The following is a 72,089-nucleotide window of genomic DNA, read 5'->3' on the forward strand; positions in this document are numbered from 1 at the left end:
ACACAAGGGCCTCATATATATCGCCATGGGCCTCACTCATGGGCCTAATACACATCATGATGGGCCTCACTCATGGGCCACATATGCATCACATTGGGCCTCATCATATGGGCCTCATATACATCAAATGGGCCGCAATACATGGGCCTCATATACATCAAATGAGCCACAATACATGGGCCCCGAATACATCACAATGAGCCTCTCATACGGGTCCAATATGCATCACATCAAGGTGGGCCTTAATGGATGGGCCACAAATACGTCAGGGTGGGCCTCATGGATGGGCCACAAATACATCAAGGTGAGCCCTATGGATGGGCCATAAATACATCAAGGTGGGCCTTATAGATGGGCCACAAATACATCAAGGTGGGTAGCATCACATGGGTTATACCATCTATACCATTCATCTATTTAACAGATAATTTAAGAAGATGTGATACGATCACCTCATAGCAGGTGTCATGGTCTTCACTCGGCCACGTGGGAACAATTTCTACAATGGCCAACTCGTAATTCAAGTCACGATAAAACTTGCCCTTAGGCACGTTCATCTGTTATTGCTCCTCCTGAAGAATTAATTCGTATCTCATAACCCTAATTGTTAACTCAAACAGGTCTCCAAAGTATACGCCTTTGAATGTCTTAAGAAACTCAAAACCCATTCCCTTCAAGGCTAACTTGACAAACTTAGCCTTTCAGAGAATAACTAGGCAGCGATTTCTGGTGCTCTTAAATCGAGCGATAAATTACTCGGCCGACTCCTTAGGCAATTGTTGCAGACTGGACAAGTTGGTCATAGATACTTCCAAATCAATATGATAGAACTGCATGTGAAACTTTTATTCCATCTCGTTGTAGGTTTGGACCAAGTTGGCTGGGAGGTTTATGTACCATGTGAATGTAATCCCGTTAAGGAGTTTTCAAATAACCTGAGCCTTAGGAAATCGTTATGAGATGCCTCTCCATATTTCATGGTAAAGTGACCAACATGTTCGATGGTAGAGGTTTCACCGTCTCCTAAGAAAAGAGTGGACTCAGGAAACCTAAAGCTTATGGAAAACTTGTAATGACAGTTGCCCACTCAGGATATGGTTTTCTATAGATTTGCCGAGCAATTTTTAAGCCATTCGGGTGGAGCTCGTACTCATAGATGAGTCCTATGATGTCGAGATACCTTTGCGTTTGAGATAGCTTTGCGGTTGTTTAGGGATGGCCCTTGACCACATGACAACAGTTGCTGGAGGAGGTGCAGCCGAAGGTTGCCCCCCGAGCACCTTTGTTCTATAGTAGCCATTGCGGACTGGAGGCACGGTCGAAGGTTGCCCCCAGAGCGCCTTTGTCATGTAGTAACCCTTGTAGACTGGAGATGCATTAAAGGTTGCCCCTCGTGTGCCTCTGTTGTGTAGTGTTCTTGATAATTGGGCGAGCTTACTAGAAGTTGCCCTCCTTGGTACTCAGCGGTTTGGAAACCACCATGAATGGCTAGACCGACTGGAGGTTGCCCCCTAAGATGTTTGGTCGCGGGCTAGCCCCTCCTCCCTCCCTCCCTGGGTAACTTGCATCGACTGGGTATGGCCTCTCAAATACGTAATAATTCTGTCAATTAGGATATTCTGGTTGGTTGTATGATCGTTTGTCTCGATCATTCCTCGTTGCTAGCGACGGTGGTGAAGGTCAACCTTGAGGTTCAATTTGGCTAGCTCTTGTTGAGAGCTCAATCGGCCGTTCTGCCTCCCATTTAACAAGGTGAGCATGGGTAGAGTGGATATAAATGATCTCGATTCTTAAAAGAAAAATCTCAACCACTCTCTTGAATATCTCTACTTGTGACTTGGATCCTCCGACGATTTGTTGTATGTATCCGTTTATTCAAAGGAAGAACATAGCAAGGTCACCGGGGATATGCTGAGAAGATGATCCTGCATTTACGTTGACAACGAGCTCATGTGCTTGGACCAAGTCTTGTAGTTCTTCCATCCTCTAGCTCTTCTCAAAGTAGGAGGCATCTTAATCTATTGAGAAATAGTAAAAGTAGCTTATTGAGTCCCACCGGGTGTGCCAAAAAATGTGTTCACACAATTCAATCAAACACAAGGCCACATGTGTGATTGAGGGCCTGTATTCGGTTTTCGTGTGTGATTAAGAAGTGAGGGTATGCTAGAGCCATACTCGACTCAATATTTGATTGAACTCTGGTGAACCTCACGTTGAAACGACTAAGATCGGATTCAGAAATCCAGTGTTGAGCCAGTCTCTGGTTGTGATCAATGATTTAAACGATTTGCAAATGGGTAGTGGTGAGTCTTTTCTAATGGATTATTTTGTCTTGTGCATAAGAATTTGTTCCTTACCAGTTATTGCAGCCAATATATTTCTCAAAGGAATAAAGATGAACAAAGAAATAAAAGAACACTGAAATAATATCAACAATGTCGATTTTATTAATATGTGAGTGAAGCTTATTACAATCGACATAGCATCAAAATAAACTAAAGAGAAACAAAATGAGAGATAAATACCTAATCTGTTTATGAGAACAGATGATCAATGATCAAGCCAGATGGTCAGCAGAATGTGACCAGAAAGATTATCACCCAAGTAAGGACTTGATTGATTATGATCGAATAACTTAGGGTTGTGGATGTTTAATATAATCTTACGATACTGTAGTGATTGTGCTAGACAATAGCGATCTATGTTAAGACTATGCTATGCTAAGATAAATGTAAAAGAGATAAATTGTGTTTGGTGTAGGCCTCAAACTCTTCATCGCGTGTTCCTTTTATAGGTTATCGAGGTGGTGAAACCTTCCCTTGGTTTCCTTGTTGATCCATGATACTTCGCATCTACAACATGCATTTTGAATAGGGGGATCTCCTTAAATTTGAATATGACGATTTTCTGATCTCCACTTTTGCGTAGATATTCTCATATTGGAGACCTTCAGGACCCTGTTGAATATAGATTTGGGATTGATTAGATCCATCTTTACGGTTCATCCTGAACTCAAATCAATCAGGTCATCATTGCATCTGAATGACCCAGTCAACATAGTCCACCTTTCCACAATCTCGCTCCCGTTCGATCATAGAACTATGGGATTGGATCCACCGGATTGAGCTCTCCTATTCTTTTAGTTTTGATCGATGTACGAACAGAGACCCAACTTGCTGGTGTCCACCCTCTCCTGATTTGAATTCGTGTTGCAACTAATCTGCTCAGATACCGATTTGATTTTCGTGATCACTGCAAGACCTCTGAACGCCTCCAGAAAGATCTCATGTTTTAGAAGGACAGCAAGATATGGCTTTACCGGGTGTCTTGTAGATAAATTCATGATAAGGTTCTCTTCTCTCATATGTTTTTTAAATAGATATACTAGTACACTGCCTTATTAAAATGGTACACTAATCAGAACCACGTCGCATGGGATGTTTCACTCTTCTAAAGACACGCGTATACTTCTATGCCTGCATTAATAATAAAATTTGTATAGCTAAACTAAAATTAACATAATGTATATTCAAGTTTGAGTACTATTCTACCAATACCAAACTCACGGTGATATGGTAAGTGGTTACTTCTGGTTAGTTCACGTTGGTACACCAAAATGAGTGTAACAAGGATCCAACCACCTCTTATCGGTCACAACATGGATGAATGTAAAACACAAATTTCACCTTATCCAAAACTTCCGTGGCCCCAAGAAATTTTCAACGGTAGGCATTCAATTCACACCGTTTTCTGTGGTACGGTCCACTTGAGCTTTGGATACGCTTCAATTTTAGGATCACGCCTAAAACGATCGGGCAAAAAGGATGGACGGCGTGGATAAGACACATACATGACGGCGGGCCTCACAGAGTTTACTCAATACACAATCCGCAACTTCCACCCTCTTTCTTCGGGAAACGGATTCGCTACTCCCCCCTACACCAGCCAATGGCTGATGGTCGGTGCTATGTGGGCCCCACCATGATGTATATGTTTCATCCATTTCGTCCATATATTTTTAAAGATCATTTTACAGTATAAGACCAAAAATGAGGTATATCCAAATCTCAAGTGGACCACATTACAGGAAACAGTGTTGAATGAGTGTCGACCATTAAAAGCATTTTGGAGGCCATAAAATTTTTGGATCAAGCTGATTTTTGTTTTTTACCTTCATCTGGGCCTGTATGACCTAATCAACAGATTGGATGTCAAATAAACAGTACAGTAGGCCTTCCGAGTATTTTAATGGTGGATATCCAATCACTATTGTTTTCATGTGATGTGGTCCACTTGAGATTTATATCCCTCTAATTTTTTAGCTTGAATATAAAATGATCTCTAAAAAATGGATTAACGGAATGGATGAAATACTTAAATCATGGTGGTTCCCACAGAGCACTGACCATCAGCCACGGGGCTGGTGTCAGGGGGAGTAGCCAATCCGTTTCCCTTTCTTCAAACCCTCTCACCGCCCATTTTCCATTCCCAAATAACCACCTCTGCCCAGAAATCCCCCTGCCAACGATTCCACCCGCAGATGGCTTTCACAGCACTGGAATTGAGGGCATTGTGCCGGGATCTAGGGCATACAGAGTTCCCTGGCTCCGGTAGTAATGACGGTGAACGAATTACAGCTGCTGTCGTCGGTGGTACTCGACATTGCTGTTGCCCCAAACAATTCGCAAGAGGGATGCCTGCAATAGAAATCGCCATTAAAGTCATCTTCTTCCTCGTTGATTCTCACGCATCTGGCTCTGATTCATTTAATTCCCATCCGTTGAATCAATGCATACCTGTTGAATCCGCCATTAACGATGGGTTTCGAAGCTTGCTGAGAAGATGGTCCGCCGCCAACTCGGATCTTCCAGTGTCTTTCTCGAAGATTGATGCTTTTTCCTTCAGTAGGGATGCTTATCCTCTTGAGTTGCGCAGGGGATTTTACAACTTTAACTTGAAACTTTAGTGGAAAGAGTGAAAGAAGATAACTTCGATGAGATTGTGTTGTTCTTTGTCTTGAATCTGTCTCAGAGTCTGTTTGGATGCACCCAGAATGATAATGGATTGTAATATTGCCCGACCCATGTGCATTTTGGGAAAGAGGGTCATTTGGAACAAAATGCAAACTGCAAAAGCTACGAAAATGAGATGCAGTAAAAACATGCTTGACACATTATCTTCCCATTCCCAAATTGGGATGGTGGACATTTCAAACCTCCTCAATCGATACTGTATTTGGGTAGAAATGAATGACCATCTTAAGGCCTGTTTGGATGTACAAGACCACACTACCATCCAAGAAATCCAGCTCGAATGAGTTGAAAACAAGGTTGTTATAATCACATTCTCAATGGGGACAGTGGCTACATGCTTCCATCTGTATTTGGGGACGTTCCGAACAGGTCCTTATCTATATGATATCTAGTAACTTGGTTGATGAGCTCTTTTAAGGCTTGATTATCTTTATGGGTGCTTTGGGTTGCACGAAATTAGGGCTTATTTGGCAGTAGTGAATGGGAAGGATTTGTGGGGTTTTGTTCTCTCTTTTTTTGGTTGTTTGGGACAATGGAATTAGAGGGATTTGGATTTTGGAGGAATCAAAATCCCCCAAAGAGTCCTTTTTTGCATTCCCACCCCCAAGCTGATTTGCAAAGTCAACTTGATTCTACAGGATTTAAAATCCATGTTGCCAAACGAGCCTTTAGGCTGATTATTCATGAAGTATCATGTAATTTCTTGATATTTGGTGCAACCAAACACAACCCTATACCATTGTATGAGTTTGAGTTTTGTGTGTAGTAAAGATTGTTCTAAATCTTGCAAATACTTGAAGTGGTAGCTTACATTGTAGCAGAGATTGACTCGCTAACATGTGTCTTGCTGCCGTAGATTTTTTGTTGCGAGTGACGCTGGGGTCAGAGCTGTGGCCTCGTGATTGCAGCACGAAGAACCATCCAATTGAGCTATACCATCTCAACCCCAACTGTATTAGATCAACTCAGACAACATGGGAGGTGGGACAATTCAGGTTTTGGGTTTCCCTTCGAATGTGTGTGCAGAAAATGTGAAGGAGTTTTTTGATAGATACACAGGTGAGGGGACTGTTTATGCAGTTAAGGTTAGACCGCCCAAGACTATCAAGCCAAGATCAAAAGCATTCGTGATCGTTCAATTCACGATGAGTAGTTGCGCCAAAGATATAACCTCTATGGCTAGTCAGCAGCAGCTTTCATACGAGGGTTCTTACCTTGAAACCCGAGACGCAGAGCATGATATTGAGCCGAAGCCAAGGACCAAAGTGTTTGACTTGGAACACGTGACTCTGCATTTCGGCTGTCAGATTACAGACAGAAGTTTTTCTGCTCTTTGGAGTGTCAGCGACGTTACAGTTAACTTTGGTTTCCGTCAGCAAAAATTGAAGTTCTTACTCTCTTGCCACAGCATCCACTATAAGCTCGAACTCTTTTATGGGAGCATTAGGCAAATCCAGCTGCGCCACTCACATGAACAAGCTGCTAAGTTTCTCTTGATACAGGTATGAAATGCCAAACCGTGTTCTATTTTATTTTTTCTGGATTCTGAGATCAATAATTTCTCTTTTAGGAATGACTATATATATTGTATGTACTGAATAAGTAATTGCTCTTAGTTAGTGGGGCTGTCAACGGCTTTGGTCCAGGTTGGGTATCCAATAGTGCCTGTACCTTGTCTAACCAGAGTTGGGGTACTGGTCGGGTATTCATTTGGTCTTTAGATCCAGGCTTTGAGTTGGGTTCGGGACAAATAAGAGAATTTACATGGTCAGGCCCACTCAATGGATTGGCTAGATTGCACGGCAAGTACTACTTTGACACATGCATGGAGTGTAAACAGGCTTGTTGCATACATGTGGCTTAAAAAACCTCGCTTCTCTGCTAGAACCTTTGTTAGCCAAAATCAGGTTAAACTCCATATTTTTGGAAAAAGAAAAATCATATAATTGATTAACCATCACCATCATCATCTAAGCCTTATCCAAACTAACTGGGGTCGGCTGCATGAATCCTTTTCCTCCATCCCACTCTATCAAGGCCCGTAACTTCAGTTAGACCATGGGTCATCAAGTCTTTTCTTACTACCTCTACCCATGCCATTTTGGGCCTTCTCCTTGCTGTTTTAGAGCATTCAAAATTTACCAACTCACTCTTTCTTACCGGCACAATTCTTGGTCTCCATTTCACATGACCAAAGCATCAAGTCTACTTTCGCGCAATCTTATTGCCTCTTGGTGCTAGTCCTATATTTCCTTGAATGCATCCATTTCTTGCCACCCATCCATCTCAACATCCTCATTTCAGCTACACTCATCCTCTTGCAACATGTTGTTCCTTAACTGCTGATGTAGGCCCACGGCCCACCTAGATTTTGAACTACTAATTTATAGATTTGGGGGAGATATGGTAGGATGTGATGGAGGATATGAGGTTGATTTGAAGATGTGATTGAAGATTTTGAGGATTATTTCCTTGATTTGCTTTTACTATTATTACGCTTTTACCATCTTAGGTAGATGAGATTGATTTGAAGTTAACTGTGATTGATTTGAAATCAATTACTCAGTTGGGAGAATTCTCATTAGGGATTTATTTAGGGTCTTTAAAAGTGGGGATAGCATAGGTAGGCATTCCAAATTTTCTTAGTGAGTTTTTCTTTAGTATTGTAAGAAGAAGTTGATATCAATAAAGTTATTTCTCTCTACTCAAATATTCTTGTGGGTGAACTCTTGTCCATTTCTTTATGATTTGGGTGTCAAGATCTCAATTGACTCGATAACTGGGTTGCACCAATTGCCAACATTGTGTTCCATAAAGCATGGCTGGTCATATAGCCATCTCATGAAATTATCTTTTGAGTTCATTCATTTAATATCCCTTTGGTGTCATTGACATAAGAGATGTCTTTCAATCGAAGATGTTATCATTGACAAAAGAGATGTCATTTCTAGTCTATCTGTTTCTATATGTGGAAAAGCGATACATGACGATCACATACAACTCTAGAGGCACATCTCCATTTCTTCCACCCAAGCTTGAATTCCATTGGCAACATCCTTCTCAATCTCTCCACTCATGAATTATCAACCCAAGATATTGAAAGTGGTCATTTTGGTTAACTTCTTGGTTAACAATCTTTACCTTGTTTATGCTCCCGTTGTTACTACAATTGCATTCCATATACTCTGTTTTAGTTTGACTAATTTTAACTCTCTGTATTGATTAAATGTTTAAAACTCTGTATTTTTCAAAAGATAAGAAAAAAAACTTGTTTTTTGGGCAAACCGAATTAAACGTCTTTTTTTCGATAGAACACGTTATATTAAAAAAAAAAAAAAAAAACAAAAACAAAAAACTTTTGGGGCAATTAGAAGACAGGGATTGGTGATCACCACCCATTAATAAATTTAGTGAGGTGAAAACTTTTAGTAGAGTCGGACTGATTTATACGTGTATTACTTGAAAAGGGAGAATTTGAAAGAGGCAAAGAACACCCTTTGACTATCTGTGATACATCATTGTTCATATGTATAGAAATTCTAATTATTTTAATTAAAATTCTTTTTTAAAGCTTATTTATACATAGTACATAGACAAAAATATACATGTTTAGCCAATTTTCAACTCCATTTTTTAGTCCAATCCGTACTAAACCAGAATTTTCCATTCCCGAATTTTTGGCATTTTCAGTTTTTTGATCGAAATTTTAGCGATCAATACCAAATTGAACACGAATATTTCCCATACTGTTATTATTATTATTATTTTGCCTAATGATGTTTTGCTAACTATGGCTAGAACAATCCATGTATATTTAATGCATATTTTAGTATCATGAAAACTAACTGGACCCGACTCAGACCCTACTTGACCTGATTTTAATGGGGTCCAGGTTGATGGATCATGGACCCGACCCGGACCTAGCTTGAGCTGGTTTTTAACCAGGTTCAAGAAGTTGAGACTTGAACCCAACATGAATTATTAATGGGTCCAAAAAAGGGACCCAGACCCATTAAAATTGGGTGAAGTCCGTTGGGTACCTCGGGTCCGGGTCTCCATTGACAGGCTTATTAGTTAGGGTCATCACCTCATTTTGCCTTGTGAAAGCCTTTTCTATCTTTGCTTTTTCCTCTCTTAGCAAACTAGAAGGCATAAAACATGGTTCAGAAATCCGAAAAGTTGACCTGATTTAACTCACCATTCCATTGGGGCGAGTTGACTTGACGACTCGCCCAAAAATTCAGAAGAAAATATTTGATAATTGATAGTTATTTTAAATATAAACATTCACTATAAAATTTATAAGCAATGTTCTGAAAGTTGTATCAGATCTTAAAATTGTTAAGAGGGCTGAGATTGTAAATCGTAAGATCGTAAAATTATTATTATTTTGTTTCATAAATATATAAAATATAAATTAATTTTTTTGAAAGGAAAAAATATAAGACGATATTAAAATATAAAAAATGGAATATGACCAGATCTTCTAAATTCTATCATACCACATCTGGATACGTGCAAAAACATCAACATAATGTGACAACAAATTATCGATTGTTGTTTAGGGTGTGCTTGGTTGCCCTAAATATCATGAATCATGATATTTCATGATTAATGAGTCTAATTTGTTGCAAAACATTATGAAATTTCATGATATTTGGTGCAACCAAAAGCACCCCTAAAAACAAATGGTAATCATGTTTAGGACTTCCAACTTCTAAGTTCTAAGTTCCAAAACTGAAAGTGCCAAATAAATTATAGGTAAAACACACTCAAATCTCAATCTATCAGTTTCATTTGCATTGATATAACTGTCATTGATGGAGTCATCCATGCGTGATGTATTTTGAAATGATAAACTCAAAAATGGCTCTGACAAGTGCTTAATGCATGCGCGAGAGATGTTATTTAGTCTTAAAAGGTCCCAAATAACTTTCGAAACAAAAATTAAGGAAAGCAAATGGAAATTTGATAGACCACGATTTAGCCCATAACCATGATCCTTTAAAAAAAATAATTGAATCATAAGATTTAAGTCAAACTGCAAGATTCAATTCATGAATCGTAAGATTTACCAATAAATCATAGCATTTTTTTGAAAGATCGCGCTGATTTTATTAATAGGCTACAAGACGATAGAGTGCTCCAAGATCAAAGCCCAAGCTATGACATCCATCATGCCCTCCTAAACACTTCATCCAAAAGCCTATGCCTATTTCAGAAATATCTCTCTTTTTGCTAAGACCAAATCAACAATAAACCTACAAGGATTGATAGCTACCCAAGGGTCCTCTCTTTCTAACCAAGTCTAACTTTGTGCCCCTGCCATGCTATAAGAGAAACTCCCCAATTTACCTCGGCATCATCCAATCACATTGGGAAAAGATGAAAGAACCAGCCCCACACCACTCTGGCATAATTGCAATGTAAGAATAAATGGTCCACATATTCCACTATGTTGAGGCACATAATGCAAAAGTTGAGAATGATCATGTGTAACTGAAGTTATGGCCCTTGATAGTTTGGAATGGCAGAAAAGGATTCATGTAGCGGATTCCAATTATTTTGTATAAGGCTTAAGATGATGATGACGGGAATGATCATGTCTTTTTTGCAAATTGTCCATGGTTAGGAACCTTACTCGTACCAACCAAGCAAAGGCGATAACCTTATTCACCAACTTTTTATATTTATCTTGAATATCTTCTTCTTCTTCTTCTTCTTCTTCTTTCTTGTTTGCAATCATTATTATATCCATTCTTGTATTACTATACGATGTGGTATTTTAAGAAAATTGGGACGTATGGGCAAATCGCCCACTATGTCTAGCATGTCTTTTCCCATTCTGAGTTACCTTGCAATTGTAGGGCTCATGCAGATGGCGTGGCACGTTATATTATTTCTTATTATTATTGTTATGATTATTATGGACTGAGTGACGCGATTACATGATTGAGTTGAGGAGCCAAAACATGGAATTTAGTGGCCCGCTTAAATCAACCACATGTGGGAAGATAGGCCAATTCACCTCCCTGATTCGATAGTGAAAGTGGTATGTCGACTACAGTCCCGGTCAAATGTGGGTGGACGGGTCCCATGTTGCAGGTCTCATCTCTTTCTTCTCTCACCTCTTCGTAAAATAGAGATGATGAATACATAGTCCATCAGGGGGACTGCATAGTCCACTAGATGGAGGTGTAAGTATGCAGTCTGCTAGTTGGAGGTGTGAGGCCCAAGGTGGAGCATGCATTGCACGGTTCGAGGGGAGGGGCACGAGGAACAAGGCAGAGGTGCGTATTGTGCAGTCCAGAAGGAGGGGTGTGCAACCCATGACGGAGGCACGTCTGTGCAATCTAAAGGGAGGGGTGTGGGCCCCAAGGTAGAGGTGCACGCAGAGAGAGGAGAGCAAGAGAGTGAGCAATGAGAGAGTGAGTGAGGCAGGAAGGGCCTTTTATAGAGAGAGCCAACCACTTCTCTCCTTTTACCCCCCTTTCTCTCCTTTAGTCAAGTGCAAGGGCAGGTGGGGCCCACTAGGGGCTGCCACCTGTCTAGTACTAACATCTCCCATTCAACCCCATAGTGGGGGATAGTATTTTCAGTCTACTTGATGCAGGACATGAAATTAAATGTGGAATGCAAGAAATCAAGCTCATAATTATACCAATTTAAACAATCACAGAATTCCACATCCTACATACTATCAAACATTCAAAAAGGAGAATCTATGGGGGTCCAAGCTTACACAAGTTTAGGGCTGGATCAAATAAAATTATAAACCAAACAAGTCCAAAGGAATGTAAGATTCATCCATTATTGTAAAGGATTGTTCCCCAATTCAAGAGATTCACCATGTTTCAATTCGAGGGAAAATCTAGGGCTCAAATTTGGGGAAAATTGGGATTTGGGATTCTTTAGGGTTAAGAATTTGGATTTAAGTCTAAAGAGAAGGCAAATAGAGGAAAAATAGAACCTGAGATGAGCCATGTGCGTGGACGGCAGCTGGCCCTGGGCGCATGTGCGTGACCACTCGTCCGCACGTGGTGGGGCCCACAAAGTCGAAAGCCGATTCCTAGGCTAGGATCAGCCAGGGTAGGTTTGCCTCCATGCCAAATTTCGCATCGATCCGTCGCAAGGCGTGTGCGTAGTGCTCCGCCAAAGTTTCAGCCCTTCAGATGGGCTAAAATCTGAAAATCTGTTTGTGCACTGTTATAGGATAGGACTTGGATATGAAAGAGGGTGAATCTGAAGGTGGAAGGGATGTAGAGGATGATGGCTGTGGGGTGTAATGAAGTGGGGATGATTTGGGATGGTTGTGACTTCGCGCCACGGTAGTTAGCCCTTCTAGGAAGGGAGGATTTCGCACCCAATTTGATTCTTCAACCCAGAGAGATAGAAAAGAAGAAAACGCAGAATTTTTTATTCATAAACTTCATTAAGAATACCTACATGGAGTTGCTTATTTATAAGAAAACCCTAAACCCCAAAAGACAATTTTACCCTTGCGCCATGTGCGCGCACTAATACTTAAAGCTGAAGTAAATAAAATAATAACTAATCTAAGCAATCAAAGCCGTTCATGATGTTTCTAATAACGAGAATAGTCAAAACTCAAAATCCTAGATCATCTAAGGTAGTGGGCCACGATCATGAGATCCAAAGGTAGAATCTATATGATGATCGGGTCCACTCCAATGCTCCATAGCGCAGCCCCTAACTGTAAGGCCCTCCAAAGACGTCGTCGTCGATTCAAATTGAAATTAGGGCCCGCCTCCTCGAATACGTTCGTAGGGTGGGGGACGTGTGCATGATGTCCCCATCACTACCTCTGCAATGTTGCCCGATATCGTATAATTGGAGCAAGAATCGGGGATGTGGAACCAGCCAGGATTCTAGTGTCTTTATATACATGTGATTGTATGCTAACTGACCACCACAATGGTGTATAGCCTTGTAAGCTCTCCAAGGTTTGCCCTAGACCTGCAAGACCACACTGGATGTAGACAACCCTCAATGTAGGATCCCTCTACTATCATACTCACTTATCCTCTGATCGAGTTCAAATCATAAATCTTTTGGAAATGTTCTTTGAAGTTTTTCAAAAATTAGTTATTTAAGTACATAATTTTAAGAAATAGTTTGCATTTCATCTTACAAACTTGATATGCCACTGCAAATAAGTCTCAAAGTGTGCAATCATGGTCCTAGGAACTTGGGTCGCTGCTAAGGGGTCTTTTTCACGCAACCATACATTTAGAATTGACTAAGCTAATTTCCTAATAGTACATCCTCGACTAAATTAATCATGACCTTTGTACTGTATGCTAAAGTAGCGACACTCAATCTCATCCACCTGTGCGCAAATGTGGAGTTGAGGGCACAAGAGTCACCTACGAGACCCGCCTGCTCGCTCAATACACTTATTAGACAGAATAAGGCATTTGTAGGTAAATCGATCCTTGAGTACTAACTTAGCAACTCCTAACCTTATTAAACAAAGGTCCTGCCTAAAACGCATGAGTACTTGCTTAGCAACTCCTAACTTGGCTCTATACAAGCCATGACATCATTAGGAAATAGATGTTTTACTTAAAGTGGGTGAATATTGGCTCAACAACTCGTAACCTCATTAAATAGAGGTCCTGCCTAAAGCGTGTGACTACGAACTTAGCACAATAACTCTTAACTCCACTACCACTATGAATGTCATTCGACTCCCAAAGTCTCATTCCTAGTCACTTAAAGCTATTCACTATGTGATGACACAAGCTAATACATGCTAACACGTACGAAAATTAATATAAACATATAAAACACATCAGGGATCAAATAATACATATACATAGCTGTGATTGGAGGCGATCGCTCCTTAACATGCACTACCTCATCTTTTGTATTACTAGGGAAGGCGGTTGCAACTTAGGGCCTGTTTGTTAACTCTTAAAATTAACACTTAACACGGAATTGAGAAAATGTCTCGTCTTAAGAGTTTGTTAACACTAAAATCGGAAAGCACTAAGTGATTTTCTGCGATATTTCGCTAAATTCTTTCAGTGATGGGAGTCTGGCTTAACGGTGAACGCTGAATGCGCTCCATAAAATTTTCTATTAAAAGAAATTTTTGATTCCAAAATTACCCTTACTACTACGGATATTTTTTTCTCTTAGAAAACTACCTTTCAACATGTGAAATTTATTTATGCCCTACCGTAATTTATGTGTTTGATCCACACCGTCCATCAACTTTTTCAGATCATTCTTGAGCATGCGCCCAAAAATAAGGTATATGTAAAACTCAAGTGGGCCACACCATAAAAACCAATGGAAATTGAATAAAACTCAAGTCCACCATTAAAAACCTTTCGGGGCCATAAAAGTTTTGGATCAAGATGATCTTTGTTTTTTTACCTTCATCTGGCCTATATGACCTAATCAACAGATTGGATGTCAAATAAACAGTACTGTCGGCCTTAGGAGAATTTTAATGGTGGATATCCAATCATCATTGTTTTCCTGTGGTGTGGTCCACCTGAGATTTATATCCCTCTCATTTTTTATTTTTTTTGTGAAGCCCTAAAATGATCAGTAAAAATGGATGAACAGGATGGATGAAAAACATACATCATAATGGGGCCCATAGAGCACCGACCACAAGCCACGGGGTTGATGGCAGGGGAGTAGATACGTGTCGTGGGAAGATGAGTGCCTACGCTCCTCGAGCTCCGAGTTGTGCGAATGGTTCAAAGGAGATCAAAGTTACATGGGCCCACAATGATGTATTTATTATATCCACACCGTTCATCCATTTTTTGAGATCATTTTACAGCAGTAGCCAAAAAATGAATCATATCGAAAGCTCAAATGGACTGCACCAAAAATAACAACGGGATAATGATTTTCACCATTAAAAAAATCATAGGGCCCACCATAATGTTTATTTTTCATCCAATCTGTTCATAAGGTCACAAATACCTGGATGAAGAGGAAAAACAAATTTCATATTGATACGAAACTTTTGTGACCCCAAAAAGGATTTCAATGGTAGGCATTCAATCCCCCACTACTTTTTGCAGCGTGGTACACTTGATCTTTAGATCTGTCCTATTTTTCTGCACAAGCCTTAAGACGAGCACGAAAAATGGATGGAAGGTTTGGATATAACACATACTTCATTACGTGACCCACATAGGTGTGTGGCACACCAGCCAATCCACTTCCGTCCAGATCGGACGCGGATTTCCGGAAACGGATTGGCTACTCCCCTTGACACCAGCTCGGGCTGGTGGTCGGTGCTTTGTGGGCCCCACCATGATGTATGTGTTTCATCCATTCCGTTCATCCATTTTTAAATATCATTTTAGGGCTTGATCTCAAAAATGAGAGGTATATAAATCTCAGGTGGACCACACCACATGAAAACAATAGCGATTGGATATCCACCATTAAAATCCTCCTAAGGCCCACTGTACTATTTATTTGACATCCAATCTGTTGATTAGGTCATATAGGCCCATATGAAGGGAAAAAACAAAAAATCAGCTTGATCCAAAACTTTTATGGCCCCTAAAATGTTTTTAATGGTCGACGCTCATTCAACACTGTTTCCTGTAATATGGTCCAATTGAGATTGGGATATACCTCATTTTTGGTCTCATATAGTAAAATGATCTGTAAAAATAGATGGACGGAATGGATGAAACACATACATCATTGTGGGCCCCACAAAGCACCGACCACAAGCCATTGGCAGGTGTCGGGGGAGTAGCCAATCCGTTTACCGGATTTCCTACAAAGGACGCAGATTAGCTACTGACAGGTTGATTAGCGAGAATGGCTACTGAAGTGACGTCACCAAGTTATGTTACATGGGGCCAACCATGATGTATGTGTTGTATCCACACCGTCCATCCATTTGGTGATATAAATTTAGGGTATGAGCCAAATAACGAGTCAGATCCAAAGCTCGAGTGGACCCCACAACAAAAAACAGTGGAGAGAGTGCCATCCACCCTTAAAAATTTCTAAGGGCCACAAAAGTTTTAGATCAAGCTGAAATTTATTTTTTACCTTCTTTCATGTCTGTCTTAACTTATGAACACGTTAGATCTCAAATAAACATCATAGTAGACCTTAGGAAGGTTTCAACGGTGGGCGTCACTCTTCCCACTATTTTATGTGGTGGGGTCCACTCCAGATTTGAATCTGACTAATTCTTTGTCTCATGCCTTAAAATGATATCTCCAAATGAATGGATGGTGTGGATACAACACATACATCATGGTGGGTCCCACAGAACTTAGTGATGTCACTTCAGTAGCCAGTCTCCTACTCAACCTGTAAGTATCTAATCCGCCTCCTCCTGTGAAAGACTCCCGCAGGAACTTCCTGCGAAAGATTCTGTGTGGGGCCTACTGCGATGTTTGTGAGAAAATCAGTCCATCCATCCATTTTTGGAGCTTATTTTAGGGCATGCAACAAAAAAAAGATGTATCCAAAACTTAAATGGGCCACACAATAGGAAATAATGGAGATTTTGTGACCACCGTTGAAACATTTATATGGCCACAAAAGTTTTGTATCAGTTTAAGTTCATGATGTTTTCACTTCATCTCGTTTAGGAAGGTTCTACCGGTAGGCATTCCTTTCTCATTGTTTTATCTTGTATGGCCTACTTGAGTTTTGGATACTCCTCATTACGGTCGAATGTCCTAGAATGAGTTTTGGATACCCCTCATAAGGAATTTATCTGTTTGTTTTATGAATAATGATATTTCAATTTCCTATTAATGACTATAGTTTATTTAAATTAAATAGAATAATTTTATTTTTATTTAATAAAAAATAATTTCTTTATAACATAAAACATTTCCAAACAGGAGATAGGGACAAATGCGTCAAATTAATGTATTTCAGACATTTCAGATGTTTGTTAACAAGCATATTGCCTCAAATTCGGTACTTAATTTTCAGACTTCCGCCATAATTACCAAACAAGTTTTTTGACTTCAGATTTCAGATCCGGCCTTCAGATTTCATATTCAGGCTTCAGATTTCAAATTCAGGCTTTAGACTTCAGATTTAACAAACGGGGCCTTAGTGTGCTTCCTCATCTTAAACATGCCTTCATGTGCATGCCAAGGATGGACAATTCTTGTGCGAGTGGGGAAGACTGACCTGCCCACCAAAAACCACCATTTATGATCTAAGGCATAGAAAAATCAGCCATGCATAAATATTTAATTAATGTATGGCCATTTAAAAATTCATTTCATAAAATAGATCATGTTTACAACCAACACATGTGTGCTAGTAGCAAACACTACACAGTGAGATCTCTACCATCACAGTGGGAAGTATAACCGAAATTATTATAAAATTGCACACTCCCACTTTTACAAAAGATTGATGAGGATATCACGTCATGTACACCCTTACGTACAAATCAGAGGAGGAGGCGGGCCGCGCCGATTTCCCTGTGGCTAGGCAAGTACCCATGATTGTGTTGAAGACCCCATGATCGTGCTGAAGACCTCATGTGCATGTGCGAGTATCTGGAAGACCCCACACTGGGAAGATGCATGTGGGCTACTTTATGGAGTGATCCAGACCGTTGGATCGAAGGGACGCGACGATCGGGCCATTGGATCGCATGGAGCATATGATTGGGCCATTGATCGTTGATCGTCCACATCAGTTTTAGACTTTATCATATTTTAGGATTTAGTTTTTAGTTATTTTATATTTGGACACATTATGAGTGTTTTAGTTAATTTTATTTAAACTAGGGCTATTTTTGTTAAAATTCATAAGATAGGGGAATTTTTGTAATTTTTGAAACTTCTTGGATCTATAAAAAGAGGGGGGTGTGTGACCTCTCTCCCATTGAATTTTGTGATAAAAAAAGAAAAGCTCTTGCTTTCTTCTCCCATCTTTATGTGATTTGAAGATATTTCCATACGATTTGGAAGGAAGATTGGTGCGGGGCTAATCTTCATCAACGGAGGTGCGAGGTCTCCATCTATCCCCACACCATCTTCTCTTTTCTTCTCCATCCTGGTATTTTCTTCAGATTCTTAATTCTCACATCCCAAATCTTCGTCTTCTACCAAACCCAACTTTCCCATACCCATCCACAATCTAAACCCATCCTCCCATGCCACACGTGTGACCGTACGGCTACATGTGTGAATCCCACCTGCCCTTTTTGGTTTCCCACCATCATTACATCAAAACCTCCTTTTTCCATCCCCGAAACCCCAACTCTAAACCTAAAATTCCTAATTTTCCTATTTTCCCAAAATTACGCAAACCCTAATTTTCACCCTAGGTTGTATTAGGTTTCCTATTTTGAAATAAACTATACCCTATGCTAATTGGATGTCCGTACATCCATTAAATCCTAGTTTCTTTTTTTACGTAATGATCTTGTGTTACAATGTTGGTAGCTTAGGTCAAGATTATGCATAATTTTCTTTTGATTTTCATGATATTTGTGATGAATATTGCGACGTTTGTGTCTTTTTTTTGTTAAATATCTTAATTCGATTATTTGATCTCACATGTTACTTAGTTCATGCATTGGTCCTACATCAAAGATGTTAAGCTCTCTTGAGTCCTATCTGCCTAACATGTACATCAAATATCTCTTTAACAGTTGTTTTTGTCATGGGATCCGTTAGCATTTCTCTAATGGGAATATATTCAAGTACAACATGCCTATCTCTCCCTAGATGTCGCACTTAGTGATATTTAATTTTATTATGATTCGACTTCCTGTGGTAGGGAGACATTATCTGACACCGAGACCGAGTCAGAGAGTGATGCAGGGGGTGGGTCCGGTGATAGTGATGACAGCAATAAGGGTAATGATGACTCTGATGACAGTAGCGATAATGGTGATGATAGCGACGGGGATGGTGGTGGCGATGGTGAGAGTCAGGATTATATGCCTCTTAGCCCTTTCACTGGGGAGGAGGATTTCGATCACGGACGAGTGAGGGGAGCTCGAGTTACAGTCCACAACATGGATATGGATCACAAACACAGGAGAGTAGCTCGAGTTATGTGCCACAATATGGATATGCATATGGACCTAGTGGATATGCGGCAAGTGACTCCAGCAGTTACGGCACATCGTTTTTCAACTATGATCATGAGCAACGTTGTCATGTGCGATCGCACATTCGCATATGTGCACATGTGCATAGATCGCATATGCGATCACTGCACATATGCGATCGCATATGCCACATGTGCGATGATATGCGATTGCATGGTTGCCAACAGTCAGAAATATGATCGTTGGAATTATTTTTTTTTCAAATCTTGATTTTTTTCTCTATAAAAAGGGATTCTAAGCACTCTTACATGCACTCAAAGCTCAAACTCTCTCTATTTCTATTTTGCTCTCTAACACTCTCTTACACAATTCCAAGCCCCAAGCTCCACTCCTCCATCCATATTTCTTTCAAGATTGAAGTTTCAATCAAGGGACAAGTACATACATCTACAAGGATTCAAGAATCAAGATTCAAGAGACGAGACAACCAAGCTCTCCATCCATTGAAATGAACTCTCTTTCTAGTTTCTAATTTTTTGAAGTTATAATCATATTCATAATCATATTCACACAACACACCCACCACTCTCTTTTTATCTCTCTTTCTAGTTTCTATCTCTCTTTCTATCTCATTCTCTCTTAAAGTTTCATAATCATATCCAAGTTCTAAGTTTTCTAACAACTTCTAACATTTTTATTTTTTTTTAGCTCGTTACCTTGTTACAAGTTTCAAGTTACAAGTTAGTATTGTGTTAGTGACTTAGTGTTACAACTTACAACAACATAACTTTACAAGTCTACATTTTACATAATTCTAGAATCAAGATCAAGACTCAAGGGTCAATTAACTTAAGGCAAAAGTGAAGACAACTTAGACAAGAAGTGAAGATTGAAGAATTTGGAAGTTGGAACCTCCTTTTAAATTTGTAATTGTAATTTTGTTTGTGTGTAAATTTCTCTCTCGCCTCTCTTTTACTACAAGTGTAACTCAACTCTATCTCTCTCTTTCTCCTTTTTCTTTTCCCTCTTCTTCTCCCTTTCGACAAGTGTAACTCTCTCTCTCTCTCTCTCTCTCTCTCTCTCTCTCTCTATCTCCTCTTCTTTTCCATCTCCCTTTCTAGTTTCTATTTCTAGTCTACTACTAGTGTAAGTGTGTGTGTGTGACTCTCTCTCTCTCTCTCCCTCTTGCAAGTCCCATCTCTTTAGTCTCTTTATTCTTAGTCTCTTACTTTACTCTAGTTTTTACTTTTTAGTATTAGGCTACTAGCAATCAATACACACACACCACCAACATAATGTCTTCTTCCCAATCTTCCTCTTTGAAACCCAAGTCGAATGACCCGGGTTGGAAGTATGGGTATTACCGTAGTGTTTCGGATAAGACTCACATAGTATGTGAGTTATGTGGGTATGTGGGTTCCGGTGGCATTGCAAGGCACAAGCAACACCTTACACATTTACCGGGGTCAAATAAAAAAGCATGCGATAAAATTATTCCAGAAATCCGAAGGGAGATCATGGAGTATATGGAAAAATAGTAAAGAAAGAGATGCGATAGTGCCCTACGTTAGGAAGAATATTTGGAATAAGATGCATATGAAGATATAAACATATTTAATGTAGATGAAGCTAGTCCCACTCCCCCTACTTCGACAGGCCGATCTAGACCACAAGTACAACCAACGGTCTCGAAAAGATCTTGAGGGTATGGGCCCATATATAGATGGTGTAGACCACACCTTGAGGATGTGATCGACCAAAGGGGTCGAGGCAAAGGGCCAGCTCAAACAACTTTAGAGATTCGGTATAAACAAAAAGATAGGAAAACCATTATTCAATACATTACTAAGTGGTTTTACCAAACCGGCATTGCTTTCAACGTCGTTAAATCGAGAAGCTTCAAAGTAATGGTTGAGGCTATATGTCAATTTAGACTTGGGCTTAAACCTCCTTCATATCATGAAATGAGGGAGATGTGCCTGAAAACTGAAGTTGAATATACATGATCTTTCATAACTGAATATAAGAAATCGTGGAAAACATATGGGTGTTCACTAATGGCCGATGGATGGACCGATAGATCCTGTCGGTCTCTCATTAACTTTTTCGTAAATTGTCCAGTTAGGACAATGTTTTTGAAGTCCGTGGATGCATCAGGCCATTCACACACAGGAGAATACTTGTTTAGTTTACTAGAGAATGTATTTGAGGAAATAGGTGAGGAATATGTTATACAAGTAATTACAGACAACACAACCTCGTATGTGATGGCCGGACGTCTTCTTATGGAGAAGAGGTGTCGTTTATTTTGGACCCCTTGTGTTGATCTTATGTTAGAAGATATAGGTAAGTTGTTTATAAATGTGATTGGATGAGCTAGAAGAATCACGGTCTTTATGTACAAATACGTCATTTTTCTTAGTCCAATGAGAAAACACATTGGGGGTAACTTGCTATGTCCAGCAGTCACCCGTTTTGCTATAGCCTTTTTAACACTACAAAGATTACATGCAAAAAAAAATCAGAACTTGGAAGCTTTGTAGTGTCAGCCGATTTTACAAGTGGGCCTTGGTCAAAGAAGGCTGAAGGGAAACAAGTTCAACAAACAATCATTTTGCAAAGTTTTTGGACACAAGTGGTAAAGGCGCTAAAAGCATCCGAGCCCTTAGTCACTGTGTTGTGATTGGTGGACGGGGATGAGAAGCCTGCAATGGGCTACATATATGATGCGATGGAGAGGGCGAAAAATAAGATAATGGACCATTTTAACTATAGAGACCATGATTATAAGCCAATTATAGATATGATAGATAGAAGATGGGGCAGCCAAATGCCATCTCCATTGTATTCAGGTGCTTATATCCTTAATCTAGCCTATTTATTCGCTTCTGCTGAACGAGTAGAAGCACTTACTATGCATATGGTTGGATTTATTGATGTTTTAGAAAGAATGATTCCAGATAGAGAAGAATAGGACAAAATCTCAACTTTGCTAGACTTTTATACAAAGAGTGAGGGGATATTCTCAAGGGATATCGTAATAAGGCATCGGACAATGAAATTACCCAGTAAGTATTACTATGAATGTCAGTCTTAGTGTCTTACAAATAGTTTTTCTACAAAGTATCTCTAACCTACTTAAACTGTTTTTCTCAGCTGACTAGTGGACTGCTTGTGAAGTGGACCCAAACAGGAAGGATCCAGCTTTAAAGAAGCTAGCTATGAGGATTCTTGGACTTACGTGTTCTGCCAGTGGTTGCGAGCACAATCGGAGTACGTTCGAGGCGGTAAGTTTAGTAATTGTAAACTTCAATTTTTTAGTGTAAGGCTTAAGGTAAATTAATTACCTAAATAACTAATGTCAAATGCGCTTTCTTTCATGCAGATTCATACCAAGAAAATGAATTGCCTTGAGCGAAAAAAGCTCAACGACTTAGTTTTCGTTCAATACAATAAAAAATTACGAGAACAATTCCAAACTAGGAAAGAAAAGCTTGGTTTTTCGACCCTTTCTGCTTCGATGAGTCGGATGTAGCTAATGAGTTGCTCATAGAGACAGAGGACTTGGTATTTGCTAGAAAGAACTTGACATGGGCGCAAGTTGAAGATGCCGTATACAGATTGACACCTGATGAAGGTACCACTCGAAGGCGAAGGATGGGGGGAGCCAGGGGGCGAGTAGTAGCCGTCAACCCGTTGAATAGATTGAGGAGATGAAAGAAGGAGATGGTGATAATGATCAAGCTGAAGATCTACCATTGGACGTTGATGAAGTATTAGTACATACAGATGATGAAGAAATGGAAGAAGAAGAAGTGTATGTGGAAGAAGGAGATGACTCGGATGATGATGGTTGTCGTGATCCGACACAATGGCAAATAGATCAATGTATATAGTATATGATTAGATGAATAATAAATAAATAACTTCTTCATTTTGTTTACTAAGTGTGTTAATGTTGATTGTTGATGTAGTGTTGAATGTTGAATGTTGATATTTCATATTTGTTAAATGTTAAGTACTTAAGTTAACTACATTGTAAAATGTAGAATTGTTGATGAATGATGACTTAATATTTAATTCATTATGTAATTGGTTTTATTTTACTTAAATGTATTGCAAGGGCTAATGGCATATAATAATTTATTCATTTTTTTCTTAATTTATCCCTAAATTTATGATTTTTTTGAAAAAAATAAAAATGTGCGACCGCATATGCGGATCGCACACTATCGCATATGCTATTTAACAACATTGGTCATGAGTCCACTTCTGCATATGGGCAGGGATATGAGAAGCAATATGGATATGGCTAGCAATATGGATACCAAGGAACTTCATATGTGCCCTTCCCAGAGATGCGGGGGGGGGGGGGGGAGATAGCGATGACAACAATGAGGGTGATGATTAGCGATAATGGTAATGATGGCAATGAGGGTGAGAGTCAGGATTAGATGCCTCTTAGTTCTTTCACTGGGGAGGAGGATTTCGATCATGCCACGCAAGACCCTGACAATGTGTATCCTTCGAGAGAACCATGACCCCATCTTATCTACAATAAGACATACAATCGCCAAATGCTACAGAAGAAAAAACAGACTCAAAAGCTTTCAGATTTTGAGGAGGAGCTACTGGTAAAATGCATGACGGACACATGCGTTTGTGACAAGCGATGTGGTTCTAGATTTGGATCACGGATGAGGGAGGGGAGCTCAAGTTACAGGCCACAACATGGATATGGATCACAAGCATAGGAGAGTAGCTCGAGTTATGTCCCATAGTATGGATATGCATATGGACCTAGTGGATATGCGGCGAATGACTCCAGCAGTTACAACACATCGTTTTTCATATGGGCAGGGATATGAGTAGCAATATGGATATGGCTAGCAATATGGATACCAATGAACTTCATACGCGCCCTACCCAGATCCCCATCAGCCACAGACTGTGACGATTATACAGTACCCACGGATGAGCGTATTGGTTCAGTTTGGAGAGGATGCGTACCAGCGTTATGTCAGGGAGTATCTTAACTAGTACTACTCTACAATGACCTGGGCACAGTATTGTCGATTTGTAGAGGAGCAATACTATTTCCAGCCTCCTCGAGATGGAGATGATGATTACGAGCCACTGCGCAACTCTATGTGGGTCTAGGCCACAACTAGTCTACATCATTGATATATATATTTCTCAATTTTTACTTTTCTTTTCAATGATTTGGTTGCGTTTTCATACATGTCTTTGATACATTTATAAATGTCATGCATTCAATTTAAATATAGTTACATTGGTTCAGTTAAACATCGCATAGCTTGGGACCCTAACCCTATACGAAGGAAACTTATCATGTGCACCGGTTTTTTTTTTTTTTTGAGATGTTATGATTTAAAAGTGTGTATTAGGGTCTTTTTTAACAATCCTTGAAGTTTCATTGAAAACTTCAACAAATTTCCCAATGTTTCCCAATGTTTCCCAAAAAGTGCAATAAATTATGCGATACAAACGATATATCTCGTGCGATAACCGATACATTTCTGTATCCCAAGGGTGCGATACATAGCGCGATACCGATATTTCGAACACTGGTCTGATCTACCCTGATATGCAATCTGAACCCTTAAATAGGCCTAACACACATTGGCCATATCTAGGCCTCTCTGGGAGATTGAGTGGCCTGGTTGCATTAATTTGTATTATGACACAAAAGTACTTAGTTTTTTGCTAGCAAAGATTTGCTATTTTCTAATACTCCTATTGAGTTTCTGACTAGACAAAGCATACCCCTACAAGGGTGGAAAATGCTTTCATAACAGTATAAAATGTGGTTTTAAAACTTGAAAACACGACTCGATTTAGAAGTCCATTGTGTTGGATGGTACTGAACACTCAATGGACAACTCAAAAATAGTTGGAATTAAATAATTGGTTACATACACTAGGGGGTGGCACATGTGATGCACGTCGAGAGAGGGAGAGAGATTAGAGGGGAAGGGAATGGCTAGGTGTGCCATCACTATCCCAACATTTCTAGTGAGTTGGCCTAGTTGAGTTTGAAATATGCCTTTAGTTTTGGGCTTACATCATAAGATGAACTACCATAGCTGATGGATGAGTGGATGTCACAAAGACATAGTGGGCGGCCCCATATAGCTTTTTGTTGCACGGTCTCACAGAGCTTTTTGTTGCACAGTCTCCTAAGTATTTGTGAGTGTGCGGGCTACATACAAAGAGGAGAGAAAAAGGTTAGGTTGCGGCCTACTCTCATGAAGCGAGGGAAATACCCTTGTTTAAAGGGCCTTGCAAATCAATGTTCTTTTGTCTTAAAATCCTTCCAATGATTGATTGCTGAGATAAAATTGGCCGAATGCTACCCGCATTATTTATAGTAGAGATATATTTTAAATGTATAATTTATTATAATCTAGGAAAAACATAGACAATCTTACGAAAAATCTAGAAAGTCTAGGAAATCATAGAAAATCTAGGAAAGAGAGTGAAAAAGAACTTGAAGGAGACTTGGTTAGAACTCATCAAATGAATCGAGTTTCGGTCGAGAGTCTCAAATTCTAGTAGAGTCAACTCAGTTGAGTTTTGAGTTGACATGTTGAGTTTTTAAACTAAGGTATAAACAATTAAAATAGCTTTGTACCCATCCTTAATTCATGAATATCGATCTACTTCTCAATTACGATAATCGACATTTCAACGGTCTTTCTTTAATGGGCTTATATGCTAGCAAGGAAAGTGAGTTTTTTCTGGTTCTCTTCTTGTTTGGAAATGAGCCCTCTTTTAATCCCTGTACCATTTAGCCATACTAGAACAAATACGTATTCCATTTCCTTTCTGAAGGTCTTGTTCCTTCCTCATTCTGACCATGTTTGTTTTAGCAGCGGTTTTTTCCTATTTCCAAGATTGGCTTTTTGCTAATGTTGGGAAATCAAATCTGAGATCTGATCAGTTCATTGGGTGGATTGCAGAGTGGATGGACCACACTCCCAAATTGCATTGACTGGATGGTCCCATCCTTCTGATGACTGGGACCTTTTCCTGTTCATTTTTTACCACTGCCAGAATTCTTTTCTAGTGTCCATTTGTCAGTCACTGATCGCATCGTTAAGATCATCTGATCAGTGAGGTTTTTCTACAATGCTGATGCATGGTGGGACCTACCCAATGGCTGGTCTGGGTAATCAACTGTTGTACCATGTGTCCAAATTTTTGCAGAAGCTCACATTAAGACTTGCGGATGTACAATGCACCAAACAGTAACCTCTTCAATGTTTTCTGTTGTTTCTTGGCAGAAATTTAAATGGTAATGGTTGATATGTTTTCCTAATTTCTAGTTGCAAGCTGCTCCTCGGATTTACAAGAAGCCTCCGGTCACTCCACAATTTATATATGAAGATCCAAAGTTAAACTACTTCAAGGACAAGGACATATCAGGCAATCAATGGGTCAGAGCAACTGATTTCACCCCGTCTTCTTCAATCGGCCAATCTTCGGCGTTGTGTTTGGAAGTTCCTTATAGCTGCAAGCTTCCTGATATCCATGCGAACTTTGTAAATTATGAAGAAATTGAAGGCCAATTTGTCTTGGAGAGCGGTTTTTCCTTCTCTCATGGTTTGGATCTTGTCCCCATTGTTGGGCCTTGCCAGAGGATTCAATTACCATATACGATTCTGTTTAAGATAAACAGTTTGGTTCAGAATGGGATCATCATGGGGCTCACACTCGATGATGATTTCTTTAGGTTGGTCGATCCTCGTCTGGTACCTATTCACTACGTGGAACATGCACTGGAGAGTCTATCACATCTAAAAGATTCCTGCTTCCAACCCGCAAAATGGCTTCACGAGCAGTATGGAAAATACCGTGCATCTCAGCATCCTCCAAAATCCACCACTATTTCATTGGATCCTGGTTTGGTCTATGTCTACAGGGTTCAAATCACCCCCACTAAAGTGTACTTTTGTGGGCCGGAGGTCAACGTCTCAAATTGTGTATTACGCCAGTATGCTGAAGATATAGATAACTTCCTTCGTGTTACTTTCGTCGATGAGGATTTGGACAAAATACAGTCGACAGATTTGATACCGCGGCCAGTTCTGGAAAATGGTGAACAGCACACTGGTGTGTATAAAAGGATACTCTCCACTTTGAGAAATGGCATAGTTATTGGCGATAAGAAGTTTGAATTTCTCGCATTCTCTTCAAGTCAGTTAAAGGAGAATTCCGCATGGATGTTTGCAGCGAGGAGTGGACTCGATGCAGCTGGTATAAGGAAGTGGCTGGGAGACTTTAGTAAGATAAGGAATGTGGCAAAATATGCTGCCCGATTAGGTCAATCATTTGGTTCATCCAAAGAAAGTTTGAGCGTTGATAGGCATGAAATTGAACATATTCCTGATATAGAGATAAAAAACAAGAAATATAATTTCTCGGATGGAATTGGAAAAATTTCAGCTGATTTTGCTAAAAGAGTGGCTATAAAGTGTGACATCAGAGGTTTGACGCCATCTGCCTTCCAAATTAGATATTGTGGGTACAAAGGTGTTGTAGCTGTGGATCCTGTGTCTCCATATAAGTTGTCCTTCAGAAAAAGCATGCTCAAGTATGAATCGGACAACGCAAAACTGGATGTTTTGGGATGGAGCAAATATCAGCCTTTTTTCCTCAATCGACAGTTGATCACTCTTCTGTCGACTCTTGGAGCTAGAGATCAAGTGTTTGAAATGAAGCAAAAAGAAGCTGTAGAACAACTGGACATGATTTTAACGGATCCGATACGAACACAGGAGGTGCTCGAGGTCATGTCTCCGGGAGAAGACAATCAGGTCCTTGGAGAAATGCTGATCTGTGGTTATAAGCCTGATGCCGAGCCATTCCTTTCAATGATGCTGCAAACTTTTCAGGCATCAAAGCTTTTGGAACTGAGGACTAAGACACGGATTTTTGTTCCGAAAGGAAGATCAATGATGGGATGCCTTGATGAAACTAGGACTCTTAAATATGGGCAGGTGTTTGTTCAAATATCTTGTGTTGGGCATAAACAGTTTGATGATAATGATCCATTTACATTTGGAAGAAATGAGTCCAATCAGCGGTCTATTGTGATCAAGGGTAGAGTACTTGTTGCTAAATGCCCATGTCTCCACCCAGGTGATGTGCGTGTCTTGAGGGCCGTCAATGTCCCAGCTTTATGCCATATGGTTGACTGCGTTGTTTTTCCACAGAAAGGGAATAGGTCAGACATTCTTGCAAGTTGCATTTAGAATTTACATTCTTGCTACTTACATTTAGAATTTAATTTCAAAATATCAAATGCTTCTATGTTTTTGTGTTAACGCTTCTATTACGGGCATTAGTCAGTTCCCCATAACCTTGCTATGGATGATTATAACAATATATTAGATGCTTGTGCGGAATCTTAGTGCTTGTGAATGTTAGTTACATGTTCTTTTGTCCTAATAACCTGTTTAATGTTTTGAGTATATGAATGTGATTGAATTTCTTGCTTTTGAGCTTCAGTGGAACTCATGCAATTGCTTGACCGTGAACCTCTGTTAAGGGCTATCCTTTATGGGCATTTAGCAACAAGTACTCTACCCTTGATCACAATAGACCACTGATTGGACTTATTTCTTCCAAATGTTAATGCATCATTATCATCAAACTGTTTACGTGCAACGCAAGATATTTGAACAAACACGGTCGAGCAATGAGTCCTTAACAGAGGCTCACGGTCGAGCAATTGCTTGTCGCATTTAGAATTTACATTCTTGCAACTTACATTTAGAATTTAATTTCAAAATATTAAATGCTTCTATGTTTTTGTGTTAACGCTTCTCTTACGGACATTAGTCAGTTCCCCATAACCTTGCTATGGATGATTAACAATATATTAGATGCTTGTGTGGAATCTTAGTGCTTGTGAGTGTTAATTACATGTTCTTTTGTCCTAATAACCTGTTTAATGTTTTGAGTATGTGAATGTGATTGACTTTCTTGCTTTTGAGCTTCAGTGGAACTCATGCAATTGCTCGACTGTGAACCTCTGTTAAGGGCTATCCTTTCATATGGGACATGAAAGAAAACCCATCATTCAAACTCACCCTTGTAACTTATATTAGCTCTGGCAAGGGATGTTTGGAGAAACCAAGTGGGTATGAATGTACATGTATTGGGGGTGGTTGGTGGTTTTGCTTTCTTATTCTCACCATAATCTAAGTCTTATCCAAACTAATTGGGGTCGGCTATGCAAACCCTGTTTGACCATTCCACTCTATCAAGGGCCATAACTTCAGTTGGGGCCCATTTGGATGCATCTGCAAAAGTGGTTTTTGTTGCCAAAACGTTGTTTTGAGCCAGTCATAGTTCACTTCCATGTTTGGATGCGCATTCACAAACACGTCTAATGCACCACTTGACAAAACCAACACTAAAAAGCCCACTCGCTGAAAGCTAAATCATATTGGTTTTCTGTGAGTTGATGAAAAAGTTGACCAATGAAATCGATAAAAAAGGGGTTTGCGGAAGTTGCATCCAAACAGGTCCACAGACTATAGGTCATCAAATCTTTTCTTAGTACCTCAATTGATATCCTTTTGCGCCATCTCCTTGTGCTTTTAGAGCCTTCAGTGGACCAACTTACTCTAACCACCACAGTTCTTGGTCTCCGTTGCACATGACCAAACCATCTAAGTCTACTTTTCCTCATCTTATTCTTATTTCCTATTGGTGCTACCCTTTGTTTCCTTCAATTCATTCATTTGTAATTCCATCCTTCCTTGTCTTTCCATTCATCCACCTCAACATCCTCATTTCAGCTACACTCATCGTACAAACATGTTATTTCTTTACTGCTCAACATTCTATCCCATAAAGCTTGGCTGATCTTATAGCTATTGTACAGCGATCAGTGCTTTCTTGTTCTAATGGGGAGTTTATAGCTGTATATTCTCATGCCTCTATGTATATACAACTATCATGTTTGGTATACATACTTTGGTTAGGGACATTGATGGATATGTGGTGAATCTAGTGATTCCCATGATGTTCAGTAAAAAAATGTAACAACCTCCATTATAAGAGTTGGTGAAGGGTTTCATGGTAGAATTTCGGGATGGTAGCCGTCTTCCCAAAGGTTTCCAGGGAAGACTGCTTGAAATATTTTAGACCGATTAGCTTGGTCGGGGGACCCTACAAGATCGTTGCGAAAATGCTAGCGACTAGGTTCAGGGCAGTTTTACATTCAGCTATCTCACAGAATCAAGGAGCCTTTATCGCTGGTAGGCAGCTTGTGGATAGTGTGTTGATAGCTTATGAGTGCGTTGACTCTATTACAAGGAAAATGCTAAAGGATTAATATACAAACCGAATATTGAGAAGGTGTACTGCCATGTGAACTGGAAATTCCTGGGATTACTTGCTTGGTCAAATAGGTTGTGGGTTAAAGTGGAGGGAGTAGGTGAAAGAGTGTATCTAGTCAGCATTTTTTTGTGTGTTGGTTAATGTCTTCCCTAAAGGTTTTTTAGCTCATCAAGGGGCATTAGACAGGGAGATCCACTCTCCCCTCTTTTGTTTGTCGTGGTGGCGGAGGCCGTAGGCAAGATGCTAGCTAAAGGCTAAGAGGTAGGTACCATGAGATTTTGTGAAGCTAATGAATCTATGGTGGACAAGTTAAGGATGCGAATTTTTTAATTTTGAAGTGGTATCGGGTCTAAAGATAAACATTGCTAAAAGTGAAATGTTAGGGGTGCATATGTCTAGGGAGGAAATCAAGCATATGGCTTTGATTTTTTGTTGTAGGGCGGGCACTTTCCCATCCACCTATCCTGGGCTCCACTTTTGTATTGAGAAGCCAGAAACACACTTGTGGGATGTGGTGGTAGAGAGGTTTAAAAGGAAGCTATCTAGTTGGAAGTCTCGGTATCATTCGTTGGTTGATTGTATTACCCTTATTAAAGTAGCATTATCAAATCTTCCTCTATACTTCCTGTCATTTTTGAAGTGTCCAAAATTGATTTTGGGGAAGCTGGAGAGGTTGGAGGGTAACTACTTATGGGAAGGTGTGGAAGATGTGCAACGATTCCTCCTTGTGAGGTTAGAAAGTGGTGTGCTCCTCCATCTTCTTGTATGAGGAAGGAGAGGTTGGTATTAGGGACTTGGGGTAGTTGGTAGTTGAGGTTGGATGATCTTGAGAGAGAGAGAGAGAGAGAGAGAGAGAGAGAGAGAGAGAGAGGTGTCTTATGTGTGTAATGTCCTAAAACCGACACCTGAGTATCGGTGACTCAGATCCTGATTTTGAGGGCGTTAGCTAAATAATGAACGAATGCTTCTTTATTATGCACCATTTTTTTCCCAATATACTTTTAGCATTCGCAGGGTATACATCACACGAATAAAATAAATTGAACTTTGTAATTATGATTCGAATCATCACATAATCAACTAATTCATCCACACAACTGGGGACCTATTACAACATTAAATAATCCATCAATTATCAAAGTTCTACTAAAGTACAAATCTTAACTATTCTAAGTCTAAAAACTCCATTGCACTCAAGTACGACAACTCTTCCACTCTGTCGATTCTTCAGGCGCAACATAACATTCTTCTAGTCTTGCATCACCTATTGTTGTTCTTCGATATTGAAGGGTGAGTGGCCAGTTCAGTGAAAACTCCCTCCAAGATTACACATCCATCATCACAGTCAAGTATAGTTTACAAATATAAACCAAGCAAGTACAATATTCATTTCACAATGTGAATCTTGATTAATGCATGGATGCATAAATGCACATCAACCTGAGGATACACATCCAACTGACAGTGTGAGTAAAACCGACGATGCAAGTGAACTCCGCAAGATGACCTGAAAATCAACAAAGGAACTCCGACGCCACCCGAAAATCATAAATGAACTTCGCACGATGACTTAAAAATCAACAAGTGAACTTCAACTTCACGGGGAAATCACAAATGCCATGAATGCATGATTAGCCAATCCTGGAAATCACAAATGCCATGAATGCATGATTAACCAATCCTTTATTAGTCCATTTTACAAACAACCAATTATGGTAATCCTTTATGCTTAGTGGCCCTTTGAATCACCATACCACTCGGAAATCACAACTAAACTTCGCACAATGACCTGAAAATCACAAGTGAACTCTAATGTCACCCGGAAATCATAATTGAACTCTGTAAGATGACCTAAAAATCAATAAAGGAACTCCGGTGTCACCCGGAAATCACTAGTGCCATGAATGATAAGGATAACCATTGAAAATACAATCCGTACATAAAACAAAGGGCTTGTTACCCATACCACTCAAGGCATCAAATAAGTCACAAATTGACATCCAAAATTATAAACCATCATGGTATTAAGTCCATAAACAATAGAGGCCAACTAAGTTTCAAGGTGTAATCCAACGAGGTGTATTCTCTACCAAACAATATAGTGTTCTCATAAATAGATTGAAATTCGGTTTTACCGCTATAAGCAAAGCTTGAATATATGGCTAATGTCCTTGGGGGGGGGGGGGGCTGAATAGGACTGTAAATTTTATTGGGTAATTAACATGCACCTGCGTCTAAACACTTATGTAACGTAGTACAAACAAGAACAAGTGTAACTGTAAAGTCTACTCAAGTGAAAACATCATTCATGCATTCTGTCAAACACATTTGCTGCAGTAAAGTAAATCATGTATATTGTTCAGCAAAATGTAACAGATAAAAAATAAAACATTCAGCCCATTGCACAAGATGTATAATGGTTCGGCTATGTGCGTACTCCACTTTCAGCTAACACACTCTTTCCTAGAGTGTGCCAGATTTCACTATTCAGATGGTTTTAAACTAGGTTCACCATAAACCTTCACAACCTACACAAAGTCTATACGTTTTTCATCCGTCGATGACCTACACAAGGTCTTACGAAGTCCTACACAAGAACAATAAAACGTACTCTCCCGTCGGAGGCCTACACAAGGACTTGTCGAGTTTCATATTTCAAACTCGGAAACCCAATCCTACACAAGGAATGGTTTCCAGACATAATGGACTTAAAAATACTTTCTTACCTAAAGTGGATGAGCCCCATTAAAGCACCTTTGATGAAGATCTTCTTGAATTGTGAAGCATTTTCTACTCCCTTGTACCGCAATCGTATTAATGATGTGCCGTTGAAGATACCGAGGTTTTGGGCCAAGGGTTTGATGAATCCTAACTTAATAATGATGAGTCTTTATGAGCAAGTCAAGGATTCCCATGGCTGAGCATTCAATGCAATCTACCATAAAGGATTTACTAATAAGTGTGGTTGCTAGAGTATTAATGAATGTTAGAGTTCATTCTTCAATCCTAGTTTTGAATGCTCAACGATTGTCTTTAAGACATGGATTGAATGATGAACTCCGTGAGGAAGTAGGGTATTAACTAGGGTTACTCACACACATAAGGCTCTCTCCATTTCTCACCAAGCTGCCAAGAAACCCCTCTTTCGTATATGTAGAGAAGTTTTGCAATGGTAAAAAAATGGGCAGAAAACTATCAGTATCGATGTCATCGATTGGTCTTCGATGTTATCGAGAAAATCAAGTTTTACTTCAAAATGTTGTTGGACAGTTCTGTTGATGTCATTGAGTGACCTTTGATGTCATCAAAGAGGTCCTTCGATGTCATTGAAGGATTTCTCAATGCCATCGAGAAAATCCATATTTTTGACCTGGGGTTGCTCGACATTCTGGTGTCCCTGTCTGATGTCATCGACAGGGCTTCGATGCCATCGAAGGGACCCTTCTATGCCATCGAAGACACTTCAATGCCATCGTTAAAATCCAGATTTTTAAGTTTAACTTGCTAGACAGTTTAAACTCCAAGCTTGATGCCATCGAGCTATCTTCGATGCCATCGAAGATAGTTCGATGGGACTGAAACTTAATTTGTTTTTGAGTTTTTCTTTTTAAACAAATTTCTTCCCACACTTCTTACTTGCATTCTTTAAGTTGGTTTTTCCTATGGAGTTTGGGCTAGATGGAAGATTAAGTTTTGTGAGATTGGTATAGGTTTTTTGAAGAGGTCCTGGAACTTTGCCATTTGCTTTTTTCCGTTCTTTGGACGTCTTCGATCTTTGAGTCTTCAGTCTTGAATCTTCTTTGGGGCTCTCCGGACTCTAAGACTCATAATTCACACTAATTGACAAACTAGGGCACTTACAAGCTCCCCCTTTGTCAATTACGTGACAAAACCTAAAAAACCTATACAACTCAATAAACATGTAACTTTACATGGCTTGTTGTAAGATTTACAAATACAAGTTGACTCAAGACATTTACAATGTAATGTACTCTTCAATGCTCCCCCTAAGTTTCTGCAACACAAATGTTACCAAAAAGATAGAACATAACACTTGGTGGAAGTATGTTTCTCCCCGTTTTTGTCAGTGATTGGCAAAGGTTATCCATAAAAGCATGTATTATCAACTAAAGCTTGAAAATGTGTAAAGTCATGCATCATAAGAGGGAAAGAGACAATAGGCAATTTAACACATAAGGATCCGAAGCAAGAAGAGAATGTATAATATACTCAAAATAATCATTCATCCACAAAAAGTAAAATCCAAAAATATACATAACATTGTTTATCCAACTGGGGTCAATCAAAAAGTAACATCTGACCGAGATGGTCACATAACACAACAAAAGACTTGACGGACAAATCCTATCTCTAACGCTCCGCGGCGGGTCCTGGTGTGGCAACATCATCCCGACGGCAGGTCAGGAACGCAAAAGATCTCCTGTGTTGTCTGCTGTAGAGAGTGGATCATTTGCTACAGCTGGGAGAGGTGCTCCCCCTGACGCGTCTGCTCGGCAATCAACTGATCAAGACCGTCCTGTTGTCGCATGTATTGCCATGTGGTCGCTATGTCCGAAGTCGCCCGTGTTGAGGGCTCGTGTGCTTGTTTGTCCTACCTTTGCTACTGCTGCTGGTGCGATCGTCTCTGCATCAACATTTTCTACTAACGAGGCCGGTAGATGCATTTTCTTGATGTTGTCGCGAGTGATCGATACTACTGGAATCGGGACATCAGAAGTTGGGAAGAACCCAACCTCCCGAGCTAGAAAAAGCAGAACATGGCTAAATGGGATATATGTGGGGCGACTGCCTCGGATTAGCTGCGCAAGTTGATGGATGATAATGGTTAGCAGACAGAGACGTATGCCCATCTTGACATTGTAAACAATGTCGACCATAAAAGGGGTGAGATCTACGCGATTAGTGCCCCTAAGCTAGACATTGGTAGAGAAGATTGAATGTAGAATGTGAAATTGGCCAGACATATTTGAGGAACGGAGCGCATTCCCTTGAATCCATTTCTCCTCTTTACCATTGCGGAGGAATCTTGTCATCATGTCCCTTACTTGAGGTGATGCAAGATCATAATCTGGTTGTGGCTCTCAGGATAGAGGAATACCAATCAATGTGGCAACTTGAGTTGGGATTATTTTAACGATACGACCACTAACTTCAACTTCAAATGAAGGAGGGCAAATTGTGGGGCTCCTACACTTGGACATGAACATATAAACTTGTTTTCTATGGGTCATCCCTCCAAATTTGAGCATATTTTCCCAACCGATAGCTCGTAACATCCTATCGACACCATAGGGTTGAATACATTGACTATTGCCTCTTCTTTCAGAAATGATTTTATGGATGACATATTTTGTCAATGGAGAGTTTGTCATAGGTGATTCGAGTACTAATGGTTTGTCACTATGGGCAGAATGGGTTTGCGATGGTGGAGGTGATGGCGAGCGACGTGTGGCGTGATTTGCATGTCGCGGTGCCAACTTCTTTATCTGAGTGGGCCGAGAAGTTTCACCTATCGTCGGGCCCTTGTTGTCCTTTGGCATTTTGAGGAAGATTTGGATGTTCAAAGACAACAAGGATAACTTGCTTGGTTTTGACAAGGAAATCTAGGACTAAATCACCCACAGATTTGAACAATAGAGCGTGTGATGAAAATGAAATCGAAACAAGCAGCGAGAGCCAACCTACCACTTTAAGGATGAATCAGAACAAGGCACTAATCGGCGATGCAAGAACTTGACCAAGGGAAATGTAGAAGACCTAGAGCTCTTTGAAACCCTAAAATCCAATTTGGACAGAGGATGTGGAGATTTGGAGATCAAGGATCCCAAAATCGTGGATTTAAAAATGAACCGGCGTGCCTATTTTAACTGCAGATTCAACAGTTCGATGGCATTGAAGCATCTTTTATGTCATCAAAATTTGATAAAGAACATATGAAGAATAGAGAAAGAGTTGTGTTCTTTCAAATTTTTATGGGACTGATTCCTGACTTGAGGTGTACATAAAGATTGAACTTTAAGATTTGTAAGTTTTACACTCATTTAGGTCTAACATAAATAAAAAAGAATATAAAAAAATAAAATAAAAAGAATAATAACAAATAAAATTCCAAAATGAGACTATAAATCCTCAGATTTGTCAATAAGCCATGAAAAACTGATAATTACCTAATTAGCACATACTCCAATGGACTTTTGGAGATCTCCAAATCCATTTGCACCTAGGGGTTTAGTCAATATATCAGCCAATTGTTTTTCAGTTGGCACAGTCCAGCGATATGATATGCTCCTCAACAACCTCTCGAATGGAATGATGCCGGATATTTGTGTTTTGTCCTAGAATGTTGCATTGGATTTTAGGAGATATTTATGACACTAGTATTATCGCAAAATAGTGTCATTGTAGTTTGGTCAATCCCATAATCTGTTAACATTTGTTTCATCTGCAGCAGCTGAGCACAACAACTACCTGCTGCAATATATTCGGCTTTGACAGTGGATAATGAAATGGAATTGTGCTTTTTACTATGCCAAGACATTAAGCGGTTCCCTATATAAAAGCACTCACCGCTAGTCGATTTTCTGTCGTCCATGTTTCCACCCCAGTCGGCATCTGAGTACCCGACAATTGTGGTTGAGGTGTCAAACGGGTACCAAAGGCCAAAATTTGTGGTCCCAAGCTCCCAGCTACATATCTAATGATTCTCTTCACAACGGTTATATGTGATTCTTTTGGGTCGGCCTGAAACCGAGCACATGCTCAGTCACATGCCAAGTAAGAGGGCATGTGTTACTTCAAGAAGATGACGGTTCTTTCGCTCAGTCACAACATTCTCTTAAGGGGTTCGTAAATATGAAGTACAAGATAATATACCATGATCTTGCAAAAAGGACAAAATTCATTATAAAAAAATTTGAATACATCAAACACCTCATGTTTAGATTTGAGAAGATAAACCCAAGTCATTTGAGAGCAATCACCATGAAGGTAACAAAATACTTATATCCAAAAAGAGAGATAACAGACGCAGGGCCCCAAACATCAGAATGAACAAGTTCAAATGGCTAGATTTTCTCTCAGACAAATTAGGAAGAAATATGGCTCGGTGATGTTTGGAGAACTCACACGTTTCACAACATAGGAGTTTAGTTACAAACATTGAAGGAAATAAAAGTTTTAATCTAGAAAGAGATGGATGCCCTAGTTGACAATGCCATTTGGACACAAACTCTTGATCTAAGGACAAAGCGCTAGAAGCCAAGACATGTGCATCATCAAGGAAATAGACCCCTCCATGTTCACAGCCCCCTTGAGGCAGAGGAGATTTTTTTGAAAGCTCATCTGTTTGTGCTTGAAAGGGCTTCTTGTATCAAATCAGTGGAAGATTGTAATTTTCTTTTTGCCTTTTTTTCTTAGGTATAATGTTTGTGCTATCTCAGCGCTTCCCTAGTAAAATATCTTGTTACCGTTAAAGAAACTTCATAGCAAGAATTGACAATCAACTAATGAATTTCTAATTTTCAGATGATTTAACACCGAATTTGAGGTAAAGGGATAAAAATCCTAGTTTTTTGTAGGTCAGGCTGGCATAATGTTCTCACAAAACTATGATCAGTTACACCATGGAATACATGTCAAAAAATGCTAATAAATGCTAGATCCTTGTGCTCCCAAAATCTCCTTTTTTATGATATTTTTCCTTGTTATTATAGAAAAAAAATGCAGATATGGTCTGATACAAGTTCAATGCATAATTTGTTTTGTATTCTTTTCCAGCATGGTTGATACACCCTCTGATATTGATATTCAGAACCTTCTTTCTATTTGCACCAATCTTTCCGGAATCACCTTCTTTGCCAAGGGTGTGTTTGGTTGCACAAAAAATGTGAAATTTCATGATATTTCATACCTTAAATAAATTTCTTCCTCTTAATCTACTTATTTGAGAATCTTCTCCTCTTGCTTCAACCAAACTTCCACCCTCTCTCTCGAGTAATCCTCCCTGCTTGCGGCACTAGTATCCAGTTACTTCTTATGCCAACAAAACTATATGGATGGAAAATCACATAGAGACACTTAAAGAGATTACATGGAAATACTTATAGAGATTCAAACTGTTCTAGTGGAAGACTTGTAGAGGATTACAAAACTAAAAATTCTTACAAAGAATTCTTACTCAAAGATTTACAAGACACTCAGAAAAGATTTACAAGACACTCAGAAGAAAATAGTTAAAAGAAAACACTAAAAACAAATATACAACAATTGATCTCTATGCTTCAATTGATGCTCAAGCTTTGAGGTTTCTCTTTGATTATATGGAGGAAATGTGCTTCAATGATTTAGCCTTCCTATAAATAGATGCCATCGTACCATAGTAATGTCACTTTTACTGTAGAGAGATTCCATATTAATACTCCAAAGATGTTGCTTTTATTGTTGATGGATGCTTGAAATCTACTTTTGAGAATGACGATGCATTTCCTTTTTAGGAAAGGAATTTTCTTTTTAGCGATTGACGAAAAATTAGTCACATGTCTTGAATGAGGTGGAGTCAGTCCGGCTTCGTCAGGGAGAGAGACCACTTTGTCCTTTAGTGATTAGGACTATTGATATTGAATAATTATGCTACCTTTTGAAGATGCTGATTCACCTGAGGAATTCTAAGGCAGGCTTTGAGATTCTCAATTAAGAGTAATGTTGATGGCAGTCTCCTATAATAAGAATTTAAACTTAAAACTCCAAAACTTGATTCCCAAATTGTTTATTCTCATTAGTTAAATGAAGGGTTAATAACCAAAGTCCATACATCTCTAGTCAGATTCTACGTAATACCCATAGAACCCAATGTTACTCTGTATCCAATTCATCAAATAGTAACAAAATTCCTTTCCCCAGGAGGTGAATACCTTGTACCCCCCTCACATGGTAAAACCTAGGAATACTATTCTAAAGTCCTTCAGGACTTAACAATCAAATTAAACACTTTTATTGAGAAAATTCCTCAGAGAAATTACTATTCACAATTTCCAATATCATTTCTCCCCTAAATGGGGAATCGATAAACATTATAAGCCCTTAAAAATAAAATTTCCTTATGATGGCAGTGTTTATGACAATTATTGGGACTATGTAAAAGCTTGGGACAATGTGTTTTTCTATCAAAATTCCCAATTTAAAAACTCTTGGTTTCTCTGGTTTGATTCTTCTTTCAACTCTAGCTTCTCCTCTTGGTTTTTCTCATGGTGGGAAAATCTTGGAACAACTGCATCAAGGTGTTCTGTAATGGTAACGGCCACCACTGTTACCTTTACAATACGGGCCATAACTGATGTTACGGCCCCGTAACGGCCATTACGGTCTCCCTTTTTTATTTTTTATTTATTGAAAAAACCCCCGAAAAACTTGTATCTGCCCCGTAATGTTGATTAAAAAGTATGAAAAACCTATATATGTCTTGTAATAGACCATTAAGGGACTATTATGGCATAGGGGATGTAACGTGCTGTTAACGGCAATTACGGGTCATTTTTTTCCATAACGGTTGTTACAGCTGTTACAACCTCGTAACGTGTAATTGTTGCCACCGTTACCTTTACGTAACGGCCTTTACAGCCCCGTAACGGCCTTTACGGCACACCATGAACTACACAGCTTCTTCCCTTAGCCCTTTATCCTAAGTACGAAAAGTTGAAAACTAAATTCTTCTCCATCCCAATTTCAATTGAATTCTTTATATTTCTTTGCTAGTAATTTCGTTCCCTGGTTCTAAGATGGGAATTCTCTTTTAATTCCTAATCCTTTCCGCCTATTCATGAAAGGTATATTGACCTTAAATGGCAGGACAAATACAAATTTCAGTATTTGCTAAAAGGCAAAGTTTTTGTATCCTCAAAATCCCTTACCGCGAAAAATTCACTTCGAGAAAGTCTTAAACAGAGGATTTTAATTTGAAATCCAAACTTACAAAAAGAAGAATTATTTGATAAACTTCGAAACACCCTCTTAAAGGAGGATAATATGGATCTTAGTATGCTTGAAATTCCCAAGGATCTTCCAGAAGCATCCCTTGGAAATGATAAGGAAGACAATTGTCTTAGTATTAATCTAGTTATATCTGTAGCATCGGTAACCTCAATGCTCCAAAGGAGAGAAGGGGAAGATTGATAAAAAAAAAATGTCATTAACATTACTCTTAATTAAGAACTCTCAAAGCGGTTTTAGAATTCCTTAGGCGAATTAGTATCTTCAAAAGGCAACATAATGATTCACTATCTAGACTCCTTATTACTAAAGGACAAAGTGGTCTTTTTCTATCTGATGAAGTCAAACCAAATCCATCTCATCTAGGATGTCTAGCTAATTTTCCATCAATTGCTAAAAAGTATTCCTTTTCTAAAAAGTAAAAGTGCCATCATTCGCAAAAGTAGATTTCAAGTATCCCTCAATAGTAAAAGCAACATTATTGGAGTGCTATAGGATCTCTCCGTAGGAAAGGCTACATTATTATAGTATAATGGCATCTCTCTACAGGAAGGCTAAATGATTAAAACACCTTTCTTCCTTCATATAATTAGAGAGGCGCCTCAAAGCTTGGGCATCACTTGAAACATAGAGATCTAGTGTTATATGTGTGTTTGAGTGTTTTCTTTTGAATATTTTCTTCTTAGTATCTTGTGAAATTTGTTAGTGAAAATTTTGTGTGAGAATTTCTAGTTTTGTAATCCTCTATAAGTCTTCCAACATAACTACTCGAGTCTCTGTTAGTATTTCCATGTAATCTCTTCAAATCTCTTTGTGCAAGTTTCCGTCGATAAATTGATATAGTTTTTCTAGCATAAAGTGATCCTATCTATTTTTGTTGTTGTTGTTGTTGGTGATGATGGTACAAATATCCAGTTGTTATTGTTGTTGTTAGTGATGATGGTACAAATATCCAGTTGTTGTTGTTGTTGTTAGTGATGATGGTACAAATATCCAGTTCTAGCACCATGATCGCCATCACTGCTATGGATACTAAGGTCTCCACCTCCCAAGGATTGGGAAGGATACCGGTGAGCCAATTCCATCATGTGCAGCAGCCCATGAACGCCCAAACACTGTACAGAAAGAGATCCAACACTGAGCTAAGGGAAAGACCTGTTTCTGATTTGCCAATCCTTATCGTCTCCCTAGTCTGAATTAGAATCCGGTTTTGATCCAACTTCAATGGAAATACTGTCTTCCGTCTCTGCTATACCCGAGTAACCCAACCAGCTTACCAGCTAGCCTTGATAGCCCCTCTTCAAAGAATTCAAATTTCACCCTTCCGTTTGAACAACCTTTTAGAAATTTTGAATTTCCTCAACCATCTCTTCACTAACAACAACCTATGGTTCCTCATTTTCCAATATCCAATCCTTTGTTTCTAATCCCCCAAACTCAGATGGAACACCTCTCTATATGATTTGCAGCTAAAATCGGTCCCCTTCCCCATTGGATCCCTAATACCTCGTCATCAAACTCACCTCCGGCTCTCTAGTTTGCAATTTAGGGTGGCAATGGACCATGTTTGGGCCGGGCTACAATCGGCCCGGGCTCACGTCCAGCCCACACTTGGCACGAGCCTCGCACAGTAGGCCCAAGCCCACACCAGGCACAAATCAGGTTGTGTAGGGATGAAGAGTCTTTAACACGCCCACAACCACTAAAGATCCTCTTCAGATCATCCCTCCCAGTGTCATTAGCACTTAGCAGAGAGTGAGAGATGATACTCAGGCACTTGGATATTACCTAGAAATTGCATATGCGACATGGTAAAACTGAACTATCTGAATTATGGGTCCCAGTTTACATGCAGCATGAACCAAATTTACACTTATGCAATTATCTGCTGTCAGATTGGTGGACTTTTTGTGGATGGTTAAGAATGAAAAATATCAAACATTCCTATTTCAACAAACAAGTGTCCAGAAATAAGGGGTTAGGATTGTTCGACCAGCCAGATTTCTCTACTGTGGTTTTGCTACAGTGAGTTAACAGTTTAGTGGGCTTAATTTGAGTTAATATATGGCTCATGCATGATTTCTGAGGGCCTGCGTATCAAGCATCATACGCAGCTGGAGTATCAAATAATTCCCCATAAAGCCTCTTATGATGAGCTCAAGACGAGAAATGGTTGGCTTGAATATAACACTTCAGGACATGAGATAAGTTCGGTACATGTATGAGAGAGAAGTTTTTTCAACCTTATTGCTTTGCATGCTACTGTTTGCTTCTTTTGGTGCACATAAATTGTCATCGCAAAATGCTTATAAATGTCTGTTGATTTTTTATTTTAGACCGCACCCAAACGAATGCTCAGGAAGCGATTTGGATGGAGATGTATACTTTGTAAGCTGGGACTCTGAACTTATTCCACCTCGTCAAATCCCACCCATGGAATACATTGCCAAACCGCCTGTTTTGACAAGATCACTGTCTTCCTTAAGGGGATAATTACTCCAAATCCACAGAGGAGATTGCTCGAAATAGTAATCTCAAACCCAAGAAGAAGTTTTAGAATCAAACTCCCTAAAAACAACTATAAATAGTAAACTTACTATTTATAGACGGTCATGATTTCTACTTAGACTTTATGGTTTTCAGCTAAAAATAGTTAGTGTAAGCCCTTTTCATGTTGGGCACAACTCCTAAACCTCAAAGGATGAAGAGTTATGATTGAATTAAACAAAATTAAAAAGAATTTTCAACCATCAATCTAGCAAATCTGGCGTGGGCAACCAGGCATAGCGGGATTGGTTGGCTAAAGTAGCTTCTCCTACCCAAAATCATATATTGTATGAATGACTCATTCCGGTTTGCGAGATATGCCGGTTTTAGGATTCTGACTATCCTGATCACTTCTGCCCCCGATCGGGCCTTCTCTGGTCCATCTTTGACATGAAAGTGTCTCCGGCCCGCTCTACATCATATTCCAAGCCACATGTGGGTCCTATCTGACCATGTTGGGCTGATCTTCATTTGGTACATTAACTCTGTGAATATATATGGATATGTTTGCTTGATACTTTGATAGAGCATTAAACTGACAGTGGCTTTATTTAGCTGCTTTGGTTCTTGATTTTTATATTAATGTCTGTGAATAATGTAGACTGATTTTCGGTGTTGTGAGTGGATATCTATAATCTCTGTATCTCTATTTTTATATATGAGGTCTCAGGTCCAACCGGTTGGACCACATGTTAAGTTGTCCAATAGGTTGGTCCCATAATAAGAATTACATAGTGAAAAACAACAGACAGATTCACTTATTGAGTGAACAATGCTGGTATTTTTCTATTTATCAATGGTAGATATTGTTCATTCAATAAATGGATGTGGCTGATTTTTGTACAAGGTGATCCTCATTGATGTGGCTAACCTATTGAAAGTGTTGGATTTGACATGGACTTAATAGGTTGGAAGTCCTCAGGACCGTTGCTTATTGTCCAACCAGTTGGACTTGAGGACTCTTTTTAGCCTGATACACGTGTGTAAGGTCGTCTAGGAGCCTCACATGCGTAGATGTAGTACATGGGTGACATCACGTCCCCGATCGGGTACTATGCTGGTCGGACCCTATCGGGGATCTGAGGGGTCACCGTGGTGTGTGGGTTTTATCCACACCGTCCATCCATTTTACCATATCATTTTAGGGTACAAGCCCAAAAAAGAGGCAGATCCAAGGCCTAAGCGGACCACACCACGGGCAGCAGCGGTGATAGTGACACCCACTGTTGAAACGTTCCCAGGGCCCTCCATGAAAGGAAAATATACATATTAGCTGGATCAAAAACTTCTATGGCTCCTAGGAAGTTTTCAACGGCAGGTGTTTACCTCTCACTGTGTGGTCCATTGAGCCTTGGAACTGCCTTATTTTTGGGCTTGTACCCTAAAATGATATAGAAAAATGGATGGACGGTGTGAATAAAACCCATACATCACGGTGGCTCCTCAGAGCCCCTGTCCGTTCCTAGCTAGGGACAGCCAGGGCTATTACCCAATCTGTGTCCCCAAACCTTCAAAAATCATGCTTGTCCCGATTATCACCATGTTAAAGCATATGGGTAGCTTAGAAGATCTTGGTTAATTTCTTTTGGGTTTTGCAAATAATTATCTAAATAACCACGTAACAATAATATATTTGCAAATAACCACATCATAATAATACTATATTTGCAAATAACCACATCGTTAATTCATGATAATTGTAACTACTCACTTTTGGTGAGTTTTTGCTAGGGGTTATTAACTTTGTTAGCATATTTTGATGAAGTGGCGAAACGGCTCCTACCAGAAAACGTCTCAAAAAAAAAAAGAAGAAGAAGAAAAAACCTATGATTAAAATTATTTTGTGATATGTTCTGTATGAAAAAAAATTAAAGGATTTGTGTTCTCATGGAGAAATTTTTTGTGATATATTTCATATATGCATCAAGTCATTTTCTAACATTTGCTAATGGAAGTTACGGAAAACTAATAGGACATGGGTATTTATATCCAAACCATACAAAGGTCTTGGCATTGATTCCCTAGTGGGGGTGGCTAACAGTGATGTGTGAACTGACAGTGGAGTGTACTAACAAGCTAACAAAAAAAAGTAGATATTTGTAAACCTCAACTTTTTCATGGGAACTTGGAAACATCTTTTTTAAAAAAAAAAAAATAATAATCTGAAGAGAGGCCTGATTGGAATGCGGGATTAAATGGTATGGAATTGTCTAAGTTAGAATTAATACCATTATTGCACAATGATTATTTGTCTGGAAATTTGACCATCCAATCCTATGTTTGGAAGAAATTCTTCCTTTCAAAGAAAACACTTTATTAAATGAAACATGCATTTGGTGAATTATGGAATTGTAAACAATGGACCAGATTCCACAATTGAACTAGTCTCCTGTTTGTATATACAACTTGATTGTCACATGTAAAGGACGCATGTAGATGGACACCATAAATAAAATACATGCATCACCATTGTGAAACTTATAGATATAGTCGATTTCAAAATCTACTACAAATCCCACCGTATCTTTCACCGGGGTATTGGATGATATGATACTTGGACTAATGGAATCCTTCTTGGCATTTGCAAATGGAAATTACATTCATCTAATCCCATGTTCCGGACGGCCCTAAAATTCCATAGGTGCAGCGATGGTGTGCAAGTCCCCGCATGCATTTGAAAATACACATTTTGATATGAAATCCATACTTCAGTTATCTTTGCTCTCTAGCACGTACTGTCGCCCCACCGTCGATTCAAAGGCCACCTTTTAGATGGCAAGAATCATTCAATGCACGCACATCTCAAATCAACTTCCATCCATGGTATGTCCCACTAGATGGGCAATCCTAATCGTACTATGACCCTGCCACGTGTAACCTAGCAATATGATCCTACCATATTCCACCAAGCTTGGAACATATGTGATCCAGGCCGGTCATCATGGGAGATCCACCATCTATACCCTTGACTAAAGCCTAGCTGATCCAACCACAGCATGACCAGTGTGACTGACCTGATCAATGGTCTCAATTCCACACGTGTGTCATGTTGCCCTTGTGCACTACTGATGTAGAGCAGGTCCAGACACTTTCATGGCAAAGATGGGCCAAAGAAGGCCTAATCGGAGGTGTAAATGATCCGGAACATCGGAACCTTAAACAGTTGTATCTCACAAACTCAGATGAATTATTCCACATATCATATATGATTTTGGGTTGGAGAAGGTATTTTAGACAACTAACATGCTATGCTGGGTTTTCCACGCTGAATTTGTGAGATTTCATAAGATCAATGGTCAAAAGTCTATTTTATTTTTATTTTTACTATAAATATTAAGTTTTGATTCAATTATAACTTTTGATCATTTGAGTTGTAGGAGTCCTGCCTAACATGAAAAGGTCTTAGAAAAATTAAAAGAATAATGTGGTTCGGCCAAAATGGACACTTATTATTTTTGTTCAGAAACCATGAAATCTAGTAGGAATGTAGACGGTGTATAAATAGTAACTTCACTATTTATAATAAGTCATGTTTTTAGGGAGTTTGAGTGTAAAACTTTGTCTTAGGCTTGAGCTCATTATTTAAAGGATTGTAATTTCACTAATTTATCATCAATTAATTTATTAAAAATTATTTTTATTTTTATGCCATGTGAATTCGAGAAAACTTACGAGAAGTACAGAGAGCTCTGTGGATTCAGAGTAGTTATCCCGTGATGGGGATCGACCTCTCACATCCTTCCTACCTCAACTACAAGTAGTATAAGAATAAAGATTTCATTTACATGTAAAATTAAAATTAAGAAGAGAGAACTTCACGTGTACACATATCTTCCCTTTTACCAAATCTAACTTAGCCCCACTCACCAACCAGTGCCCAGGGCTTTCTTGTGCCCCCTTGCACACGTGTGAAGTATCCACGAACTTCAAATGCTTCTGAGCTTGAAGGGGCACAGGTGGGCCCGTCGGGAACACACCCGAATCAACGATCACGATAGGCGGTTGCTTCTCTTTATCAGAAAACCCGGTTATGGACGTGCTAATAGCCGATAACAAGCTAAACTTCTGAGAGGTATCCGACGATCCTTGTTGCCAGACCGATCGATAGACGCCGCAGCTCGATACCTTGGAAAACAAGAGCCGTAGGTGGAGCACGTTCTTCGACTCGTACTTCAATACCTGTAGCTGGGCCCCACTGACCACGAATGCGGTGTCTGGGTCGTGGGCCCACCCTGGATTGTATTTTACTGGTGCGGTGCATACGTGTGAGAATTTCTTCCATTGCACCGGTTCGAATTACCTCTCGTCGGGGATTTCATCGGACCCGCGTCACATCAGCGTGCCGTCGTTATGCCGGGATGTTTGATAGATGTTCGAGGTGGATGGCTAACCTGCGCATGGAGGGGGAAGGTTAAGAGCTTGGCTACTGTTGGGTTTTTTCAAAATAAGAAGAAAAGAAAATTGGAAAAAGAGTTATGGTTTTGGTGATTGTTGGTGTGAATGGTGATGCCTCTTAGTGAAGAGAGCATCTTTTGAATTTGAAATGGAGGAATGCAATTGTTCAATGATGGTGTCTTTCCAACAATTGCATTCCTCCATTTCAAATTCAAAAGATGCTCCCTTTACTAAGAGGCATCACCGTTCACACCAACAATCACCAAAACCATAACCCTTTTTCCTAACTTTCTATTTTTCTGCCTCAAAAATAACAGCTACTGTCGAACGTGTTAGGTTACATGATTCTCAATAACACTACGTAAAATGACTAAACTGCCCCTGCATGGGGATTTACGTAAATTTATGCATGGGCAACATGGCAAGGCTCCGGTGCTAGTCCACCGCCAGTTTCAAAATGGTGGTGATGTATCCTCCTTACACGTGCCACTCGAAAATCATTCCAGTCAATCGACCAATGACGACCATCCGATTCGTGTTCACCAAATGCACTGAGAGAAGTAAAATAATGCGTGCTCTAAATTCGACTGGCAATTCCATACCAAGAAGATGATATCCACCGTCTGATTTTGAAAGGGCCCCACATTAAGACAAAACAAACGAATGGCTTGGATTACCCAACCACGAGCCCCACTCATCAGAATAAAAAATATCTACGGTTTGCTCGGGCTTTCATTTTGTACAAGTCCATTGTTCAACCATCCAAACCTACGATATGATAGGAGGATGGCCCATGCACCAAAATTCTCTAATAGGAGAAATTCCTAATCCTCTAATTGGTGACCATGAAATGGTTGAAAAAGAAATATAACAATGGTCCACGATCAATCAATTAAAGGCTTGGATCTTTCAATCTAGGGAGATCGAATTTAAGTGCATGCATGGATCAATCAAGATAGGTCCACTAATTAACTGTGTATATGGACAATCATCTCTCCTAACCAATGTTTTACATAGCCTATACCTTAGGCTATATACCATGGCTTCGCCTTAATGCTATTTAACTCATGAAAATAGCTTTAAATCATATCTACTTTAGGTTATAAACTAATTTACATATACACACTACATGACTTGTACTTTAAGGCATTGTTTGGCACCATGGATTTGAAATATCCTGAATTAAAAATTTCTTGAATTTAAAATACCCTGGATTTGGAATCCTCCGATTGTGTTTAGTACCCAGTATTTTAATGATTTATTATAGTTTCTATTTTTCAAATTTTTTTAAAAAAAAAAACAGTTAATTCTTTGATGGCCACAAATCAGATGTTAAGACCATCCAATTAATGTGATTTTTGGGCCATCCTCCATTAATTCTGCGTCCTGTAATCTGAACGATCTGGATCGGTGTCTTCATGTGTAAGCCACGTGGATCATGTGGCAAACGTACGTTATTGTGTGGCCATATTTTCCAAGGGAGGAGATGAGAAGTGGGCTTACAACGTAGGTAGAGGTTGATGGCATGAGATAGGAAGCCTCTGCCAGGAACGCCTTTGAGGAGAGAGGTGATGGGAATGAAGGTGAAGTTGATAGCATCGGGCATTGAAGGGACGGTCAGGAGCCACTCGCAGTGGCTTTGGGCCATTGCATCCCCTCCTCTTTTGGACCATATCACCGTAATTCCCTGAAAACATTCACACCCACTAAAGAGAAATGTTCACATCTTAGCCTATCAAAACCAAAGTTTTTGCTAATCCCACGTGGCATGCATCCGTACCATTCATTAGGTGGGCCCCATTCAGTGTTTGATGGGGACCCAAAAATCAGGCTGCTCCGCTCATGCCGCAGACCACGTGCATACAATCGTCCACATTCTGCGTACACATGCCGATCTCGCACACGTCGATCCAATTAACAGGAATTTTTGTATATTTTTTAACATAATAATAAATAAAAAAACAGACTAAGTAATAATCAACGGTGATGATGGACTTACATCTTTGGTCACCGGCAAGGATGCAAAGCTATCAATAAGCACAGGTTGATGATCAAAGACATTGAAAGCATGTGGAACCTGTACATTAATCATATGATGTTTAAATAAAAAATAAAATCAAGATAAATGAAATTTAATCACTGAAAAGTACACATGGGTTTTCAATTATGACAAGTGGGACCATTTTTTTAATCCAGACCAATAATCTTTTTGTCCCACTGCGGATGGACCATAACCCGAAAATCTTTCACATCAAGAGATCCCAATGACTTGTTAGAATTTGAATTAAACTTGAATTAGTTATTTGTTAGTTAGTGTAAAGAGTTAGGGTTAGGGTTAGGGTTAGGGTTAGGGTTTCGGGGGTCGAGCATAACTCAGCTCCCGAGTTCCAAAACATCACTTATGCAATATATTTAATGATGAATGTATGTTGACTATATTAGTGCATAAAACATGGAATAGATTAAGCCAAAACACAGATATGATTCAGGGACAAGTGAATAAAGCCAGCGGAAGACTTATAGTAAAATGTGTGTACAAGTGTAAACCCCTGAATTACATATACAAGCCAGATCATGTGAAAGTGTTATTTAACAAAATTTAAGTATCAATTACATCATTTCAGTCCCAAAATAATCCCAGAAATCCTGTGCATCAGACCGAGGCTCGTTAGAACCCGTCTGAAAACTGCATATAGGAGAAGGCAGCCTCGTCGTCATCCGGCTCCCGCTCTGCCTCGGGCGTCGCATCCACATCTGCAACATCGGGGCCTAAGACAGAGTCTAGTGGGTGTGTAACACCGCCGAAGCGTGGGAGTGAGTGATCAACTCGGTGGAACAATAAGGCTTAACATGTTATCATTCAATCAAACAGAATGATAAAGCCAGGATAAGTAATTAAATCCTAAGTACTCTTGTTAATGCAAGTATGAATGCAACATGATGCGTGCCCTCACGCGTACACCCTCAGCGTCTTCATCTTAAGTTACGCATGACATCGCCTCAAAGTGCGCCACATCTACAAAGCACATACAAATGCGGTGCATGGATATGATTACCAAGTTGTTATTAGTCCATTTCACACAACAGGATTGGGAAGCTAAGATACCTTCCTCATGTCACCATCAAACGGTGATCCATACTAGGGTCGTCAATCCTAGACATCTCATACGATCATATAGTTGAGGTCGTAGCGAAGGGCTCGTCACCAATCAATGCACGCCTTTCATGCCCTTACTACCACGGATCGGCTCGTCACCTCCTTGCGGTATCCAGGTATGCTCGAGGTCACTGCAAAGGGCTCGTCACCAATCAATGTAGGCCGACAGCACGAATATAGTGTCCCATACCACCATAATCAGCTCACGAGTTTAGTTGCTCACTGGTCACTACGGGGAGGCTCGTCACCCCAGCGTAGGCCGACAGCTCGACCACGGCGTCCCATACCACCATGTCCGGCTCATGAGTCTTAGCGGATCAGGAACCATGGTTATTAGGATTTCACTGGTAAGTTCGGTACCCTAGATTCAAGCAGTAGCGTCCATACATGGTTAACATACATCGGACAATTGGGTTACTTGACGAACTCGACTAGCACGAGCGCACGTTAAATTGAGTGACATAGAGTGCGCAAACACTCCGCGTGGCCAAACCACTGCCGACAATTCTATTACGACTCGGGTTCGTCTAATACGTCTTACGTGGCGAAAGCAATCTCAACCACGATTCATAGGGTCAATTACCGATTTCCTGGACTAAGGCATAGTCCCAAACACCTTACACTACTACAGATATTCATATGGAATGTAAAGCAGTAATGGATCAACAACTCAGATCATGGTACATATACATCTGAAGAATATCAACTTAACATAAATGTGAGCATAGGAGATGCTTGAATTTAAATAACTTGGAATGTAACTGCATAAAGGAAAACATGCGCATCCATAGGAGTATTGAGAATCACTTCTCAACGCCCGCAACAAGTGTAATAAGTTACACTTAGATCATTCATGCATTTCAACAAACACTTAGCATACATGGAACAACATACATGACGCATGTTGAAATACATGCACTTAGACAATTCCTTTTACCAAGGAGTTGTCATACATGCATCTAGCATACATACATGACAAATAATCATGGCAAACACAAGTGCGTATTTTATTCGTTTACGGTACTTTATTAATACTCTTAGAATACACAAATCTCAATATAGCACATGCATATCGGAAAGCAATGTAAACACAACATTTGGCATGTGAAATCTCACCCATAGCAAGAATAAATCACTAACTAGGATTGAAAGCCTTGAAAACCATAACCTATACACTTAAAGTCCGCACCTTAAGCGAAGAAGGAACCGCCGAGCTAATTTAGACGAGTTGTCTTCGTCAACGGCGCTAGAATACCCTAAAATAAGGATAGAAATGAGATACAACAACACCAAGACTAATCTAAGCTCTAACACAGGTTAGGGTTAGGTTAACTTACCCCAAAGGAACTCGGAATCGTCGGAAGAACGATTCAAAGGTGAAGGTTCGAAGATGAAGAAGAACAAGGAAGAATCAAGATGATTCACCAACTTATCTCTCTCACTTACTCTCTCTTTTCCACTCTCTTTCCAAGCTAGGGTTAGAGAAAATTCGTATGGAAATGAGAGCTAGGGTTTAAGGACTATATATAGGCCTTAAAATGATGGAAATAACCCCAGGGTCAAGGTATACTTAGGTTATAACCAAAGCACGCCTTTCTCGATCCAACGAAGCACTTCTGGTGGGCCTATAACCACGAAAGGTCGGACTTAAGCTCATTGACCATGGATCTAGGTCAGAGATTTCATACCGGCCGGCTCTTCAGTCAGTAGTGGCGGACCACACTCAATTCAACGGTCAGAAGATCGATCAAGTCCACAAGCACTAGGATATGCATGGGCCACCATCCTGATCGGAGGGTGAAATTGGGTCAGAATCCAACGGTGAGAATGCTTAAAATCGTCGCGTACGACTCAATTTCATAAAAGCTTAATAAATTCCAACCGTTCTCACACTCTTCACTCCAAACTCAAGCAAATCGACCCAGAACATCGGATCGACTTGATTTTCGAGGTGAAGATCAAGCCCAACTCGGTGACTACAACAGCCTAAGATCATCGCAATCGGACTTTCGACGCGCGATCCAGGTCCCAGAACAGCTGGATTTAGCGATGGATCCCAGATTTCAGAGTAACGTAGCGCTCACTAATCTACACGTTTTGAGCCATGCAAATACAATTTAAAGTGATTGATGCGGATTTCACAAGCAATCGAGTAAAGCGCTAATTACCCCAAAACAACTACTTAAGGAAAGATTAGCACAAAAATTCCAAGGTCGTTACAGGGTTTTCAGTCCTCTCCCTTCTCTATTTATTATCATAAAAAGTAAGGTAGTTTGAAGATTATATGCATTCCCTAGCACACATACACAAACAAACTCTCCTTCCTGCTGGAGCATGGATGTTAAAAAGATGAAAATCCGATGCAGCTTCGGTAAACATATCAGGTGATCGATCTTTGAATTACAGGCAAGGTGGATGGATTACCTCAGCTACATATATTTTATACGTTTGTAAAAATAGGATTTGCCATAATATAGATGAGAGCTTGATTATTATAACAGTGGAACATGAGATGTGGTGGAGAACCCCAAAGTTAACATGAGCAAAAGAGCCCCACTTGCATCATGGCCTATGAATCAATATTTAGCAGCGATGATGGGCTAAAGTCCATACTTGGATTGGTATTAGGATTACTTTAGTGTTTTTTTTTTTTTTTAAAAAAAAAATTTAACTTATTGAATTTTAATAAAATAAGTTGCAGTAGAGTTAAATTAGTTTTAAGATGCTTATGCATATACTAGGGTGTAATACATGCCACATATATATATATATATATATATAGAGAGAGAGAGAGAGAGAGAGAGAGAGTACATGTTCGTATACAATCATATCGAGGGGGGGTTCAATGGTAGATAACCCATCTAACGCAGGGATGAACGTGATGAGGATAACTACTCCGAATCCACGGAGCTTCTCTGGACTCCTCACAAAGACTTCTCGAATCTACGAGGAAAGAAAGCAGAAAATAGAAATAAATTCTAATAAATTTGAAATTGATTAATTGAAGAATAAAAACCAGTTCACAACCCTTTAAATAGGGGTACCAAGCAATGGGAAAGAAATCAGAATCAAACTACAACTCAAACCCTTGGATCGACGGTCGTTTCCCTATTTTAATTTCATTTTTACTATAAATAGTAAGTTTTAGTTTGATTATAACTCTTCATTCGTCGAGCTTTAGGAGTTGCGCCCAACATGAAAAGAGCTTAGAATAATTAGGAGAACGGTTTGGTGAAGCCAAATAGGACACTTACTATTTTTGGCCGAAAACCTTGCGCACTAGTAGACATCACGACCGTCTATAAATAGTAAGTTTACTATTTATAGTAAGTCACGGATTCTAGGAGTTTGAATTGTAGTTTGATTCTAATTTCTTTCTCATTGCTTGGTACCCCTATTTAAAGGGTTGTGAACTCATTTTTATTCATCAATTAATCAATTTCGAATTTATTAGAATTTATTTTTATTTTCTGCTTTCTTTCCTCGTGGATTCGAGAAGTCTCTGTGAGGAGTCCAGAGAAGCTCCGTGGATTCAGAGTAGTTATCCTCATCACGTTCATCCCTGCATCAATTGGTATCAGAGCGAGGATTCCCCTCGAGCCGATGGCAAACAATGAAGGTATTAATCAAAATCCTGTATACAGTGATACAGGGATTCGTTATCTTTCGGAAAGAATGGAAGCTTTTCACCGGGAGAGTCAGTTGGCCATACAAAGGCTGCAGGCAACCCTCGACCGTCTTGCCGATGCGCTACTTTCGTCCCGAGCCCTAGGCGGTGCTCCACCACCATGGTGGCTCCACCACTCATGGTTGTTGTACGACGCAACACTAATTTTCGTAGAGCACTACCAGTGGCAGACCGTAGAGCTACACCAGATGATTCAAGTTCTAGCGACGAGGACTTTAATGAGGGTTTTGCCCGACGACTAATCCATGGAGGTGATCATCTAGATCGTACTGAAAGAGACTATTAAGGTAAGGCTGAACTTCCTAGTTTTAATGGTTTATTACGTATAGAAGATTTTCTCGATTGGTTAGCCGAAGTAGAGAGACATTTTGATTATATGGGTGTGCCAGATCATAAAAGGGTAAAATTGGTAGCGTTTAAATTAAAATCTAGTGTTTCTTCATGGTAGGAACAATTACAACTCTCATAAGCTCGTCAGAACAAGGCACCCATCTCATCATGGCCACGGATGGGACGTCTCCTTCGATCACGATTTCTCCCCAGTGATTATGAGCAAATATTATTCCAGCAATATCAAAATTTCCAATAAGGAAATCGAACTGTCACAGATTATATGGAAGAATTCCAGCAGTTGGCTGCATAAAACGATTTATCAGAATCTGAGTCACAAAAGGTGACACGATTTATACGTGGGTTATGGCCGATAATTAAAGACCGAGTTCAGATGTACCCAGTCGAGATAGTGGATGAAGTGGTTCAATTGGCGGGTAGGGCAGAAACACAACTTGCAAGAGCTCCTGCTCGTCTATATCCTTCAACTCGACCATTCATGACAGGTCCCATGTAGGATCCAGTGCTAGCACGAGGAAAAGACCCAGTAGGAGAACGTCCTCAGCCTCTTACAACCGCAAACCGTGATACAGGGAGCAGCTCATCCAGACCTCAACGTGTAGCACCCACAACAGCGGGCTCGAGTAGGATTCCAAATCCTTATGCTCGGCCAAGGTCGAACAATTGTTACCGTTGTGGCCAACCAGGCCCCTTATCAAACACTTGTCCTCAACGTCCCGCAGCACACTTGACTATAAATGAAGGAGGCATTGAAGATGAGGTCACAAAAGAAGACCATGGCTTTGATGAACATGAATAAACCACTGAAGAAATAGCAGGTAGCGATGAAGTGACGGGCAAGAATCGTGACGAATTTCTAGTTGTGAGGCGATTACTGTATGCCCCACGAAAGAAATTACATCCTAGTTGAGTCCCGAGTCACTACCTAGTCAACTCGGCTGGAACGCATCGAGTCTAACTGGGTTAAGCTGGGCTTGGGTCTAATCCAGGTATGGCTGGATATTCCAACAAAAGAAAGAGAAGAGATAGGAAGAGAGAGCAAAAGAAGAGAGAAGAGAGAGGGTGATGTCAAGTTAACTCTACTACCATTTCTGCCGAGTTGACTTGGTCGAGTTGCATGTGGAGTTGGGTCAACTTAGTTGAGTCAAGTCGCGGAGTGAGTCGCCAGTTCGAATTAAGGTCAAGATTGAACTACTGAATTAACTAAGGTGAGTCCACCTTCTCCTTTCAAATTGAAATTATTTCGATTATAGTTATCAATGCTACCATTATTATCATTAACAGGATTATTAATATTAAGCATGATTAACTATTAGCAAATCACCTATACTAATATTAGTTATTACAGACAAATTACAATTGTTAAATATAAGTGTTTTATTCTTCATTCTTAAATATTATCATGGATAGTAAAGCATACTAGTTATTTTCATCACAATGATTATTAATGTCATATCAACTAATATTAATCATATCATTAATGTTAATGATCACCATGAAATTATTAATATTATTAGGATTATGGTCAAATGTACGTCGATTAGCACTTAAATCCTAAACCTAAGCCTAAAACTAAACCCTAGGACAAACCCTAAATCTAAGTTATCCGAACCTTAGGTTATGATCTTAACTATAGGGAGCGTATAAAAGTTGCATCTGACCATACAATTTTACAATTCATGGTAGGATTTGATTCTAAGGGCACACGTGCTTCCTAACAGCATTAGTTGGCTATCCCACTTATAAGGTGATAATTTCTTCCCCTTGAGCTTTCCATTTTCCTATTAGCTTAAGTGATAGTTTTTATTTTTATTTTAATTGATAATTAATATCTTCATTTTATAATCACATGTATTAATGGTTGGAATTAAATTGCCAAACTACATGCTTAATATTTATCCTACATACTTTCTTATTCTTGTGGATTACTTGTGAATTGCTTATGGAACTTAAACTGGTATATCTGTGAGAAACCCCCACTTATAAATGTACACACATACTTGAGATATAACTCGATTAATTGTGTTTATAATGGACCCTCAATAAAGTGGTTAGAATAATGTGAATCTTGAAGTGGGCCTACCATCCATGGGTTATTGTGTATACGTGATTTGTTGAGGGTCAAATATTACATATTAGACCCTAGTTATTACCTAATTTTACGAACATAATACCGTTTAACGGCCCATTTTAGTCGTGTTTGTGATACAAGGTGTATTTAAGAGCCTGGACTGAAAAAGGGTACTAAAAGCATGAATTTAACACTCAGAAATCACCAAGGCAAGGGACAGATCCTAGGGGACCAAGATCGAAGAATTTACACGCCAAATATTCAAGAAAATCATGCCACTCACGTTAAACTGGCCTGAAAATCTTCCAAAATGCAGGATCACAGGGTTCCCACTATCCGTTTGGCTCAAAACTTTATATATAGGCTGATGACCATAAATTAACCGTACACATCAAATTTTAGTAATTATATCTTTGTGAAAGTGGCCCAACAGACAGAACAACCCATAAATCACTGATCTAGGGCCCACCTGATCTCTGGATACGTCTCAATTTTGGACCCAACCCTTTAAGTTTGATGGGAAGGCAGATAGACGGTGTGGATTTAATAGAACACATCACCGTGGGTCCCACTTATATAAGCGTGTGCACAACACACGTGCACTAGCGAAACACCGAGCCAAGAGAGTCGGTCAGCGTACACTGACCCGACTTCCAGCGAAAAAAAAAAACGGAAGTTTCCGTTTTCTGACGTGCGGACGCATGACCACTTGCGAACGGCTGTGGGCCATCATCATGGCCCACATGAACAATCCGAACCATCCATCATGTAGAGGGGTGAAAGAATTTCAAACCTATGTTGACTTTTGGTAACCATGCATGCGGACTTGCCGGCCACAGTGACCACAAACAGACTGCCCTGCAACATCCAAAAAGATTACAGCGTGATTACTTCAGTGGGCCGCATCAAAAGCAATCCAAACCAATCCATTTCTGATAAAAATTTCGAGGCGCATCCAATGGACGGAGTGGATTTCTCCATAGATACTGATCTTGTGCTCCACCACTCATCAGCGCAAGAAGAATTGCACAGTCTGCGCACATCTGCGAAAACTGACCTCCGTGGGCCAGTTCTGCAATCAAGGAGACGGACGGATCTATGATCCAGACCATCAAAAACCCTCCCAAGGTGGGACCAACCAATCTTAAGGAGTTTGAACGACTCAGATCCCGTTAACGGATCAGTTATCAACGTCAAAAAGCAGGCCAAACGTGATTCTTTCACTGTTGTTGCGTAAAAGCTCTCCACCGACATTCTTCTTTTCTCTCGAGCCACCGACCTTCTTAAAGCCTATAAGAAAAGAGAGAAACATGAAGGAAAGGAATCTGAACGTGAGTGGGACGTGGGAGAGAAAGTGGCCGTTTTGCTTCTTCTTTCTTTCATTTGTGATTTTCTTCTTTTCCTTTCATGTTTTTCCTTGTTTTAACATGATCATATCAGGCTAAACCTCTTAGCTAGGGTTAAGAGGTGAAGCTTGTAGCATGATGGGTAGTTTTCTACGGCTTTGATTCATGTTTATGAACTGATTTTGATTCTAGTTTGATTATAAGGAATGCCTTTAGTTTTTAATGGTTTGTTGTAACTTAAATTACAATAGATCTATGATGGCTTTGAGTATTTCCTTTTCATTATTTTCATTGTAAAGTTAGGAAGCCCTATTATTCACCATTGCCCCTTGGACATGGATGATAGAATCCTTCCTAACGTTCATAACTCTCTTAGATTGATTGTGGATTGGATAAATTCTATTGTTTGCTTTGTCTTATGGGCATGGTTTTGTGATGGAATCAATTCTAATTCTCATACCTCTCATTTCTTGAAAACTAGAACAATGGAAGTTTAGATTGAGTTTTAATGGATTATCTTCGAACTGGATGAAGATGGGAGAGTTCATGAATCAAGTGTAGATCTCCCTGATCTCTACAAGTGGATCCTTGGAAACCCTAGTTTCCATACCTTTGAATTTTACAAGTTTTAGTTTAAGATTTCACCATTATTCTCTTAAAATTTTCTGATTTAGATTTCATCTTTACCTAACTCTAGTTTTGGTTATTTTTAAATTATGTACAAAGTTCAGTCTCTGTGGATTCGACTTCGGTCTTACCGAGATTATTACTACATCACAGCTCTATACTTGGGGTGTGAACAAGTTTTTGGCGCCGTTGCTAGAGACTGATAGTCATGTTCATCTAAAATTAACTAGTTTTAGAATTAGGGTTTTTCTAGTTTTTTTTTTCTAGATTTAGGTTTTTTCTATTTGATTTCTAGAAACTAACTTAATTTTCCTATTTTGTAGTAGGACCCTGATATAGGCTTTCTAAATTGGTAATATCTTTCTAATTTTTCTTCCTTTCTATTTCTAGATTAGGATTTGTTTTATATGTTTAGAAAATTTCTTGATTTGTTTTATATTAGGACTTCTTTTATTTTTAGAAACTAACTTCCTAATTCTAGGTTATACTTTCCTGATTAACTTTTAGAAACTAGGTTAATTACTTCCCTTTTTAGAAACTCTTTCTAATTCTAGAAACTAACTCATCTTTTCTTTATTTTATTTTTAGAAACTTTCTAATTCTAGGTTTTCTTTTAGAAACTTTCTATTTTTTGATATCTTTAGAATTCTTCCTTTTTGAGAAAATAGTTTACTTTTTATTCTTAAACTATCTATTTTTAGAAACTAACTTGTTTTGTTTTATTTTGCAGGATCTAACTTAGGAACTTTGAATTGGGTAACTTCTTTCTAACTCTTTTCTTTTTTCTTTCTAGATCTCTATTTCCTTTCTTTATTTTAGGTTAGGTTTAAAATCTGAATTGAGGGCTACGAGTGTTTCATGCTCAAGTGGGTTCATGACAACACTCAACGTCTCTTGACTGAAGGAGGATTGGTTGAGGGGATGACTATCCATCGCAGGACTAGACACCGCTCGAGATCCACTGAGTTAATTGAAGTGATGGCTGAAAACCAACTTCTTCTACCCCAACCTAAGGTGGAGGACATCTAGACTGAGCATAAGGTGCATCAAGCACCCCCGCCTCATACTTTACAAGATTATTTACAACCGGCGAGGGTGAGTATGCCCTCATACATGGTTTTTCCTGAGAATGCAGGACACATGGATATCAAGCCAGGGGTGATCCAACTTCTTTATAAATTTTATGGGCTTGAGTCAGAAAATTCATATTTACATCTAAAAGAGTTTTATGAGATCATAGCTACTTTATACTTTCCTAACATGTCTGATGACATGGTCAGGTTGAAACTTTTTTCCTTTTCTTTAAAAGAGAAAGTTAACACGTGGTTACATTCACTACGTCCTCGATCTATTGGCAAATGGAATTATATGAAAAAAGAGTTCATAAAGAAAATTTTCCCATACCATAAGACGAACACCCTTAGAAATTCTATCATGAACTTCGCTATAAGGCCCGTATCCTATCCCGTACTGTTCTGTCGACTCCCGTGATCATTCCTATCGAATTCCGACAACCTGCGACCTATAATCGACGTTTGCGCGTAACCCTAAGTCGTATCTTGTAGATTTGAGTCAGCTCAATCCAAGACTTGTACTATTGAAACCGCACCGTCGCCTCAGTTCCAACGCCGCGTCTTACACACCGATCTGATACCCTGGCCAGGAGATGTGGGCCGGCGTTTATTTCGAAGAAACACTGCGCATTTGCAATCTCAAGAGAATCTTTACAATATGTCCCATCAATTAATTACTCAATCAATCACTTCATGTCAAGTACAAGAGCAACTCCAAAGTCAAATCTCTCTTACCCTCTCTCTTACACACCCATATATGTCAAGTACAACTATCACCTCACATCCATCACCTCTCTTACAACCACCCCTTCTCTCTTTCTTTCTCAACACATTTTCCAAGCAAGCAAAGTGGTGGATGTCCATGGTTTTCTAAGAGAGAAAGTGAGATGTGTGTGGCCCACTTCCTACCCAAAATCCTTCAGCCTAGTCATTCGTTTCTCATCATCTTCCATCAAAGAGAAGCACAAAGAGATCGGCGTTCCATTGGACCAAGAAGATTGGAAGGTGGGTGTTTCTATAGGCCTAGATTTTTATTTTTCATGATGGGTCAAGTGAGGCCTACCGATCAATGGTATGGATCTCGTTTTGGACCCTAGGTGTGGCCGATGGCTCATCTTGATTCCCATGATCATTCCATGATAGAGCCATTCTCCATGGACCCCATTATGATGTTTATTTTCCTTGCATGGATAGGGTCATCTAGACCTTGCATTTCGGTAGAGAAAGGATCTTCATCGTTGATTTTGATCGATGGGCCTATATGTAATGGGACCCACTTAATGTATGTTGTAAATCATGGAAGGAGGGCCATAGTGCCAGGGTCCCTCCATCACTCGATCTCTCTCTTTCTCTCTCTCTTTTCCTTTGTTATTGGCCCCATGATGTATGCATTTTATCCAAGTCATCCACCTTCGTGGGAGCCACTTGATGGACGTGTAGGATCTACACCGTCCAAACCATGTGGGCCCTACCTTAGGGAGATGGGAAAACACAAATGTTAGATTGATCCAATCAACTGGGGCCACGTCCACGTGGGACACCAGCCGTGGTCCCCACAAGTGGGACCCACCTTGATAAAACGCCCACGTCCAGCGTCCCTGGACGCTGGACTTGTGAAGTGTGAATAGACAGTGGGTGTGCTAACAAAAAAAAAAAAGGAAGAAAAAAAAGAGGCTTGGTTTATGCTTTTTGGGAGGGTCACTCATACAAGCCCTACTTTGATGTATGGATCTAATCCAAGCCGTCCATCCCATTCCCCGGATCATTTTAAGCGTTGAGCCAAAAAATGAAGCCAATCCGACTTTCTGGCGGGCCATAGCATAGAAAATAATATTTTTTACCATTGAAATCCACCTGATGTTTCTGTACCGCAAAATATATCAAATATTGGGCTTGATGGGTCTGTCTTGGGCCATAGAAACCAATGGTTGGGTTGGATTTTACCGATACGGGCCCATATGAGAAAAATCATAGAAAAACAAATTTTCAAAAAAGAAAAAAAATACAGCGGTAGCAGCACCTGCTTCTGCTGACCATCCTGAGGACGCGCAGGGTGTCCTGTGTTGTGGCGTGGGTCCCAGCCATGGGCTCCACCATGATGTGTGTTGATCATCAACACCGTGCATTTGTTGGGTCCCCTCTGCCCACTGGGCCACCCCAAAAAATCAAACTTATGTGGAACTCAAGTGACCCACACGGTAGGAAACAGAGTTGATTGAACGTCTGCCATTGAAACCCTTTTGGATATCACAGAAGTTTTAGATCATCATGAAAATTGTTTTTTTCCTTTTCATCTAGGTCCGTGTGACCTTATCAACAGATTGGATGGTATATAAACGTTATAGTGGGCCCCACGTGGGACCCACTATGGTGTATGTGTTTTACCCACACCGTCCACTCCATTGGACGATGGGACCTATGACGTATGTGTTTCCAGCCATTTTGGTTGGGCTGCTGGATGGCAGGGGACCCCAACATGAGGTATATGCTTCATCCACGCTGTCCATCTATGGGACCCACCATGATGCATGTGTTGCATCCAAATCATCCACCATTTGGCAAGCTTGTCTTAAGGCTTGAGGCTAAAAATAAGACAGATGATCAAGTGGACCACATTATAGAAGATAGTGGGTTTGAACGTCCACCATTAAAACCCTTGGGCTACAGGGTTTGGACCAATATAATATTTATTTTTCCTCTAAATCCAGGTCTTTGTAACCTTATGAATAGATGGATGGGAAATAAACCCTATGATGGGGCCTAATGAAATTTAACCGTGGAAATCACTATCACTACAATTATATATGGTATGGTCCAGTTGATCTTTTGATATGATTCATTTTTTTATACACACACACACACACACATATATATATATATATATATATATATATATATATATATATATATATATATATATATATATATATTGATTTCTAAAAAATAGATGAGTTAGATTGACCCATTCGACTTGGCCTAATTGATTCGGCCCATTCATTCGGCACATTTGATTAGGCCCGATGTAATGGACTTGGGGCCCATTTGATAAGACTTTGATGTGATATGTATGAGGCCCGTTGTTGAGGCCCACCTTGATATATATAAGGCTCATGTGATGACCCCATGATGTATTTGTGGCCTGTTCGTTCAGGCCCACCCTAATATATATAAGGTCAATTGGTGTGGCCCATTGATGAGGCTCACCTTGATATATATGAGGCCCATGTGATACATCCCATTTGATGTATTTGAAGCCCATGGGCCGAGGCCCAATGGGATGTACATAAGGTTCATTGTAATGTGTGATTCCACCATGGTTTGTGTAATGATATTTATGGCGAGCCGTGCCTTGGGAGCAATGATGGTTTGACGTCCACATTGTGAGATTAATGTTGGTTAAATGTCCACATTATCACTCTCCCTAAGGCCCATTGATAGGCCCAACTTGTTGTGTATGAGGCCCATGTGCAGGGCCCACTTGTGATGTATATTTGGCTCATGTGTAGGGTCCACCCATTGTGTATTAAGGCCCATGGGTTGTGGCCCATTGCAATGTATTTTCGGCCCAGATGGCAAGGCCTGATGTTATGTATGAGAAACCCATAGGATGTGGCCCATTGTGATTTATTTGAGGCCCCAGGTACGAGGCCCATTGTAATATATTTAAGACCCATGGGACGTAGTCCAATGTGGTGCTTTCAAGGCCCATGGAATGTGGCCCATTACAATGTATTCGGGGCCCATGGGATATAGTCCATTGTAATGTACATGCGGCCCGTATATGGGGACCATTATGGCCTTGTGTGAGGACTAATGTGATGCGTGTGAGGCCTATATGATGAGGCCCACTTTGACATACTTGTGGCCCATCTGTGAGGCCCACCTTGATATATTTGTAGCCCATCTATGAGGCCCATTAGTGCGGCCCATTGATACAACCCACTTGATGTGTATGAGGCCCATTAGTGCGGCCCATTGATGCAACCCACTTGGTGTGTATAAAGGCCCACTAGTGCCACCCATTGATGCAGCCTACCTGTTGTATATGAGGCCTATGAGAGAGGCTCATCGTGATGTATTCGAGGCCCATGTGATGCGGCACATAGTAATGTCTATGCAGCCCTTGTATGAGGCCCATGATATTGTATATTAGGCTCTTATGTGAGCCCATGGGCCCACTATATGTTTGGCCCTATGTGGACCATTCCTTGGGGGCAATGTTGGTTGAATATCCACATTAATGGGCAATGATGGTTAAAAGTCCACATTGTGACCTTCCCTCAGGCCTCGTTAGGCCAATTATCAATGTTGATTATGAGTATGTGACAACATAGCATCATAATACATGTCCATAAGCATCATCTGCATGTTTGTTATGAGATGTGATTGACCATTGTATGTGTCATTGGGTAGATGGTTTATGGGACTCCCTGATAGGTGGAGTTATCTCACATGAGTACACGGTATGCACAAGTTTAATGTATGATTGTACTACATGATTCATGTATCTTGCATTGTGTGATTGTAGTTACTGTACGCCCTAGCGACATCAGGGCTATGACTTCCACAGGCATGTTGTGGATGGCTAGATGGGACACCGAAAATATTTGGTTCGAGCATCTGGGTACTTTGGATGTCCGTGGGTGAAAGTCCATAAACTTTCGAGGCTAGGAGACGCCCCAACGTCAAGACCGAGTGGATACATGAGCGCTAGAGTGCCGAATACTAGGAGGCCGCGTCTCCCACTGTGTCATGGTCGGTTGGGAGGGGGTGTGCCTTACCCGCCCATACATAGGGGGCATAGCTAGGATGAGTTTGACAGCTCGTGAATGGGTCCGCTATCATGTGACGAGTAGATATTGGCTGACTACTGGTCAGGCGGATAGTGAGGTCTCTTCCACTTACATGGTCGCGCGTCAGTGGTCGGCGATTTGTATGTAGAGTGTACTAGACCCCAGTGATGATCCTAGAGATAAATAGCATTTATATGTGGACTTATTGAGCAGGAGTTGCATATTCATTCATTCATTCATTTACTATCCACGTGAGCTGGTGGTGCACAACTATTTGTTACGTGTACCTTCGCAATGGTTAGGATTTCGGTTAGGGCGCGCGACTAACCTGAGATCAGGAGTTTACCATATTGAGTCTGACTATCTAAATTTAAGTATAGGACTGGTTTGGATAGAAGTCCCTTGTGGTGGACCCCATAGCCTGCGATACTACATATTATCATCCCAACTTCACACTCCAGCTTGGTCATTTCATTCGCATCGCATATTGCATTACATCCGCACGCATATGGCATTTTGGGATTATTATGTTTCTGCACTTATATGACCTAGACAGACTTAACAAGATTTATATATTACATTGTACCCTCGGCATCTGATATTTGGCTCTTTATGACTCATTTGCATAGCTGATCCGTATTGCATATTATGATATTAATTGACTCATGGACTTGTCAATATTTCCGCTTACTCTGATATCGTATGATTTTTTATCTTACCAGTATTCCCAATATTGTATAATTATAGCATTGTATCGAATACTTGGCACTTACCTTGTGCACACACTTTCACCACCCCCTAAGCTTTCTATAAGCTTATGCAGGATAGATGCGTGCAAGTGGCGTTAGGTCGCAGCAGCGTTGAGCTTGGAGCATGCTGCTGTCTTCTGGAGCTTTGATTTTAATATATATATTTCCCTTTCAGCATTGTATTTAAACGTTTATATTAGTGGATATGTAATGATGTTGTTGCCATTGTGATTCGGGTAAATTTGTGGTTATGCTCATTACGAGTTAAATGTACGTTGAAAAATCCTCCTTGTAGGATCCTAGGATGGGAATCTGGCGTATACGAGCTGAGAGCCGAGAATTGGGTACTACAGAGGCTATCGACACCGGATTCGGCAATCAGGAATTTTGTGAGCCCGGTTTTTTTGTTTGGGGCATGACATTCGCCCAAAGGGAAAATAAAACATTCTTCCAATGTTGGGAACGATTCAAGGATCTTGTCAGTTCATGCCAACAACATAGTTTTGAAACGTGGCGTATCACGAACTTTTTCTATGGACTGACATGTCCCATGCACCAATTAGTCAAGACGATGTGTAATAGGGAGTTTATGAATAAAGGTGTCGATGAGGTGTGGGACTACTTTGATAAGCTTGCTAAGAACACACAATCAAGGGACATCTCCCCTAGACCAAGTACTACGTCTAGGCCGACTCATTCCAAGGAAAGGGGTAGAATGTATCTCTTGAAAGAGGATGATGATATCAATGATAAAATGGCTTATCTCACCAGAAAACTCGAGGCCATGGAATTAAGGAAGTATAAGACTAAGGAAATTGTTTGCGGTATTTATGGTTGTAATATTCACACTACTAAAAATTGCCCAACTATATTTGCCTTTCAAGAGGTATTGAATGAACAATCTAATGCCATAAGCAATTACCAAAGACCTTTCAGTGGGCCCACCTCTAATACATACAATCCTGGTTGGAGAAATCATCTAAACTTCAGTTGGAGGAATGGACAAACTGCTACACATCAAGGTTTCCTAAATCAAATTCGAATTCAAGAGAAACCTCAAGAGGATTCGGTTCTAAAATACTTTCAAAAGCAAGAGCTTTTCAATCAGGGTATGGTACAAGCCTTTTAAGACCTTACAAAAGCGATATAAGGACTTAAGGCTGAAAATATGATTGGGAACAAGGGAAGCCTCCCAACGCAACCTCTTCCCAATCCAAAGCCGTAATATGAAGTTAGCGACCCAAGCTCTTCAAATCAGATGGAGAAAGCTAAATCTATCACTACTCTTAGAAGTGGGAAGATCATTAACAAAACCATTCCGGATAGGGCTGAAACGCCTAAGGACCCGGAAGTGGACAAAGAAGATGACTTTAGCCATGCCCCACCAGAGTTAGAACTGGAGCCTCAAGGGAAGTCGTTTACTCCATTTCCCCAATGATTGGTTGCACTAAAACCTCTCTCTAACTCTCAGCACATTTTAGAAGTGTTGAAACAAGTGAAGGTCAATATTCATCTACGTGATACCGTGAAATAAATACCTTCATATGCCAAATTCCTGAAAGATTTATGCACGACTAAAAGACTGCAAAATATTCAAAAGAAATAAATACCTTCAATACACACACACACACACACATATGGAAAATGGTACTATGAGGTCGACCTCATGGGAAGCTCCCATGAGGTCGAGCTGTGTGGGCCCCATCATGATGTGTGTCGAACATCAATACTGTGCATTTGATAGGTCAACTTTAGGTTATCATATATACCAAAAATCAGCTGTATATAGAATTCAGGTGAGCCATGCCATCTAAAACCATGTGAGGACATGCCTAAAACATATAAAATTACTTAGTGGGGCCCACCTGAGTTTTGGATGCGAATGAAACTTGGTCTGATGACAACCAGGAAATCAACCATAAGGGTGACTTGATGTTGTCCTTCTCCCGCAGTCACTAGGAGGGAGATGGCTCCCTCGGAGATCACTCACTCTCCGGCAAAGCCGTGCAGAGGGGTCTTCACAGGTCTGAGGCGTAACTGTGGAATCCCCATTCTTTCAAAGGCCTCGGAGTAGATCACGTCAGCTGTACTTCCGATGTCGACCAAGACTCGATATACCGTGTGGTTAGTTATGGTCATAGTAACCACCAGGGCATCATCGTGCAGATATTGAATCTCGCGCGCATTGTCTTCGGTGAAAGTCAGACTGCACGGGCTGACCCGGAGTTCCTTGCTAGGCCGCTTGGTCAGGTGGACGTAGTGTTCCGGACTCCTTCGGGCGTGAGCTTTTTGAGCCCTGTTTGAATCTGCCTCGCCGGACGAGCCCCCGAAGATGGTGAGAATTTCGGCCGATTCTTCCGTGGGGTTGTTCGGTCGCTCTTGCCCCTGCTCTTCCTTCCGAGTGGTTCTTTCTTCTTTGGTGTATCAGCGCAAATGCCCCTTATGAATAAGGGACTCAATTTCGTCTTTGAGATCCACACAATCATCTATATTGTGGTCGTGGTCCCGATAAAAGCGGCAATATTTACGCTTATCCCGGTGTTCTGGGTCGGCTTTCATAGACACATGTCAATTCAGTAATTTCTCTCCTCAGATATCTAGCAGAATCTGTTTGGCAGACGTGTTGAGGGGTGTGTAAGAACAAAATTTTCCTTCAGGTTTTCTATTCGGACGACGATCCCGGGAGCCACGATTGTTCGATCCTTTACTTGGTGCCTAAGGTTCCTCGTTCCTTAGCCTCTTTCCTTTTCCAGCTGGGTCTGCCACCTGGATATTCTTGCGGGTACTGGAAAACTCCTCCGCATGGGCGTACTTCTGAGCTCTGGTGACAAGCTCAGCTAACGTCTGTGGAGGATTCTTCCCAATGGAGAAAGCGAATTTTCCTTCTTTCAGATCGCTGAATACTGCGGCGAGTGTCATCTTTTCATTGTAGTCTTCTACCTGCAATGCCTCTTCATTGAAATGGGCAATGTAGTCTTTTAATGACTCCTTTGACTCTTGCTTGACAGTGAACAGGTCGATATTGGGCTTCCAACTCTTCTTACCGCTTATGAATTGGGTAAGGAATGATTGGCTGAGTTCAGCAAATGAACCAATGGAGACGGGTTTGAGTTGGCGATACCAGTTTCGAGCGGATCCCGTCAGTGTGATCGAGAACCCTCTACACATCATTGCATCCGTCACTGTCTGGATCTGCATCCATGAGCGATCAACTTCCACGTGCTCAGATGGGTCTCTAGACCCAGAATATTGGATGACGGGAGGTATCCGGAACCTCTAGGGCATCACCTCGTTCATAATTTCTGAGGTGAACAGAGGCTCGGTCTCTTCCATCATCGCCTGAACAGCAGCGGGAACTGACATCAGTTGCTGCTTCTTTTCCAGTGTCAGGATCTTATTGTTGAGTTCTGCGAACCGTGTTTCCCAAGGATCTTTGTTTTCCGCCACCATCTCCTGGACGTCTTGCAGTTAGGGAGTTTTCCTCCCCTTTCTCCTTTCCAACTCATGACGAAGGTCCGTCGGTGCTAAAGCCAAGGTGACAGAAACATTCGTCGGAGCACAAGTCGTTATGTTCCTGGCTGGAACTCGCGCTTGTGTTGGGGGAGGGTTCTGAGCTGAAACTGGCACCCGAGCGGATCGATGTTAAGATCCTTCAGGCCTTACACTCCTCGGCGCGAAGTGGGTATGCACTACTAGCCCAACAGTTTTTGGAACAGGATCTCCCTGCTCGGGACGTGGTTGCAGCTCCTTCTGCTACTTCATTCGATTTATCTCATTACGTAGGGCTTATATCTCGTTTTGTATAACGTGATACTTGCTAGCCCAATTGCGAGAGCGTTGAGAAGGTTCTGAAGCTGACTCGGCATGAAGTAAAGAAGAAGAACTGGTCTGCTCTGGTTCCGCAACTACCGCTTTCTTCTTTCCCCTCGCCATAGTGCTTATGAGGACCTGACTTTTCGTATCAGGTTCCTACAGACAGCGTCAAAAAATGTTGATGTTAAAATCTGGTCGGCTCTCCCCTCAGTCTCACGGGCTCCAAGTCACCACTGCACCTTGAGCTTGCACACTAACAATGAACAAAGGAGACCCTGGCTAAGCCGGGGGACCTTCCGATGCCTAAGTCAGGTCACAGGAATCTAGGTCTAAGTCGAAGAGTACAGCGAGAGCACAAGATGTTGCATACCTGTAGTAATGGGGGTTGCATTATATTTATACCTGATGTTGGGCGGTCTAAGTCCGTTAATCTCGGCACGATCAGTGGGATTTCCAGATCGTGGGGATACTGCTTGTAATCTAGAGATAGTGTGGTGCGTCGTGCGTATCTACGAGCGAGGTTATCGATCACGTTTGCTCAAGGCAGTTTCTCTATTTAGCACATAAGACACCCACCTTCTGATATGGCCTTGACTCGGGCCCTCTGGTTGATGAGGCTTCCGACAGGATGTTTGTAAGCCTTCTCTTTTAATTTGCTGAATGAAGACTATATCCCAAGTTCGGGCCGAGCCCCCAGCTTGAGCTAGTGAACTTGGCCTTTTGCCTGTCGGACGTTCCGGGAGTTCTTTCTGAGGTCCGGGGCGAGGCGTCGGACCTACCTTGTCAAGTCGTCGGAGAGCTACACCTCCTATTTTGGCCTCAGATCGTCCTGAGCCGATCCGTTCATTGGCCTTGGAGTTGGAGCAACTTTGTGATTTATTGATGAATCCTTAAGTCCTGTGTCATCCTGGATATTCGTACGTCCAATCAGATCAATATGATGTCAGCCCGGGGGATTATATGGGGCTTGGATCTTCCCATAACAACTATCTCAATGGGTTGGTCTGAGACCTACAATGTGTTGTACTATTGCTGATTATGATCAATTAGGAGATGATTGTTGGAGTAAGTAATTGTTTATATGTCTTCTTTTGCTCTCCAAATTCACAGACCGATTTGAAACTGGAATTTGATATTGTGTCGTAGTTGCTGACTAACTGTCATTCGGTGTGTTGTACAAGAAATAAGCGTAACATGGAAGGACATGGCTAGACAAAAGAGGAAATGACTGCTTTTGGAACTACACTTGTTGCAGCAACAACAATTATTGCGGTGGGATAATATTGCATCAATTATTTATTTAGGACACCCTCAAGATTTGGAGACTATGAAAGAAGCAGGATAGTAAATGGGATAATTAGAGAGGGCGAGCAAGTGTGTGTTGCTCAACTCAAAATGAACAAGGCCACATTCTTCAACCTATGCTCCCTTCTCAGGGATAGAAATATGCTTCCTGACGGGAAACATGTTTCTATGGAAGAACAACTGGTCATTTTCCTTCATACAGTAGGCCATAATGTGAGAAACCGTGTAATTAGAAATCGATTTATAAGGTCGGGAGAAACGGTTAGCTGTTAGTTTATAAAAGCTCTGGATGTTGTTGTCGGACTATATCTCGATTTTGTAAAACTCCCAAGTGCAGAAACACCTCCCAAGATTTTATCCAGTCCAAAATGGAGCAGGTATTTTCAGGTAAGCTTAATTGTCATCACCGTTTGCAACAACCCTTCATACTGTAAACTTTTTTTACTATTTCTTTGCTGATAATACATGTTGAATTTAGGATTGTATTGGTGCAATTGATGGCACCCATGTACTCACCTATGTGTTTGCATTAGAAAGTGCAACCTACCGTAATAGGAAAGGGATCCTCTCTCAAAATGTAATGGCCGCATGTACATTTGATATGAAGTTCATATATGTGCTCCCCGGATGGGAAGGATCTGCCTCTGACGCACGCGTCTTAAAGAGTGCATTAACACATACCACTGATCGTTTTACTATCCCCAAGGGTACTTTGAATATAAATATATTATGGAACATCTTCATAAGATGATTTTAAATTTCATTTATCATGATATATACTCATAATTAATTGTAGGTAAATACTATGTAGTTAGTAATGACCGAGCGACTGGATTGTGTGCTTCCACAGGAAACATGCATAACACTCCGCCTTCGAGAAGGTCCAAGGATCTTGAGACTTCACCAACACCGTCGGTTGATCTACATGACGATACTCTCGTATTATTCAATAACGATGTAGGGGACAGTGTGCCTAACATCCACTGGTCATATGAAAGCCGTGATGGTAATCATATTGCAAACCGAAGTCCGTCTGTGAATGGGAACAACTCCCTCAACACAGGAAGCACAACCAGTTCAAGGAAGTGAGTTAGGATGATTCGCCCTTGTGATATCATAGGCAAAGGGATGAGTGAAGTTATTGATGCCGTGAAATCACTAGCTATTACGATACAACAAGAGAAGGACATGGTACGTATGTTGCAGGTTGTACCAGCTTTAGAGCAGATTAAGGGCCTTACAGGTCATGAGATCATACACGCTACAAAGATACTATCGAAAGATGAACAATAATCTGCTTCATTCATTTCTCTCCTTGAGCATAGAAGGTTGGAGTTTGTGTTGATCCTGCTTGCTCCAGATCAGTCGTTCGATTGAGCATAATCCCTTGAAGTTGATCGCCATGCTCGTTGTTTTGATTAGTTGGACCGCCAATAATTTTTTGGACTTAACTTTTTCTGGTTACACATGTAAGTTGTGTTCACTAGCTGGATGAATATGGGTTAATTTGGATCATATTTTTTTGTGTGTTTTTTTTTTTGGATTGTGATCTGTATTTAATGATATATCCATCGATGTCTATTAACCTGCATTACCTGTTTAAATCTAATGCTATTTTCATTTTAACATTTTAACTATCCTGTTCATATTTGCAACGTGTATAGTGTAAATACACATATTTAACAGTTTCACTCATCACTTCAG

At 40.2% G+C, this 72,089-nt stretch overlaps 3 protein-coding genes across 3 annotated transcripts; 1 reads left to right on the forward strand and 2 right to left on the reverse strand.

Moving 5' to 3' along the window:
• Positions 1-4,409: 4,409 nt before the first annotated feature.
• Positions 4,410-42,963, forward strand: LOC131226961 (RNA-dependent RNA polymerase 1-like). Its single transcript, XM_058222653.1, has 5 exons — positions 4,410-4,735; positions 4,886-5,402; positions 5,890-6,535; positions 26,439-28,339; positions 42,807-42,963. Exons 3-5 carry the CDS (start codon positions 6,008-6,010, stop codon positions 42,961-42,963), a joined length of 2,586 nt encoding a protein of 861 aa, XP_058078636.1. The 5' UTR covers positions 4,410-4,735; positions 4,886-5,402; positions 5,890-6,007.
• A 3,793-nt stretch (positions 42,964-46,756) lies between these two features.
• LOC131226962 (MACPF domain-containing protein At1g14780-like) lies at positions 46,757-49,584 on the reverse strand. Its single transcript, XM_058222654.1, has 3 exons — positions 49,412-49,584; positions 48,752-49,099; positions 46,757-47,307 (listed from the first exon to the last, which is right to left on the reverse strand). The coding sequence occupies exons 1-3, from the start codon at positions 49,502-49,504 to the stop codon at positions 46,795-46,797; spliced, it is 954 nt and encodes a 317-aa protein (XP_058078637.1). The 5' UTR covers positions 49,505-49,584; the 3' UTR covers positions 46,757-46,794.
• Positions 49,585-67,982: 18,398 nt separating this feature from the next.
• Positions 67,983-68,717, reverse strand: LOC131226963 (uncharacterized). The gene is made up of 2 exons (XM_058222655.1): positions 68,556-68,717; positions 67,983-68,459 (listed from the first exon to the last, which is right to left on the reverse strand). The coding sequence occupies exons 1-2, from the start codon at positions 68,715-68,717 to the stop codon at positions 67,983-67,985; spliced, it is 639 nt and encodes a 212-aa protein (XP_058078638.1).
• Between the last annotated feature and the right edge of the window lie 3,372 nt (positions 68,718-72,089).

The sequence above is a fragment of the Magnolia sinica genome, chromosome 15, assembly GCF_029962835.1.
Source record: "Magnolia sinica isolate HGM2019 chromosome 15, MsV1, whole genome shotgun sequence".
In the NCBI taxonomy this organism is placed as follows: Eukaryota; Viridiplantae; Streptophyta; class Magnoliopsida; order Magnoliales; family Magnoliaceae; genus Magnolia; species Magnolia sinica.

Bases quoted from the DNA above. Each gene is read 5' to 3' on its own strand.
- LOC131226961 (XM_058222653.1), top strand. From the start codon at position 6,008: ATGGGAGGTGGGACAATTCAGGTTTTGGGTTTCCCTTCGAATGTGTGT. The intron at 6,536-26,438 runs GTATGAAATGCC...CCTAATTTCTAG, and splicing joins CTAAGTTTCTCTTGATACAG to TTGCAAGCTGCTCCTCGGAT. The intron at 28,340-42,806 runs GTCAGACATTCT...TTTTTATTTTAG, and splicing joins TTTCCACAGAAAGGGAATAG to ACCGCACCCAAACGAATGCT.
- LOC131226962 (XM_058222654.1), bottom strand. From the start codon at position 49,504: ATGATTAATGTACAGGTTCCACATGCTTTCAATGTCTTTGATCATCAA. The intron at 49,100-49,411 runs GTAAGTCCATCA...GAATGTTTTCAG, and splicing joins CCTTGCCGGTGACCAAAGAT to GGAATTACGGTGATATGGTC. The intron at 47,308-48,751 runs GTCTTAACATCT...AGGTAATTCGAA, and splicing joins AAAATCACATTAATTGGATG to CCGGTGCAATGGAAGAAATT.
- LOC131226963 (XM_058222655.1), bottom strand. From the start codon at position 68,717: ATGGTGGCGGAAAACAAAGATCCTTGGGAAACACGGTTCGCAGAACTC. The intron at 68,460-68,555 runs GTGATGCCCTAG...TCATGGATGCAG, and splicing joins CCTCAGAAATTATGAACGAG to ATCCAGACAGTGACGGATGC.